The 72,089-nt window shown below is 41.3% G+C and overlaps 3 protein-coding genes across 5 annotated transcripts in view; all 3 read right to left on the reverse strand.

Annotated features, from left to right (window-relative positions):
• The window catches only part of LOC106604550 (chondroitin sulfate N-acetylgalactosaminyltransferase 2), an 11,939-nt gene extending 8,519 nt beyond the window's left edge, over positions 1-3,420 (reverse strand). For all 3 annotated transcript variants that reach the window (XM_014199315.3, XM_014199310.3, XM_014199305.3), the window contains exon 1: positions 3,286-3,420. The gene's annotated coding sequence lies outside the window, so the exon portion shown is untranslated. The remainder of the gene's footprint in view (positions 1-3,285) is intronic.
• Positions 3,421-10,009: 6,589 nt separating this feature from the next.
• LOC106604566 (proto-oncogene tyrosine-protein kinase receptor Ret) lies at positions 10,010-37,402 on the reverse strand. The gene is made up of 20 exons (XM_014199328.3): positions 37,127-37,402; positions 19,648-19,893; positions 18,969-19,250; positions 18,469-18,707; positions 18,169-18,364; positions 17,769-17,968; positions 17,356-17,647; positions 16,843-16,974; positions 16,600-16,710; positions 16,320-16,433; positions 15,878-16,134; positions 15,628-15,775; positions 15,335-15,442; positions 14,665-14,882; positions 14,297-14,419; positions 13,549-13,619; positions 13,216-13,353; positions 12,806-12,905; positions 12,129-12,276; positions 10,010-10,978 (listed from the first exon to the last, which is right to left on the reverse strand). The coding sequence occupies exons 1-20, from the start codon at positions 37,188-37,190 to the stop codon at positions 10,821-10,823; spliced, it is 3,345 nt and encodes a 1,114-aa protein (XP_014054803.3). The 5' UTR covers positions 37,191-37,402; the 3' UTR covers positions 10,010-10,820.
• Positions 37,403-58,819: 21,417 nt separating this feature from the next.
• On the reverse strand, positions 58,820-59,679 carry LOC106605279 (centromere protein O-like). The gene has a single exon (XM_014200747.3). It carries the CDS (start codon positions 59,677-59,679, stop codon positions 58,987-58,989), a length of 693 nt encoding a protein of 230 aa, XP_014056222.3. The 3' UTR covers positions 58,820-58,986.
• Between the last annotated feature and the right edge of the window lie 12,410 nt (positions 59,680-72,089).

Raw genomic sequence — 72,089 nt, forward strand, 5'->3', positions numbered from 1 at the left:
TCTACACTGGAGTTGTTTACCAAGAAGACAGTGTGAATGTTTCTGAGTGGCTGAGTTACAGTTTTGTCTTAAATCTGCTTGAAAATATATGGCAAGACCTGAAAATGGTTTTCTAGCAATGATCAACAACCAGCTTGAATAATTTTGAAAAGAATGGAATGATGTTGCACAATCCAGGTGTGGAAAGCTCTTACAGACTTACCCAGAAAGACTCAAAGCTGTAATCGCTGCCAAAGGTGATTCTAACATGTATTGACTCAGGGTTGAATACCTATCTAACCAAGATATATTAGTGTTTTATTTTTCATGATTCTGTTTTACAAGTGTTAGAATTTTTCCACATTGACATTAGAGTATTTTGTGTAGATCATTGACAGGAAAGTACAATTAAATCAATTTTGTAACAACAAAATGTGGAAAAAGTCAAGGGATGTGAATACTTTAGTGTCATTTCATGAGGGCACTAAATAATACAGAGTATTGCTGACCTTTTACTACACTCATTCCATAGGCCACAACACAAATCACTGTATATTAAATACATATTGGCTTATAATGAAACATTTATTATTTGTGCTGATGTAAAAGTGGGGTTGGGTACTCAGTAGGGTCTGTACAATCTATATAAGGTGTAATTTCATGGGGCACTGAATAATACGGAGTGTTGCTGGCCATTTACTACACCCATTTGATAGACAACAAAGCAAATCACTGTATTTTAACTATATATTGGCTTACATAAAAATAAAAATGATTTGTGCTGATGTAAAAGTGGTGTTGGGAGTACTTTTTAGCTTACCCTGTTCACTTCCAGTGTGTAATAAAATGCCATTCCATGCTATCGACTTCCATGCACACTTGCCTTGGCCTAACTGAGGTGCCAAGTACTGTTTATAAGTAGGTGATTAGTTGAGAAGCCAAATGCTTCAAAGACACAATGAAAACAATGATGGACTGGCATACCTCTTAACAACCTAGATTAACCTTAATGCTGATGAGCCAGCTGCATCTTGGCTTTATACATTTAAAATCAGCCCAAGGCCAGCCTTAACATGTGCCAAAAATTGCATCAGGACAATTGCTTGGCCTGACAAATAAATAGTTTGCCTCTAGGGCTTAGGTTCTGGACTGAAAGTCACAGGAATCTGTTCTGTTTTTTGGCGATTGTGTGAACATTTTATTTACCTCCTCATAAAATATGTGCTCACTAAGAAATGCCTAAACTGATGGATCATACAGCCCATGTCTCCCAAATGTCATTTGTGAGAAAATACAAGTTATTATTACTTTGCCTTTGTCTTATTAGAAGTCCTGTCTTATTTTAAGCAACAATCATAAGTAGAAACACTTGTTTCAGTAAAAAGCTGAGGGATGGTGCTGGAGAAATGTACTACTCTCAAATTCATAGACAGAGCTATGGATGCAATGACTGACCATCCATGATATCAAAGTTTTAACCATGTTTTGCGGCTACAGTTGAAGTCGGAAGTTTACATACACATTAGCCAAATACATTTAAACTCAAATATTTTTGGTATCTCACATTGTTCTGGTAATTCTCACATAGAAACTTCATCAGGAGGAAGGATGTTTGACATGCTTTTTACATTTCTATCTCAATTTTTGAGAAGATGAAAGTGGATATTTTAGGCTCTTTTTAGACCTAAACACACCTCCTGTAAGACCCTATCTGTGAACTGTGTAAGATTTAGATTCATGGAATAAGTCCAAACAGTTCGTTATCAGGTAATTCACTTGGTGAAGGTCTCACCACACCCAATGATGTTGAGGAATCAAGTTTGGTGTGACAGGAACTACCAAAGCAATTAACATACAAATGAACATGCTAATGATCAGATTAGGGTTAGGGCATAGATCAAACAGGTAGACCTAATGCTGGACCCTGAGTTAGGAACATGGCTACACTGCATACAAAGACATCGATAACTAACCCAAGATAGACCACAGCCTGTCTTTTCCAATGGGAACAAGTGAGTCATAGTGGACAGAACAAGGAATGAGGTGGGCAGAGACAAGCACGAGCTAGCGAGATCCTACTGGCCCATTCTAACCGACATTTGCATATTTCTGTTAGGGAATGCCTACTCTGAAGTGCGCTTGTGCAATAACTCAATTCGCCTTTGCGCTCCTTCTGAACAATGCCGTTTTTTTTTTTTTTACTTTGGCAAAGAGTAAAGTCTACAAAACTTTGACCACTCTGTTCGTAACATATTCTAGTTTTGGGAAAAGATAACTTTATTGAGATCAAATGTGTCATTGATGAGAAAATGAGTATAATGTTGGCCATAATCCATCTTGTTCCATCTTCTCCCACTGCTGGCCACTGGGCTTCCTCTCACTACCGTATTTGGTAGTGAGTGGAAACCCGAAGCTTCACCTTTATACATCCGGGGAAATATCTGTCTCATTGTTCTATCTGTTCTGCTGTAGCAGGACTCCGTATTATTCAGTGCCCCATGAAATGACATCATATATAGACTCTACAGACCCTACTGAGTACTCCCAACCCACATTTCCATCGGCACCAATAATAGTTTTTTCACTATAAGCCAATATGCATTTCTTATAGAGTGAATTGCAGTGGGTGGAGTAAGGAGTCACCAGCACTCTGTATTAAACCCGTTGTCCAGCACAATAGACCAATTTAAGTTTTGTAGACTATTGAGTAATTCCAATGACATATATTTGTATTTTATTAAAAGTGTATTTCTTTACATATAGCCTACTACACAATAGCTTTCAACATATCAGTATTGGTGTAAACTTTCTAAAGAAATGTTGATATGAATATTACAAATATTAAAAGTACGTCAAATTATCAACTTATTTTTTTCAAAGGTGGTTGCAATGTTGTGAAAAACAGTTGTACTCCACCGGAGTGCCAAAACATATCTACATTCCCAAAGTGTAGGATGTCTTTGTAGTGGAGCCTATTATTTTGAAAGATAATTCCGCGATCCTGCTGCCAGGAGAACGGTAACGCAATGTCTGCTTATGTAACTGTTACCTCTTGGAAAATAGCTAGCTAACAAGCTACACTACAACGTTAGCCGGGCCTATTTGAGCTTGTGGCTAGATAGATAACAACCAAACTACAAAGGGAACCAGAGTTGGCTAGCTGGGAAGCTAGCTAACACCTAGATACGTGTAAACAACGGCTTGATTTGAGCTGGTACAGTGCCACTGTTGTTTAGCTAGTTAGCTAGCTATATATCAACAAATATTTGCGTCGAACAGTAAATAATATTTTTAGCAAATACTTACTCATATAGTCAGACCTCCTTTCAAGGAATAAAAAGCAGTAACATCAAAAGGGATGCTAAACAACGCCACAGAGGAAAGTGGACTGGTCGAAAAAACTATACTTCCGGGCGGCCAAGGCGTTTCTGTAGCTACTTCTAAATAAAAGTTCATACATTTGCAGAGAGCAATAGGCGAAATCTTCATAAAAACAACATGAAGTTTTAAAACACAAGTGAAAGACGTATGACACAGCCAGCAATGAATAAAAGACAACTCAAGTTAATCAATCAATTATTAAAGTTAATTAAAAGTATAATAAGTGCAATTAAAGGGGTGGCAGGTAGCCTAGTGGTTAGAGAGTTGGGCTAGTAACCGAAAGGTTGCTAGATTGAATCCCAGAGCTGACAAGGTAAAAATCTGTTGTTCTGCCCCAGAACAAGGCAGTTAACCCACTGTTCCTAGGCCCTCATTGTAAATAAGAATTTGTTCTGAACTAAAGGTGCGGCAGGTAGCCTTGTGGTTAGAGCGTTGGGCCAGAACCCTGAACAAACCCACTGTTCTTAGGCCATCATTGTAAATAAGAATCTGTTCTTAACTGGCTTGCCTCGTTAAATAAAGGATAAATACAAATGGTGCCTTATTTCCCATCCAGGCCGCTTATAACATTTGAAAATACATCTGACAAACTTTGATTTGAGTGATAACTTATTAAGAATAAATAAGGAAAAGTATTTTTCACTCAGTTGGCAGTGGCACATGATGCCTTTATGTACAGATGAAGTTGGAAGTTTACATACTCTTAGGATGGAGTCATTAAAACTCGTTTTTCAACCACTACACAAATTTCTTGTTAACAAACTATAGTTTTGGCAAGTCGGTTAGGACATCTACTTTGTGCATGACACAAGTAATTTTTCCAACAATTGTTTACAGACAGATTATTTTACTTATAATTCACTGTATCACAATTCCAGTGGGTCAGAAGTTTCAATACACTAAATTGACTGTGCCTTTAAACAGATTGGAAAATTCCAGAAAATGATCTCATGGCTTTAGAAGCTTCTGATAGGCTAATTGACATCATTTGAGTGAATTGGAGGTATACCTGTGGATGTATTTCAAGGCCTAACTCAGTGCCTCTTTGCTTGATATTATGGGAAAATCAAAAGAAATCAGCCAAGTCTGGTTCATCCTTGGGAGCAATTTACAAACGCCTGAAGGTGCCACGTTCATCTGTACAAACAATAGTACGCAAGTATAAACACCATGGGACCACGCAGCTGTCACATCGCTCAGCAAGGAGACTTATTCTGTCTCCTAGAGATGAATGTACTTTGGTGTGAAAAAGTGCAAATCAATCCCAGAACAACAGCAAAGGACCTTGTGAAGATGCTGGAGGAAACAGGTACAAAAATATCTATGTCCACAGTAAAACAAGTCCTATAGCGACATAACCTGAAAGGCCGCTCAGCAAGGAAGAAGCCACTGCTCCAAAGCCGCCATAAAAAAGCCAGACTACGGTTTGCAACTGCACATGGGGACAAAGATTGTTATTTTTGGAAAAATGTCCTCTGGTCTGACGAAACAAAAATAGAACTGTTTGGCCATAATGACCATCGTTATGTTTGGAGGAAAAAGGGAGAGGCTTGCAAGCCAAAGAACACCATCTCAACCGTGAAGCACGGGGGTGGCAGCATCATGTTGTGGGGGTGCTTTGCTACAGGAGGGACTGGTGCACTTCACAAAATAGATGGCATCTTGAGGAGGAAAATGATGTGGATATATTGAAGCAGCATCTCAAGACATCAGTCAGGAAGTTAAAGCTTGGTCGCAAATGGGTCTTCCAAGTGGACAATGACACCAAGCATCCTTCCAAAGTTGTGGCAAAATGGCTTAAGGACAGCAAAGTGAAGGTATTGGAGTGGCCATCACAAAGCCCTGACCTCAATCCTATAGAAAACTTGTGAGCAGAACTGAAAAAGCGTGTGCGAGCAAGGAGGCCTACAAACCTGACTCAGTTACATCAGCTCTGTCAGGAGAAATGGACCAAAATTCACCCAACTTATTGTTTTGTGGCTAATTTATTTTGATTTTCCCATGATGTCAAGCAAAGAGGCACTGAGTTTGAAAGTAAGCCTTGAAGTACATCCACACCGCTTCATTCAAGGTATGTCCTTCCATCTCTACATGGGATACAACCACATTCATATTGAATCAATTTGGACTGTCTGACTTTGGTTTACCTATTGCCTTGCAGTGTCTGGCAGCACTGTGTTCCTGTTAGAGCCACCAGCACAAGCACCAGACGATGCTGATCCAGTGAGTACTCCATCAAAGGCATACTGTAGGCCTGGCATGTCTTGTCTACTAGCTTCAATATGAATCCGATTAAATGTGATAGGGTGAAGGCCCCAGTGCAGCAGCAACAGCACATGATGGAGACGATGATGAGGAGGAGACCATCTCTCTGGATTCCAGAAGGCATGAGGTATCATGTTAAGACTGTGAAAGTACTATTTACTCTACAATGGTGAGGAGTCCTCATCAAAATCAAAAAATCTAATTTCTTTTACAGGACCCAGATGCTATACAGTGGGAAAACCAGCCTGGCAACATAGTGCGTATTAATAAAAGGACACCACATCCTGCCAAATTCCAGCTGCGCTAATTGTATTGTGTTCACAGAGCTCACAAGCTATCAGAAAGTTGTATGGCAACCACCTCCGGCGCCAAATAGAACTGGCAGACAGACATTCAGTACAAGAAGAAAAAGATGGAAAATCTTGCACTGGAGTCCGAAATAAAAAAGAGGACAATTAGGAAACTGGACCTTGAAATAAAAAAACTTGAGAGGGAGGTGAGATATGCCTTCAATGTACACTGTATGCTAACTGTAACACAAATGTATTAATCATTATTTTTCTTTCCTCCCCCAGCTCCAAGAAGATGACACAGCTCAAAATAAAAATTAGGTATATTCTCGTAAAGTCAAGTGAGCCATGACATATGAGCTCTTATTGTGAGCACACAGGACGGTGGCATCTTTCTAAGGTTTTTTTTATTTTCCCAGCAATCAGTACAACCAAGTCATCGTTATAAGGCATCGCCCTCTTTTGCCCACCCCCCCAGCACCAGGTGTGGCCACTAGCCTATATGAAGGCCCAAAATTGTGTGTTCCTTTCTGCTCTGACAATGGCATGCCCATTCGTGCGAGATGTGGTGGATGAAGAAGCACTTGTGCTGAGGAGAGCCTTCAGGCGAGAAAGGGTCTTCAGGGACCGGTTGGACCCACTGGCCTTCCCTGATGACCATCTATATGAAAGATACAGGTTTTCTGCAGATGGCATCAGGTATCTATGCAGACTACTGGGTCCCAGGATTAAGCACCGCACTGCACGGAGCCATGCACTGAGTGTGGAGCAAATGGTTTGTGTGGCCTTGCGCTTTTTTTCTAGTGGAGCCTTCCTGTACTCAGTGGGGGATGCAGAACAGCTGAACAAGGCCACAATTTGCCGCACAATAAGGAGTGTGTGTCTGGCTATCAAAGCATTAGCAGATGTCTTCATCTCCTTCCCTGGCCACAGAAGACTCTGTGACATCAAAGAGGAGTTCTATAGGATTGCAGGTAAGAGGATCTACAAATTACAGGACAACTGTTAACACATAGTAGGATACTCATTACTTTGTGTGACAGGTTTCCCCAATGTCATTGGTGCAGTGGACTGCACACACATAAGGATAAAAGCCCCCTCAGGTGCCCATGAGGCCGATTTTGTGAATAGGAAATCCTTTCACAGCATTAATGTTCAGGTGAACATAACTTTTTGATATTGTCCATTGACGAACACTCTGCATTGCCAGTGATGTGCATTGATTGGTGTAATATTCCTCATCTTATGATTTCAGATGGTCTGCAATGCTGACTGTGTGATCAGCAATGTTGTGGCAAAATGGCCTGGCTCAGTCCATGACTCCAGAATCTTTCGGGCCTCTGAAATCTATCAGTGCCTATCACAAGGTAAGCCACACAACCCCTATTTATAACCATCATGGCTGTGTCAAGAATATCACTGTGTTTATGAGGTAGTAATGATGAGATTTTGTGTTGACAGGTGAATTCTCTGGTGTGCTGCTGGGAGACAGGGGGTATGGCTGCCAGCCTTTTCTCCTGACACCTTTCACAGACCCCCAGGAAGCACAGCAGGCCTACAACCATGCCCATGCCAGGACCAGGGCCAGAGTTGAAATGACCTTTGGCCTCCTGAAGGCACGCTTTCACTGCCTTCACAAATTAAGGGTCAGCCCTGTTAGGGCATGTGATATTACTGTGGCTTGTGCTGTCCTCCACAATGTGGCCTGCCTGAGGAAGGAGAGGGCCCCCAGAGTGCCACCAGCCATGGACTGGGACAATCCGGCAATCTTCCCTGATGACGACAGTGGTCGGCTGCTGAGGGACCAATATGTGTTGAATTATTTTAGTTAGTATGTGTGCTTTCAATTTTGGTTAAATATGTCCTGCGGTGGCAGAGGAATTGGTTTTTTTTTGGGTTCGTTTTTTTACGAATTTGGCCTCTTATGATGTTTGTGCGGTATACTGTGTGTAATACAAGGCTGCAGGGAGGCTACTGCATCCATTCATTTGTCTGTTCAGTTGATGTGTATGGATTTGTCCTGCATTTATTTTAGTGTGCAGACATGCAGGGTGTGTTATATACAGACCTTTGAATGTGTATGTATCATTTTGTATAATATGCTTGGATTCTGTGCTTTCCATCTTGTAGTCACTGTGACTTCAGTTTCGAAAGGAGCTGATGGTTTACCTGCTTTGTTTTGTCCTTATTCAATAAAGGAACATAATGTTACACATTGTGTTTTTATATTCATATGGAATGTGTATTTGTTTATATGACAGAGTACTAGGGCCACACTGAAGAAAAAGGATAAAGTCATAAATTTATGAGGCTGGTTCTTTCTGCAGAAAAGCTACATATTGTTTTTACAGTTTTGATACTTATGACAATGTGATACTTAATATTCTGGCACATCAGCATGTCTTTGTTTATGAAACCATACTGAAGTACAATTTCACGAAATGCCCCACATCTGTCATTTTAACAACTGTCCTCCTTTAAAACAACCGGTTACAATATTATTACTTGTGTTTTTTTCCCCTCTGTGGCCCTAATATTCTATCATTTTATATATAGCCTTATAGTCTATGGGAAACTGTAAATTATCTAATGATAGCAACATAATCTAAAAATTATTTTTTATCCAAAATCATTGAAATTAATGATCACAAACGTTTAAATAATGACAGTGGGTCTAGTTATGTGATAACAATGTATAGTGAGCAGTGAAATAACTATTGGTTTCCATTTGTGGTGACTGCTGACTGACATTAGGGATGAGATTAAATAGATCCTGGAATTTAGCCTGGCCTGGAGCAGGCTAGCTCCACAGAATAAATCTCCATGGTAATTTATACCATAACATATCCTCCTGCCCCCTATCCATCTTTAGTGCAACCGGATTACGGATCAATTGAGCCAGGATCACCAAGATATCCTGGCTTAATCCCTTATCCTAGTTTTGTGCAACAGGCCCCTGGTACACCTCCAATTGACTCAAATGATGTCAATTAGCCTATCAGAAGCTTCTAAAGCCATAACATCATTTTCTGGAATTTCCCAAGCTGTTTTAAAGGCACAGTCAACTTAGTGTATGTAAACTTCTGACCCACTGGAATTGTGATACAGGGAATTATAAGTGAAATAATCTGTCTGTAAACAATTGTTGGAAAAATGACTTGTGTCAACGCACAAAGTAGATGTCCTAACCAACTTGCCAAAACTATAGTTTGTTAACAAGAAATTTGTGGAGTGGTTGAAAAACAAGTTTTAATGACTCCATCCTACGTGTATGTAAACTTCCCACTTCAACTGTATCTACCTCAAACACCTCAAACCCCTGCACAGTACTGGCATTGGTAGTCCCTTTATACAGCTTAATTCTTGTGTATTTTCTTCCGCTTAGGTTACTATTTTTATTTTTCAAAAGTGTAAATCTGCATAGTTGAAGTAATTATTTGACAGTAATGTCTACACCTGTTGTATTCAGTGCATGAAAGGTGTACATTTATTTACTCCAAAAAAATATAGCTTTTGTATGACGGGATGGCTATAACCTCTAGCACTGGGCAGCAAGTTCAGTATGTCAGGTCATGTAGACAATGGCTGAATGACAGTGGTAAATATCCTGAATTAAATGCTTGAATAGGACTTTGTCATTAAAAGCAAAATGCCATTCTGTCAGGGCAAGTCAAGGAGTTCCTTATGGCACAGAAACCATTTTCCATCCCCTAAAATAATGTTATATTGTGCAATCCTTGAGTTACCATCATGATAATACGGTTCTGCTGCACACATCTTCTGGTTAATAATTATTTGGCCACACAACAATAGTCTGTCTAGGAAGTTCACATGAAAAGTTGAGGTTCAGGTTAGACTTCCCTCCCTGCCCTCCTCCAATGACAACTGCATTAAACCAATCTTAAAGAGTAACAGACACACACAAAATATTTCTTCTTAAATATTAAGGTAATCTAATTCTGCCAAGTATGTGTTACTGAAAAAGGTCATGTTCTACCTGTTAGAAATAAAGGTTAATTCACAATGCGCTTCCATTATTTATAACATTACAGCTGATGAGAGAAGGGGAGGCTGTCAAATATAAATAGACTGCACATATTTGAACTTTTTATTGATTGCAACATAATCATGTAATAACAACATAACAATTAATAACATTAATTTGTTTTCAAAATCATAGATAATTGTTGCACAAAGATTGCCATTATGAGGAATCAAATGGCAAGCTGCAGTTTTGACATTCCCACATTTTATATTTATAGTCTCATGTCCTAACAACACAGTAGCACTCACTTTTGATACTTTTGGTGTAAAAGAAAGAACGCATTCGACTAAACGTGGTTCTCTTATTTTCTTTGGCAAGTATACTTGGAAACGTTAAAGGGGAAAGACAAAAGCAGCTTTTACTTTTCAAAGAACATGATCCTATCAAGTAGAAACTGTGCAGCTTTTCTGGATGAACTCAGTGTCCACTCTTTGTCCACCTTAACCTCACAGGTCTACGATATAGGACAGGTGACGGTACAGAAGTCCCCTTTAATTCATTGGCTGGAAACAAGATCTTCACAGTCGCATACTACTAATTAGAGGCTATCGTAGAAGCGGCACAGGCACTTGAAAGACATTAACATTGACATACAACCTGGTATACGGTCATGCAATGATACTTGACCCACATGACCTTGAGGTAATGATTAACATACCGAAGAGCTGCTTGAAGCATGGTTTATGAAATTCCAGCCATTTTGCAGCCAATATACTTTTTAAATCCCCCAGTTTTAACTTGGAATACCCGTGCAACAGAAATAAAAGGGAACCAACTTTAGATTGTATATGTACAGTTTTTATATAAATATACACATCTACCCAATTAGGAATCTTTATTTTCTACAATAGTTTTTGCTTTTAACTATCAAGCTTGTCCACAATTTTTGCGGGTGAAGGCAAAGCCATCCAGTTTGCATAAACACTATCATTGGCATATCTTGTAAAGACTGGGTTAGTGGCATCAAGTCTGTTGAGCAGTACCGGGCTCTTCTCAGGCCAGTTCGGGTATGACATGCCTAAAAACGAGAACATATCATTTTTCTGCACCGAGTAAAGAAAAAGTAGAGTGCAGACAGTAAGGCTCTCAAAAAGAAACTCATTTTTTCCCCTTTACATTTTTGACAGAAGTGAATTATCGACGGATGTTTGACTATGACATAAGAACATGATAAAGGCTATCAATTTAGAATTCTATGAAGAAATCACTTCACAGACGACAATGATGTCTGTAGTTCCTGTACAGTTTAACTGAGAACATGTACTGGATTGATTAAATATGATTCAAAGAAAAAGAACATAACAATTATTGGTACATTATTGATAATGTATGTCATGAACTCTAAATGTTTTCCTTGGCTCATGCACCATTGATAATTGTTTTCTCAATATAAAGCAGATACAATAATTGCATCACTGTAACAGGATACATGGACACCAAGTTAGTCATAGTAACTATGTCACTGGCAGCCATCTTATTGCTAAATACTTTTATGAACTATCAACTGGAAGTGCTTAGGATCAGTGGGAATTGTTTGGGAATTTGTTATGAAATACTGTTAGAAAGTATTGTTTATCTATGTTAGCCAAGAGTTTAATTCAAAAGCCTTACTGTTTCTCTATTCAGCATTGTAGAAACAATCTATATGCTTAATAGGTAGCCTATATACACACAAACAATTCAGATAACTTAAAACAGTTTGGAATCCAAACGAAATAGATAATGATTGATTCAGCAAGGACCTGTTTCAAATGTCAAACTGTTTTTGAATAGCATATTCAAAATTAATACAAACGATGTGGAATGTGTTTTGAATGTTTAAGTCATCCAAAATGTATGAGTGTCCTAATAATCATATCATGTGGGAATGAATGTGGATTACAATATGTCATATAAGGGAATGTTAATATAGAAATGTTTACTATTTACAAATGTGTCATTACTTTGGTCAGGTTTCATGTACATCAGAAGCAGGTCCAAATAGTAATCATCAGACACAAGATTATCTTTTTCCACTGACTCTCATCTTCTAAGAAATGGGAGACTTTTTCAGAAAGCATGCCTAGATCACAGTCACACACGGTCTACAGGAAGCCAATCACAACATGTCAAAAAAAGAATTTGTGTATCCTGTCTCTAAAATCGAGTAAATGCATGGGAGATTCTACCATAAAGCTTGTTTTCAATCCATGTGGAGGGAATGGTTCGTGGGAGAGGGGCGTTATTACAATCCACTAGGGGTGTGTCCTCTTCGGAGAGGGCGTCGTCGTACAGCAGGGCGTCGGCTGGCGTGGATGCCGCCAGGTCCAGGTAATCCTGACAACAGGAGAGGAACACCTAATATGGCTAATCACTAACATCAGGAATGTGGATCATAATACATTCATATCCTACCATGCAGCTAAGACCTAACTTAACCTCACAGTTAGGATCGTAGGTCCAATGACAGACACTTGATAGGAAACAGAAAATATTAGAGAAATATATTTCCTACTTGTGTGTGAGATAAAAAGTACTAAAAGTACTCTGTTTCAAATCCTAAACATATCCTTCAAATTTTTGCACTGTATTTGGCATCCTCAACATTACAGTATATTTGGCCTCTAGCTCAACACAAGACTTAACTGCTATCTATTGTAATTATAACTTTTGCACATGTTGACCAGGGCCATATTTTGGGGGTGTTCACCAGATATTGGTTAAACTTATTGTTGGACATAAGACTAGTCTTGTGCTGTTTACTCCATTTATAATAGTGTGCTGAGTATGTACTGTAACTACCAGTGAACAGTGTAATGACCACTTTAGACAGAGAAAGAGTGTTGGTTGTTTTGCTTGATCCTACCCGGTTTTTCACCATCATCTTCTCCAGCTCTTTACTGATGTCTGCGAATATGGGCCTTTTGTCTGACTCCTGTTTCCAGCATCGAAGCATGAGATTATACCTGCAGAAACGCATTCATACACCATCTTATGGTCAGAAACAAAACAACTAAAGGGATGGTTTACCTACAATTTAGAATATATAATTATAATAAACTAACGGGATGGTTTACCAACAATTTACAATTGATCATTATAATAAACGAATGGGATGGCTCGCCTACAATTTACAATAGATCCCTACAACATCAGAACGAATGGGGTGGATTTGCTGCTGGTAGGTCAAGTCATTACCATCAGTGTGTAATAGAGTAACAGTGAGTTTTACTGTGGGTACAATGAAGCTGGGGTAAAGTAAAGTGGCAAACGTACATTTCTTCAGTGCAGTTCTCTGGTTTCTCCATCCTGTAGCCAGTCTTGAGGAGGTTAAAGAGGCGTTCAGGGGCGATGCCTGGGTACGGGTTTCCGCCCAGTGTCACAATCTCCCACAACAGCACACCAAAGGACCAGCTGGCAGGAGACAGAGAAGAACACCACATTAATAGCACCACCTAATGCATGGATGAAATAGTGATTCTGATGTTTGCTGTATGGTTTATCCAAATGAAATTGAGTAGGTAGGTTTTTGATCATGCAAACATTGTTGGGTATGGATATGGACATATGTATGACAGATGTTTAAAGTTGATTGTGAAAGGTACTTACACGTCACTTTGTGTTGTGTAAATGTGATCAAACAAGGACTCTATTGCCATCCATTTCACTGGGATTCGACCCTGAAAAGAGGAGACAAAAAAGAAGAGAATAGAAATGGTGATGTCAGTTCTGTTAAAGAAATGTATGGCCACACTTTATCTGGTTAGTCTGGATTATCCATCTGTAGATGTTCATACTATCAATAAACGATCTGTTGATAAGCAACTGCTTTCTAAGGTTACGGTTAGGGTTAGGTTTAGAATAAGGGTTAAGTTTAGAGTTAGGATAAGGGTTAAGGTAAGGGTTGGAGATAGGGTTAGGGTTAGTAGATAGTTAGTTGAAATGTCACTGATAGTCTGTAGAGCAGGAGTTCCCAAATTATTTTGGTCCTTGACCCCATTTTGATATGCAAAAATGGTTGCGACCCCATCATGTAAAACAAAGTGATCAACAGACAATGTTTAACAGAAACCACTCAGTTTATTACAACCACATCTAGCGATTTTTAAAAATGCATTTAAAAAAAATGTATTTTCACATTTAAAAATGTGTTTCTCTAGCGACCCCATTTTCAAATTTTGCGACCCCTAGTTTGGGAAACACTGCTGTTGAGTGTCTACAGATCGACTATCCAAATAAAGCGTTACCAAAATTCTAATTGATTAAAAAAAATTATTGAGACAATTTCGAAAACAATATAATTGAGAGAATTTTTTTTTTTTTAAGTAATTGGGTATTTGACGTTTGGGATCCCTACCTTGCTCCTCTTCACATAAGAGTCTTCCTCATACACGTCCCGGGACAAACCAAAGTCTGAAATCTTCATTTTACGCCCTTCTGCAACTAGGACATTTCTTGCAGCGAGGTCCCTGTGAACAAGCTATTGGAAGACATTAGTCAATACAAGCTTCTTACAGCCACTCAAGCTCAGCTCCTTTCTTTACAAAACGCTGAGTCACATTGAACTTGAGCTAAGTTTAGCATGGAATTTTAACTTCCAGTTCAGTCACATTTTCAATGAGTCATGCATTGATGTCAACTGGAGACTAATTGAACATTTGACTTAAGTGGAAGTGAGGATACGCCCAATAGCGAATATTTTGAAGGTAATTGCTATACAGGCACCTTCATTTCAGCCAGGTACTGCATACCCCTGGAGATCTGCCAGGCGAAGGAGATTAGGTCGCCCATGGTGAGTGCCCTCTCATCTGGGTTCTCCAGGTAGCTCGAGTTGCGGTTGGCATCGTTGCCCGACATGTAGCTGGGTCCTACCTTTCGGCTCTCACGCAGGAAGTTGCGCAGTGACCCAAATTTGGCATATTCTACAATCAGGTACATTGGACCTAGTTGGAGAGACACACCACTTTAAAACACACACTTCCCCTACAGTGTCTGGCTGTTTTGAATGAAAGATGCATCAGAACTATACCAGGTATAACACCGGAAGGTTAAGCATTGCAAGGACATCATGTTTTCATTAATAAATGGGTCCACAATTTATTGTACAACAACTTCATCGATGACTTTGAGTATAATTTAATCAGACTGGGCCTCCGAGGCATTGCTACCATAAAGGACGTGATCTGAAGGCAATATTCTCATGTCACACACATCTCCATTAGTGAAGGTACAGTCACTCAGCAACATTGATACCCTCCTATGGTGGGTTAGGGTTAGTAGATAGTTAGTTGAAATGTTACTGATATTCTGTGGATAGTCTGTAGAGCAGGGTTTCACAAACTTTTTTAGTCCGTGACCCCAGAGTGACTCAGAGTGGATGGGTATGAAGCCTTACCATCCTGGCTGCAGGCACCGAACATCTTGATGACGTGTGGATGGTTGACTTGCTTCAGTAAGGTGAATTCGGACAGGAGGTCACGCAGTTCACTATGTGAGGCGTGGTCTGTTGCAAAATAAAAGAGGGAATTATGAAATACTTTCATTAGATACTTCGCCTTATATCGATCATGGTCTGGCCAAAAGTCACATCATAAAAATGGCTCTTCTACTGTATATTCAGTATACACACACCTTGGCACTGACTCACTGCATGACAATAATTTGTCTTATTGTTCGCTCTAGTCTTACCTTTAAGCATTTTCACAGCAACTGTGGTGTAGCCAGCCTTTCCTTTCAGCCGGAATGCAGTCGCCTTGACAACCTTCCCAAACTCCCCTTCTCCTAAGGTTTTACCAAGCACCAGGTTTTTGCGTGGAAATTCCCATTTGGGATCCTCCTGTTAAAGCAATTAAGCAACACTTTAAAAAAACATAAAGTTTCTGGGAATTTGGGGAAAGTTTCAGGAATTTGGCAAACGTCGTATTAGCTAAGGCCTTACAGGTATTTTGAAGGTGTCAATGGCCACTTGGTTCTCCATAGAGTCCAACGAGCCACGGCGCACATTGTTAGCAGAGTAGCTGATGGGGTAGGACTGTGCGGGCCGCCGGAAGGTCATTTCAGCCGAGGCGATGGGGGGCTTGGGGGAGTTCTTGTGGTAGCGGTGGATGAAGTAGGAGGACAGGAGGATGGAGACGAAGAAGGATAGCAGCACGGCGGTGGCAATGATGGTTTTGCAGACGTCGTCACACATGGCCTCTGGATCAGACAGGGTAGAAGGGGTCAGGGGTCAAAAAGAGATCTAAACCATCCTAAGAAAACAAAGGGCAAACTGTAATTTCACCTTTGATTGACATATCATATCTTGAAATACCTCTTGGAATGGTGTTTCATTACCTACGTATATGGGGGGTATTATGGGTCAACACATGGAAACAACTCACCCTCTACATCATCCTTCTCACAAAAGCATTTTTCAGAGTAGCAGTAGCAGGTTCCATAGCCAGCTCTAATGCCAGACATGAGGCCCTTCTCATGACCTCCGATAATGGGTTCAACTGAGAGAGACAAACACATGCAAATCTCTTGAATTCAACAATACAAAAGTTTTACAATGAAAAAAAAAACCCACTTGAAATACTGTCAGAAAAATTAGGAAAGTATTGAAGCTTTGAAGAAAGTAGACAAATATAAATGGCTGCAAATGATTGAGACATATCTTACTTGTGCAATCCTGAGGACATATTGACGTGTCTTTGCTTTCGACTGCATCACAAAAGCCATCAGGGCATGTGCGGAGGTCAGGGGAGCAGGTGGAATAGCTTTCTGATATTCCTGAAAGATAGAGGAGAAATATTATAGTCAGTTAAAATAAAAATAGTTAATTGATAGAAGAAACCAACAATATATGGATAGCATCATTTCCTATGCCCATCAAATACCCCTAATTATGTACAGTGTGGATACCTTTTTCAGAGCCCTGTCTCCATTGGCACCTCCCTGTGGTAGCCCCTAGGCCTCTGATGTTCTCACAGTCCCCACGCTGTCTCCCCTCTGCACAGGAGAGGAACCAATGGTTCTCTATATCCTGTTTATCAACTACACAACATAAACACAAAGTTCATGAAGACAACACACGTTCACTGTATCCTTCACTATGATGCAATTGTCAAGCAAGATCATAACAGTCTCAGACTTGAAAAAAAGCTATGGATAAGGCTAACATAATTTGACATGTCTTTACTACACTGCTACTTTTTCATAATTCTAGAGAAGTATACAACAAAAGGTCTCATATTATGAGGAATGAGCCTTGAAAAAGGGGCAACACTATGACATCCATATCAGGAGGTCAGACAGAACTGACGACTTCCAAATATGGATGCCATATTACTCATTCATTGGTAATCTCTGTGGCCAAATCAGCATCAGTCTTGAGTATTGCTGGGAAAGTACTTACTATCTCAGGAGTGTACTTACTATTGCTATCGAGCACAATGAGGATCTGAGTGCTAGCCTGCAGCTGATTCTGCTGCTCTTGAGCAATGACCACGTACTGCAGGTCCTGGCACTCTGGCCTGCGGAGAGCCTCTGTGTCGTTCACATACAGCACCCCCGCCATGTCCTTGAGGCTCTGTACGATGCTAATCGCCGTGAAGCATGACTGTATGACGCCGGACACATTTTTGTCTGTCTTGTCTGCTACTGCTAGCCGGTATATGACATTGATGCCCCGGAACTTCAGGCAGTTGTCCACACAGATTCTACCAACCTAAAATGAGAAGGAACATTGATCATACGTTGGGGGGGGGGGGGGGGGGGGGATGTGGTCATGCTTTATTAGCAGTATCCCTGTTCTCATGCAAAGAGGGCTGCATGTGAACAATAGGTACCTGGGCGTAGACGTTAGCTCTACGTGTCGTGGTGAAGAGGTATGTCACATTGGTGAAGCGGATGGGGACAGGTAAGATGGTGATATTGTAGTGCAGCATCACAGCTCCCTCTGGACCAGGGTACGTGGTGTCATTGACCAGGTAATCCAGCTGGAGGGTCCTATTCTCGGTTACAGACAAATGCTTCTTTAGTGCAAGCCCTAGATACCACACAAAGGGGGGGGGGGGGGGGGATGTTGTTTATTTAATGAGTCGATCAAAAGATTTTGTGAAAGTTTGACACATTAAGGGCTAGTTTCCTGGACACTTATTAAACATTGTCGTAGACTGAAAACCGACTAGGCTTAATCTGCGTCCGGAAAACCAGCCCTAAGAGTGATTGTGTAACTGGACAACTCACAGAACTCATGAACAGTGCCTCGGACGTTGCCAAAAATGGCCTTCTCTTCTTTGAAAGAGTGTTCTACGGTGAACATTTCGATTATCCATGAGTCATTGGTCATCATATTTCCGACAAATCTGTTCTGACTCTGGTTTTTGGGATATATGGGTGTTGTGTCTCTATCATAGACAAACAAATTGCCAAAAGAACTTCCCTGAAAAACAACAACAACAGTGGTATCAATTATACATTTTATAGTAATGTATTGATATACAGTATGGTGGTAAAGTAAAGCAAAGCAAAGCTAAATAAAGTCACCTCCATGCGATCAAACTCAAGCACCACATCCTCTGTGTCTGTTACATTGACATACGGTGCATTGTCGTCCTCGTCGTAGACGTTGATATGTAGTGTAACAAAGAACTTGTCTATCATGGTGTCAGTCTGCACTGTGCAGACCAGCATGGGACTGTACGTCTCTCTCTCCTCGCGGTCCAAAGGAGCGGTCACTATCAACTCAGTGGTGTTGTCATTTATAGCAAATGGGGCTGGAACATCTAGAGCCAAAAGGAACACGAAGAGGGGATGTAAACAACATATCATACTAATCTCATGTTGCCAGACTTTGTAGTCTCATATTCACTGAGCTACTGGAGCAGCAATGAAAAAGGTCATTGATAATAAAAACATTTCTGTAAGAGTAAGAACATGGGGTAACCTCACCATACAAGGTTAGTAGGGACCTGCCAAGAGTCTGATGTTTCTCATAATATCAAGCACAGACACAGTGTGGGTGGATGGAGTGTAGCATGACTAACCTGATGCCACACTGTAGGAGATGGTGTAGTTGGGGCAGACATTTAACCTGGTGAGCTGTCTGAGCTGGCGGAGGGCCCCGGGAAACCTGTTCTCCTTAATGTGGGAGTTCAGGTCCTTGTCAGGGAAGCACAGATTCTCCAGCTCTGGTCTGGTCTGGCCACACGGTGGCACTGTGTTATTGATGAAGCTCAGGCTGACCCGTACGGTAAGGAGGCCACAGAGGAAACTCTTCACGGGTCTGGTCGCCGCCATGACAGTCAGCGGCAGTATCCAAATCTTATCTGATCAGCAAGAGAACCAAAGCAGAAACAAAGGCCCCCATTTTAATCTCCCACAGTGCATTTTGTTCTTGATGACTGGGCACTTTCTGGGCTATTATGCAATTACATTACTATCCTGATTCTGAAAGCAGATCCCTGAACATGACGTATCACCGTGAAGCTCAACATTATTGTTATGCACAAAGCGTGCAAGCTGAGCAACTTAAATAATTTCCCCACACACATTTTACAATATTAAATATACCTGTATATTGGAAACATATTGGAGTGTTGTGTTCAATGGACAATTGAAAATTGGTATATGCAAAGTAAATAGACTGCACAGTCAACTTCATAAAATATCCCAGAAACAATGGGGAAAGAATACATATGCGCAACCTGTCTCTATTTAACTCACATTTGTTGTCAAAGTCACTCCACTCCAGGGTCTTATTCATAGAGAGTATCCCTGTGGTCTCATCCAGGTGGAACCACGGGGCATAGGTTGGAGGCTTCTGGGGGTTGTTCCAGCACAGGTAGAAGTGGGGTTGTTGAGAGTCGCTCTCCACCATGGCATGAACCTGGAGCACGGGTGTGCCTGCATACTGCCCAACGTACACAGCCTCCTTGTAATGATTCTGGGGGAAGTAGAGCCCAACAGATCCTGCGAAAAGAAAGAAATACCATGTGTTAGGAATAGAGGTAGCTAGAGCTTAGGCACACACATCTCATCTCCAGAGGGCTGCAGCAACTGGGGCAGATGCTGAGAGTGCATGTAGTAATGCTCCATGAGGTCTTCCTGCAATTGTTTGAATATCTTTTTGTTTTGGCATGACCTTTTGTTCATTTTTGTAAATATCTTTGTTTTGTCACCAACAATTGAACATATATAAACTGGTGTATCGATTGCAGAGAAAAACAAATAAGCAGTGTCGGCAAAAACAGACAGGGATATTTATTTTTATTTTTTTTATCTTGTTTAGGGGGTAGATCAGCTTTAATATTGCAGATAGATTGTGGTTCCTATCAATGTAATTGTCGGGATCATTTCCAATACCCCATATATTTTTTGGGGTAAATATACAGTACCAGTCAAAAGTTTGGACACACCTACTCATTAAAGGGTTTTTCTTTATTTATTTTTTACTATTTTCTACATTGAAGAATAATAGTGAAGACATCAAAACTATTAAATAACACATGTGGAATCATGTACTATCCAAAAAAGTGTTAAAAATATATATTTTATATTTGAGATTCTTGAAAGTAACCACCCTTTGCCTTGATGATAGCTTTGCACACTCTTGGCATTCTCTCAACCAGCTTCACGAGTAATGATTTTCCAACAGTCTTGAAGGAGTTCCCACATATGCTGAGCACTTGTTGGCTGCTTTTCCTTCACTCTGAGGTCCAACTCATCCAAAACCATCTCAATTGGGTTGAGGTCGGGTGATTGTGGAGGCCAGGTCATTTGAGGCAGCACTCCATCACTCTCCTTCTTGGTCAAATAGCCCTTACACAGCCTGGGGGTGTGTTTTGGGTCATTGTCCTGTTGAAAAATGAATTATAGTCCCACTAAGCGCAAACCAGATAGGATGGCGTATCGCTGCAGAATGCTGTGGTATCCATGCTGGTTAAGTGTGCTTTGAATTCTAAATAAATCACAGACAGTGTCACCAGCAAAGCACCCCCACACCATCACACCTCCTCCTCCATGCTTCACGGTGGGAACCACACATGCGGACATCATCCATTCACCTACTCTGCGTCTCACAAAGACACAGAGGTTGGAACCAAAATTCTCAAATGTAATGTCCATTGCTTGTGTTTCTTGGCCCAAGCAAGTCTCTTATTTTTATTGGTGTCCTTTAGTAGTGATTTCTTTGCAGCAATTCGACCATAAAGGCCTGATTTACACAGTCTCCTCTGAACAGTTGATGTTGAGACGTGTCTATTACTTGAACTCCGTGAAGCATTTATTTGGACTGCAATCTTTGGATGGTAACTCTCTAATGAACTTATCCTCTGTAGCAGAAGTAACTCCGGGTCTTCCTTTCCTGTGGCGGTCCTCATGAGAGCCAGTTTCATCATCGCACTTGATGGTTTTTGCGACTGCACTTGAAGAAACTTTCAAAGTTCTTGAATTTTTCCGGATTGACTGACCTTCATGTCTTAAAGTAATGACGTTCTGTCGTTTCTCTTTACTTATTTGAGCTGTTCTTGCCATAAGATGGACTTGGTCTTTTACCAAATAGGGCTATCTTCTGTATACCACCACTACCTTGTCACAACACAACTGATTGAATGAAACGCATTAATAAGGAAATAAATTCCACAAATTAACTTTTAACAAGGCACACATGTTCATTTAAATGCATTCCAGGTGACTACCTCATGAAGCTGGTTGAAAGAATGTCAACGGTGTGCAAAGCTCTCATCAAGGCAAAGGGTGGCTAATTTGAAGAATCTAAAATATAATGTTTAATACTTTTTTGGTTCCTACATGAGGGTCTCTACTGTGATTTTTGCTTATTCATCCTGAAACTTTCACTTATGATTGGCGATTGGCACACCTGTTAATTGAAATGCATTCCAGGTGAAGCTGGTTGAAAGAATGCCAAGAGAATCTCAAATATAAAATATATTTTGATTTGTTTAACATTTGTTTTTAGTTACTACATGATTCCATTTCTGTTATTTCATAGTTTTGATGTCTTCACTGTTATTCTTCAATGTAGAAAATAGTAAAAAATAAAGAAAAACCCTTGAATTAGTAGGCGTGTCCAAACTTTTGACTGCTACTGTACATATATATATTATTTTAAACAAACGGACAACAACACTTAGGCTTCTACTTCCAGTTTATACATACTATATACATTTTACGGAAACAGTATATTTTACATTAGTTATGTTTTGTTTGTTTTTAATCCCATCCTTCAGCTACCTTTAACCCATCCCATCTATCTCTGAAGACCATCCAGTTTTGATTTCTATTTGCTATATTTCTTCAACTGTGCTGTGATGTTTCACAAAAGTTCTGAATCTTTTTTTATTCTCATAGTTTCTACAGATTGTAAATGAAAGATACATTTTCTTTCAAAGTGTATTATTGATTGATTGACTAAGACTTTCAAAATCACCCAGCAGTGCTATTTGCAGAGTTAGCTCCAGGTAAATGTTGCAATTCTTCAGCCATTCCTGGACCTGTGACCAAAAACATGCTACATATAGACCGTACCAAAACAAATGATCTAATTATTCTGTCTCTTCGCAGCAAAATCTGCAGAGCTGGGATGGTTGTATTCCCCATATATATAACATTCTACTGGTTGCAAGAATTTTGTATAATAATTTACATAGAAAAATTATATGTTTTGAATCCGGTGTCGTTTCTTGTAAACCATGTGCCATGGAATCGGTAAATTGAAAATCTCTTCCCAACTATTTTGCAATCTGTATTGCACGGCAGTCAATTTTTTGGTCCTTAAATTAAACTGATATACTTTTTTATTTATCATGATTTTCTTTTACCAATTCCGGTCTTTAATACAGGGCCAACAGCCAAGTTCCTTACTTTCTCTCACTTCCACTTGCCTCTTCAATTTTTGCGGTTATGCTGCAATTAGTTGGTTGTAATTTTGGATAGAGCATACATTTGCATGTATTTTTGTAAGCTGCATGTGTGACATAATTCCACCAGTCCTATTTTTTTCTCCAACAATGTTTTTTTTATTATCAATTAGTATATTTATATTTAAAAATGATCTAGATCTTCTATGAGGCTGTGGAGGGATCCAAGTTGTGGATTTAAAAGAAAGCATGAATCATCAGCATACAATGACACCTTTGTTTTTAAGCCCTGGATTTCTATCCCCTTGATATTATTGTTGGATCAGATTTTAATATTTCGATGGCCATAATAAATAGGTATGCCGATAGTGGACAACCTTGTTTTACTCCTCTTGACAGTTTAATACTTTGTGAGAAATTATTTACTATTTTACACCTAGGGTTATTTTACATAACCCATTGTATAAGAGATAATATATAAATTGCCGTCGTACTTTATCAAAAGGCTTTTCAAAATCAGCTGTGAATACCAGGCCTGGTTTCCCAGATTTCTCGGTGTTCTAGGGATATTCTTTGTCAGTGGCAGCCAAGACCTGTAACTTAACAGTTTTTGTACAATCCAAGAGCCAATAGATATATTTATCAGGACAGTGTTTCACTTTGGTTGGGTTGAAGCATAAATACCGTGACCCTTGATGTCATATGCTCAATGTAATAGGCTATTTCTCACTTTCCTGATACTAACATACCATGATAAACATATTCTGAATGTAGCCTTTAAACCCACCATGTCAGTGAATTTTGCAATGCTGTGCCATTTTCTTTAACTGCCTAATTTGAGGGTGTGCCTGCACATGAAGCATTATCAACTATCAGACATCTCCTCCCTGATAGGCCTATTTCAATTATGCCACTATACATGTCAAATGAAAATAACATCCATGTATTTAAGCTACCTAATGAGACTGTATCCATGCAATACATATATTTTCTTGTCATATCTTTTATTCCCACGTCAATGGAAATTGAAAAGAGGGTCTCAAATGTCACCCACGCAGCTTGTCTAATGAATTTCTCACATTGTCAATAAGGATGTGGTTTCCGTTTCTCCTTGGTTTCACCTTGGGAAGGTTAATTACAGGGACTAACATGATACCGTGAAGAAATGAATCATAAATCATTACCTGCCAGCCGGGAGGGGGGTTGGGGCCAATGTTGGCTAATCTATAAAGTGCAATAGCAGGCTATGCATATTTTACAGGAAAATGGAGATGTGAGTGTCCGGCTTGTAAATATATCCCCTGTTGTGTTCCTGTCCCACGTTGGTGGGGGTGGCCATTTAGGGAACGCACTAATGTCATTAGCAGACAGCGAAACTAGATTTTTCTATTTCTGTTGGTGCAGTTGAGGCCTTGGTTCTGGTTTCAGACATTAATTTAATTTCACTGTGTTTGGATGACAGGAGGTCAGATTGATAGATAGAATGTTGCCAGTCTTCCTGAAGGACGGAGATACTGTCAGCCAAGCTACAACCCTCTTTATTAAAAGCCTTGCTGAAACAAAAACAAACAGCAGTGCTAGTGGTCTACTTGTCTGAAAAATCCTGGCCAAATTCTGCCCAAAAGCATTTTCATATTGCATTTTAATATTGGCCTGGATATCCCTTCATACAATACTGCTATAGGGCTAGATTTCACACAAAAAAACGCCATTCATAACATTTGATGTGCTTGAAAAAGGTAGAACCCACAATATTTGAACATGAATGTGGACATGAATTCGGTCATGGATTAAGAAAGTGAAGAGGTTCCAGTTTTTGCAAAGCAACATAATCATAAAGTATATTCTTCAAATATCAAGTAGTAAGAAAACAAGTACCACTAATCATATCATTCAGGTGGACAGCATAGTAAGAAATGTGACGTGTCATCCTGCAGCATCCACCATCCAAATCCAATCAGCATCCAATGACCATCAGAGGGAGACATTTCCCTTTTTCAGATCCAACAACTAAATCAGTCACCCTGCCCTGAATTCCAAGGCAATAATGAACATGATGACTGTGTAGATAACACTGCAAAACAAAGTGCTAGAACATCCTCTTAAAAAATTCTGATCCTAAATGCTTGAGCGATGTTTACACAAAGGAACAACATCATCGTGAAACCAGAATTCAGTAGTGAGGGCTGACTGTGGCTCGAGGCTGGCCATGGTGGGTGAACCATATGCTGGCTACTCAATTGGTTTATATCAGTCAAAATTCGATTTATTTCCAGGATGGAAGCCAACAGAAAAGTAAGCAGTTTATATCAAAGCTAATTAATTGAATGCATCAAGCACACTTCGGAGCAAATAGGTTTCTTTGTTCAGTGATACCATGACAGTTTTCTACCGGAGTGACTCGGGACCCCTAAATGCTACACTGTGATGATCAAAAACCCAGAGAAATTCAATGTTAGCCACAGTCACTCCAGCAGATGTGCTCACTGCTTTGACCTCTCATAACCACGACAAGGACTATGACTGCAAACGCAGTGATGCAATAGGAACATATTGATTCCAGCTCAAAGGCATAGCTAGGACTTACGACCAGAAGGTCTGACTTTTAGAAAACAACACCTTGGTCTCATAACCCCCAGAAACTGGTGGGTGCTATACATTTGTGTTGGATGGGGTGAGTTACCCCATGTAATGCACGGAACTAAATAAATATACCATAAATATATAAATAAATATATAAAATATACCATAAATGTAAAGCATTATGCATTATCAATTAGAAATTCCTCATAATAGTTTTTTTTTCATTTCCATCCATTCCTTAAAGGTTTTTAAGAACACTACAATTGCACTATCATTATGGTAAACGTTTTCTTTATATTGACTTCATAACCATGACATGCTATGGGTATGAATGAATTGGTTCTCTTGTCTCCTCCTTTAATCGAAGCCTAGACAAAGACAATAATCCATTGCAGGACATAAACAAAAAACTGTAAACATGTCTGCATGCTCAGATCACCAGTGACAGATAAGAAAGATGCTTAGGATTGGACCAGTCTGACATACAGACAGACTGGGGACGTCCAGGACAAAGACAGAAACTCAATTATCTAACGATGCACATCGCCAGAGAGATTTACCATCTATGAGCTCATTTGCTAAACTGGAGAAAGAGCCCCAGCCCCAACAGTTCTCTGTTTACTAATCTGCCTGAGGAGTGAGGACAAAACTGAACAGGAGGCGAGCACAGGGAGGCTTGGGGGGGGGGGGCATCTATCTACCACCCAGAACTCCACGTTGAAAATTCTCCACAAACTCTGTGCAGATGATGAGATCTGACCTTGGGGCTAGCTTCTGCAATAGACGCAGACCAGGGTTCAAACAGTATTTTAAGCATTTGCTTGAGCCAGCCTGGAATTCCAGATTGGAGGGGTTTGCAGTTTTTAGACTCTTCTATTGGTTCCATTGCGCCAGGTAAGCTCAATGAAGCACAGCTAAAGTATTTGAAAGATTTAAAATACTATTTGAATCCAGGTCTGAAGATATGTGGGTCTAGCAGGGTCTTGAGTCTGGGCAATACGTTCGTTGTATGACTGTGACAAGAGCAAAGCCCATGCCCTTTCTACCAAGGTCAACATTAATTCATAAATCTGTACCCGAGAAATGACCCATTGGAAAGTCAAGCATCTGGCAGCGGGCCAATCAACAGCAATACTAATCAAAATGCTCATTGCTTTAACTAATGAGCTACAGAAAAGCTTAGCATTGCATGTGTAACAGATGTCCCACGAAGACAAGAAGACGGATCTCTGCACCAGTGTAACAGATGTGATTGTACTTCGTAACTATCTTATGTTGTGTTTTTAAAGAAAGGAATGCCCAGCCAGCAATCCCAGTTGATTGTTGTTTATTCTGACGACAGACACAAGAAAGCACATTAGAGTTGCAGGACAAGTGGCACAGTGGTCTAAGGCACTGCATCTCAGTGCTAGAAGCATCACTACAGACCCTGATTCGCCTCCAGGCTGTATCACAACCAGCTATGATTGGGAGTCCCGTAGGGCGGCGCACAGTGTTGTCTAGGTTAGACTTTGGCCGGGGTAAATAAGAATTTGTTCTTAACCGACTTGCCTAGTTAAATAAAATAAAAACAGTACGTTGATGGCTGTAGATTCGTGATTCGTCGTTTGCATAGAATTATCAGACTGAGCATTTTGTAATCAAACATAACACTGACAAAAATAGTACAACATACAATAAATATACTGTATGTACCTGACGATTGACAGAAGGAAGCACATTAGATGTGCAGGACAACAGTATGTTGATGGCTGTAGATTCATCATTAGCCTGTTAGCATGGAAATAACTAACCCAGTTAGTCAGTGGGCTCCTGAGTGGCGCAGCGGTCTAAGGCACTGCATCTCAGTTCAAGAGGTGTCACTACAGTACCTGGTTCAAATCCAGGCTGTATTACATCCGGCTGTGATTGGAAGTCCCGCAGGGCACAATTGGCCCCGCGTCGTCCGGTTTGGCTGGGGTCGGCCGTCATTGCAAATAAGAATTTGTTCTTAACTCACTTGCCTGGTTAAATAAAATAAATCCTACTACGGAATGAGCCACTGCTTCCACAGTAGGAATATGGTGCGGTTTGGACAAAAGTTGGATTCAGATGTTTATTTGATAGTGAGAGACACATTTTACTTGATGTCCAGTAAGTAGCGTTCCTAGAGATTATACATATGACAGGAAACTGTTTTGGGGTGTTATAGGGTTATTTTCCGTCGCCACCCACCAGAACGATGCACAACTCAGGGTGTCCAACCAATACACAGACTCCTGAATCGATGTTGTGTCCCAAAGCGAACAGGTACCGTACACATAGCCTACTATATATATATATATATATATTATATATATACACACATCAAATATACATACTGAACACGTACACATTGTAAATATGAAAATAGAAAATAGTATTTCAGAGCGTGACCGACTGGCAAAAATTGACGTTCGCGACCTCCCCCTATCTGCAAGCATTACCAATGGCATAACATACGTAAATTCAACCAACCAATAGGAATACATAAGCATTGAATACATTTAGTGGCAAGTGGAAACATAACCAACCCTGTTACACGTGTACACAGTCATTTTCAACAACATAAAATAGGGCTCTTTGCCTCATACTATATACAATATACAATATACTGTATATTTTTGTCCAAACCAAAACTACAACTGTGGAATCTGAAAGTTATAATAGAGTCATATGCATCATAATCATCATGCACACAGATCTGCTTGTGTATAACCAATCATTCCATGCAGAGTAAGCATAGAAATCAACAATGATAGAATATAATTCCAATTCAAAGTTCAAATGAATCTCTCATAAAGACTCTGAAAGCTGTCGTGATCACTCTGTTTCCAAACATAAAACAGTAATGAGAATAATTACTAAGGACTATGCAAGATCCAATTAAGTAAAAGGCTGAAAATCATGCAATAACTTCATTGATTAATGTTATAATTGATTATAATGTTTTTGGTTTGCATTGTCAATATACAGAATTGTTTCATCATACTGTGGAGTCCAGCTTGTTGTGTGTGGAAATAACCATTCATCAAAACAGTTTTAATTTCAGATGGAGTACAGTACTTCTTTTTGGCTCCCCAAAAATGTTTGAGTGTAATTCAAAAGTAATGAACAATGATAATATTTTGCTTTATATGATTTGAGACAGCAATGCCACTGAACATAAAAACCCCCACTAATAAGCTAAATCTCACTATTAAGCAACATACTAGTGATAAGGATAGGCCTACCTCAAACTGAGAAACAATTCAAGAACCATAACAATGTAAAATGGTAATTTCATACACATGAGAACGAGCACGACACAGACACAGTGATGTTTTTGGTTCCATGAGTGTTTTGGGTTCAAGTTACTGCATATTGGATTTGAATTTGAGACGGAATTTGTTTTGTCCATGGAGCTAATTAATGAATGAATATTCATCCATTACAAGCAGTATAACCACATCATAATGAGGCAGTGTGTCCAGTAAGCACAGATACATGATTTCTGTAGACCAAATATGCAGAAATGCTATTGTGTTCCGGAACTGCTTTCTGTGGCCTCTCTCTGTGACGGCTTTGCAATTTAATAAGAAATTGAGTTAGTAATGGGTAAGGGGATATTTTACTTTTTTAGCCAATTTCTTTGCTTGATAAACTACATGCAGGTAGATGTACTTGTATCGTAACATAATAACCAATTATCCTCATAACGAAGCCCAATTAGCCTCAAAGATTACAAGAACCGAAATGCAATGTTCCATGTTCATAAGTCATCAATAAATCTAATAGAGCGTCTCCTTAGGGATTAGCTAGCCTCGCTGCAACGACAAATTCAGTTGAAGAATTCCTCTGGGACTGACTAGGACATTAGAAGGTAAACAGAGGACACATCATGCAGCAGAAAATCTATTGTGATGTCTTCATCATCATCAGGCCACTAATGTGAAATGTCCAGATACACTATCACCACCGTGGCTGTTGAAAAGCCAGTTTCAAAAATATACTGTTATGCTATTATGCTGTTATTACATATAATAACCTTATGTTACAGTAACCGCTAGGTTTTTTCCTTCTGTGGAGTTTTTCCAGGCCAATGTGCCTCTGCTTCTGCTTGCTCTTTGGGGTCTAGGCCGGGTTCCTGTATAAGCGCTTTGTGACAACAGCTGATGTAAAATAGGGCTTTATAATACAATTTATTGACTGAGTACGAAAAAAGTATGAAAATGTATGCACTCACTACTGTAAGTCGCTCTGGATGAGAGTGTCTGCTGAATGGCTAAAATAAAAATATATAAACGTTTTATTGATTATCTGTATAATAGCCTCCACATTGTCTGTGTTCAACATCCTAAGCGATGACTGCTCTGCCTCCGCTTGGCATTTTCTCAGAATTTGCCACCTCTCAAGATTCATGCTTGCTTGGTCACAGCAACAGCAACTTCCTTATCGATGGGTCACTGATTTTGACAACCAGGCTATTAAATACCTGTTAATATGTAATATTAAGTGGTGTGTTGTATTTTTAAACAACGGTCATTTGAAATTGTATGGGGCAATTATATTGCTAAATATTTACATGTCAAAATATATGTCAATGTGTTCCATACTATTGTGAAAAAAAATGCCTTACATGCAGGCTTGCCTTGCATATTCAATCAAGTTGGCATGCTATCTATGTCATTTTTGTAATCATAATGCCCCTGAACATAAAGACAGGATCCATAATTTCATCAAACAAATACAAAATCTTATTAGTCCAAAGGGTCAAAATGCCACTGCCAAAGACATCCCAATGCTGAGCCACTCCTACATCCATCTCTACCCTGGCTTGTCAAAGAGATAGTGAGAAAGAGGCTTAATACGAGCCCAGCTTAGTCTTTGTAGTGTTCATTGTTGTAAATGATCGGTTAAACACAGCATGCATCACCGACCAGCGGAAAATAACTTGTCAAGACCCATGTGAAAAAAAGAGCACTAAATGCCCCGAGGACACAATTTCAATCAATGTCTTCTTGTCCTTCCACCAAAGCAAATTAGATTGTGCCCATGCATGGGTTGGAAATGTGACCCTTAACTGTCTGAAGGATCAGGGACAGTGCCAGAGCAGAGAAAGGTAGTTGTGGCATCCATGCAGTACAGCAGAGTACCTTAAACATACATAGACACTGGGCTTGGTCTCTCATAATGTAGATATATGGCAATAAACCAATTAAGTATAATCCAATGAGTACCTCTTCGAGAGAGAAGCACATTTATATCATTATGGTGTTTTTAGGTGACCAATTTTAGGACTTTACCCATTACAACAGTTCACTTACATAATATCAATACAGTAAATATGATGAGGATGATCACATCTTAAAGATGGAGTCTACAGAAAAATAAGGCTGCGGTTCCGAAAGTAATAAAAAAATGTTAAACAAGCACCATTCTCCATTCATCACTGAACGTCGCCGGAGTAGCCTGTTCTCTGGGCAGCCGAACAAGTAGAGCAGAGACTGTGCTTAAAGTAGAAAATCCCGCACATTTGCAGAAGCTTCAGATTTTTTTGCTATCGGGAAGAGACTTCCAGAGAATTCGGAACCACAGCCACCCCTTAAAAATGACGTAGGCTTATAAACAATTCCTATAGCCAAACAAAACATTTCAATAGAACATCAAATGTAGGTCATCTCTAAATTGTGTGTTGCCGCCATGTGCAAATATGATGAAATAACAGTGTTAACACTGAGATTGAAGACAGTGTATCAACTCCTATGACACATGCGACCTACTGCCTAGGTGCAAAGTCGTTATTGAACCAAGAGTAGAGCGCAGCTGAGGTTTCGTCTCAAACTCGTTTGTGGAGGTGGCGAACTGACATTGAACGTTTTGTGTTTTTCTCCTAGTGTACGTACGGCAGTGTACATTTTCACCAAAGAAAAACACACAGAAACCAAGAATTTGACTGGAATAAAAAGAAAGAAAGGGGGTAACACTCTAGCAAATAACTTCATGTTTTTCCAATTATACTAAAAGAAAACAGCAAGAGTGAAACATTTAGAACATTGATGTCTGCATAAGAAACCCAAGACACAAGCTTAACTAAATCATATAATGTAATAAGGGCCTAAATCAAATAGTGTCATGTATCAAATTAGATTTATTGGTCTGGTCCTTCTCAAAAGCGGTGGATGCTGATGAAAATGGTTGCGCTAATGCAAGGAGGAGAGTCTGGTTAGGCAGCTGCTAACAAAACTTCCTGTGGGAGGTGGAGGGAGCTGATCACTACCACTTGGGTTAGGGTTTCAAGGGTCAGAGGTCATCCCAGGGCTACAAATAGGGTAATACCTTCAGAACAGCCGATCCACAGATCGATGCTTTTATACCTTAGTTGTCCATGCTGCTGTTGTGTTCATGTATTGCTTTCACATGTGCTCACATGTGACTGGATCCTGGACTTCTGGATGGTTAGACCACAGGCTGTGAGGATTGGCAACAAAACCTACTCCACACTGACTCTTAACACAGGGCCCCCCCAGGGGTATGTCCTCAGCGCTCTGCTGTACGCACTGTTCACCCACGACAGCGTGGCTTTGTTTGCAGACGACACCACAGTTGTAGGCCGGATAACCAACAACGAGTCATCCTATAGGGAGGAAGTATGTGAACTGGCATTGTGGTGCCAGGACAACAACCTCTCCCTCAACGTCGTCAAAACAAATGAGTTGATTGTTGACTTCAGGAAGCAGACGAGGGAACATGCCTCGATCCACATCAATGGGACTTCAGTTGAGAGAGTCAGCAGTTTAAGTTCCTCGGGTCCACATCACAGAGGACATGACATGGACCAACAACACCACCGCTCTTTTCATGAGGGCACAACAATGTCTCTACTACCTAAGGCGGCTGAAGAAATTAGGCATGCCACCCCGGGTCCTCTCCAAATACTACCGCTGCACTGTCGAGAGCGCCCTGACTGCGTGCATCATGGCCTGGTATGGGAATTGCACTGTCCACAACCGCAAGACCCTCCAGCTGGTGGTGAAGACGTCCCAGTACATCACTGGGACCGTGCTCCCACCCATCCAGGACATCTACTCAAAACGGTGCCCGAGGAAGGCCCGCAGCATCATCAAGGATCCCACACACCCCAGCCACGAGCTGTTGACTCCCTTACCGTCAGGCAGACAGTGTTGTCCTGTGTGGCTCAGTAGGTAGAGCATGGCATTTGCAATGCTAGGGTTGTGGGTTTGATTCCCATGAGCAACTAGTACAAACAAAATATGAAAATGTATGCACTCACTACTGTAAGCCACTCTGTATAAGAGTATCTGTAAATGACTAAAATGTTATGAGGTCTGATACCAACAGTGACAGTTAAGCAAAATCTTACTCATGAACTTATTTAGCCTTGGGGTTGAATAATTGCTGACAAGACATTTCAGCTTTTCATTTTTAATTAATTTGACATTATGGGGTATTGTGTGTAGGCCAGTGACAAACACATATAAATGTGATCCATTTGAAATTCAGGCTGTAACATAACAATATGTGGCAAAAGTCAAAGGGTGTGAAAACTTTCTGAAGGCGCTGCATACATTCATGCTACACACACATCACAACTGCTGCTACCAGACTCTTATTCTGATTTCTAAATACTGCACAATTGCCCCAATCCACCTTTCCCCAAACATGTGTAAATATAGGACTAGGGAGAGAGAGAGAGAGAGAGAGAGAGAGAGAGAGAGAGAGAGAGAGAGAGAGAGAGAGAGAGAGAGAGAGAGAGAGAGAGAGAGAGAGAGAGAGATATGATAGAGAGATATGTTGACAAAAAGGTCTTTGGATCATGTTTTGTCAGTGGTAACCTTTTGGTCATAACAGGCTACCTTCAGTTCCCAGAGAATTGTTGTCAAATTATTCTCCTGAGACACTTTACGTAAGTGTTTGGGGTGAAAGTAAAACATGTTATAAAAAAATATAAAAAATACATATTGATCTTTTATTGTAAGTGCAAAATTGTCCTCTCTAGTGGTCATTCGGACGTAAATAGGAAAACAATTACATTACAGTCAATGAGTAGAGTAAGACATTTCTTGATAGGTTCTTATTTGATGTGAAAAAATGATTACACAGCCCTGACAACTCACGTAACTATTCCTGAGATATTCACTTACTAGAAACAATATGAATATCAAACTCACAAAAATTTGAATGAACAATTACACACTCTTCTTTTCAAATGCCCCTAAAATTCCCAGCCATTTTTTGAATAACCAGGAAGATAAAGTTGTCAAGGTCACACCCCCACATTGTGATATCATTGAAAAGCCCAGAATGTCCTCTCAAAGGGACAACAGGATTTACACTGGCTTGCATGGCCTCAGAGATATGGACCACTAGAGAGGACAAAAATTAATATCTGGGTCTCAGGAGGATATGGAAAGGGTTGGGACAATTCTCCAGATCACTTTACACTTCCTGGCTTTCATTAAAGATGAAGCTCCAACATTCTCAATTTTGCTGATTTTGGTCATTTGAACTTGAAAACATTTGAAATTATATCTGGGTATATCATATTTCCCATAGTATAGGTGCTGTTTGATCAGGAAATACAGTAAATGTTTAAATTGAATTGAGAAGAATAACACATTTAATAGGCTTTCTGGTAGCTAAGTGTACACAAGAGAGAGAACACAGTAATGCCAGCAAACATGGAAATGAGTCAGTTGATCTGAATCATATATTATATGACCACAACCATGTCAGAACTGGACTGCCTGAAAAATCAAATAGTGTTGATCTTTCGGCAACTGCTTTCCTGGCTGCTTTCCTGACTGCTTTCCTGACGCACATGGAAATGCAAATATCAGATATGAACCAAGAAGAAAAAAAAAATTCTGCCTGTGACTGAATAGAAATACTATTTTAGCCTTCTTCAAACCATGTAACTTGTGTTAAAATAATATTTATTTCGAACAGGCTTCTCCTGCACACCTCCCGTGTACGTGTGTGCACAAACTCTCCAACCAGCCACCATTTCAACGCACTGATAGCCATTACAGGAGCACTGATCGCCAGTTTCCTTTGTTTGATTTAATAAGCTGGAAACATGCATGTAGATTAGCAGTAATTGATTACTTGGGGCGGCCATATTGTCCAAGGTATCATTACAAAAATAAGAACATAACTGTTAAATGTCAAAATACTAAACTCTTCAATGGCTCTTGATTTAAAGCTGCAATATGTAACTTTTTGGGCGACCTGACAAAATTCACATAGAAATGTGAGTTATAGCTCTGTCATTCTCATTGAAAGCAAGTCTAAGAAGCGTTAGGTCTATTCTATGTCCACTATTTCTATGCTTCCTGTTCTTAAGTTGAGTTTTTTCTTCTTTCACTTTCGATTTTGTACAACAGCTTCAAACAGCTGAAAATACAATATTTTTGGTTATTGAAAAGATATTGCACAGTGGTTTAGAAGGTACAATGATTTTCTATACATTGCTTGTTTTGCCACATAATCTAAAATTAGGCAAACTATTAGAAATGTAGCTAACAGGAAATGGCAGAGCGAGTTATACATAATGCACCTTTAAAGCAGAGTCCCTGTACAGATTCAAAAGAAGTTATATAAATATATTAATTTTCAATTAAAGCTATTGTTATTGCTGTGGCTAGTTAATTGTTGAATTTTCCTTATTTCATTATGATCTGAAATAGTTGCTATCTGCATTTGAAAGATAACTTTCTACCTGTATAAAATGTCATCGAATTTACAATTTGGATAAAGGCCTATTTCAGGAGTTACATGACAAATAATGACAGTCAAACTCAGTCAAAAGACATTGCAGTTCCATCTCTCCACTGTTTGCCAAGTTACAGTCATGCTCTCTTAAGGGCCTCACCTCACCTTATTGTTGTGACCACCAGAGGCATATCCTAGCCATAGACCAACCATACATTTTCAAGAAAAACCCCATAATGAAAAAATATATTTTGCTGCCCTGTTCAGTTTGGGTTTTAGGCATAATTTGCTATTAGAATGGTGGGATTCAGTTGTTTAACTGGCTATATTCTCTATTCGGAAAACAAACATGTACTGTTTACCCAGAGACGGGAGCACTCGCCGCACACCTGCCGTCAGACCTGTACGGGCCTTTGTTCTGACAGCCTGGCAATGTCTAGAATCCAACCAATACGCGCGTACCATTGGATGGTGTTTTCAGCGCCTCTGTAATTAGGACTAGGGCCCACAAAATAACTGATAAATTACTCTCGAAATCTAGGTTAGGCCTATTCAACTTGATAAACAACACATCATTTCATAGGCCTAAAAAAACGTGGGGACGTTGGTTCAAAACAATGGAGTCTATAGGGCCATTTCTGTTACAATCTGCACATTTATATGACACTACAATCGGTCATATACGCCACTTATCGATACTCCAGGCCCTCAAAACCATCTGGGCGTGGTTTATTGCGAGTTTACTTCACAGATATCCCCTGCGGATTGAAAACAATATAAAGGCAGAGTGGTAAATTACTAAAGAGCATTTCATGCTGCCACCATGAAAAATAACCAAAGAACATTTACACAACTATGACAACTTAAAGTATTTCATGAATTATCGTACTCAACTCCCCAAAGGGAGATATCGGAGCACATGTATTCCTTTATCTCAAAAGTGAATTAAAGAGAGCTAAACCTGGTTATCCTGTCTCATATGGCTGATATCCCACCGCCCCCTTCCATTGTATGCGCTCTAAATTATTACAAATAGATTTTTCATTCAATCAAAAGGCCTACTTCTACACAATGGTCTTCCTTTGAACTACCATTCCGTTTAAAGACCTGGCCACACACTGCGATTTACAAACCCTTGAGCCATAGACTATAAATATAGTCTGGTTGGGGAGAGTGTTAGTGCAGTTGGGCAGTGGGATTGTGAATGGGATTATACTATTATGATACATAGTTGTAGGTATTATACTCACACAGACCATGTACCATGCCATGCATATCACGATCCAAATGACACTGTATGCCAGCAGCATTTCTATAGCATCTTATAACAATTTACTGTTATAAATAGGCTACTTACTGACTGAATTCCATTCAAATCCCCAAACGAACCAAATTGAATATTGCTTTTAGTCCATAAATTATGCTATCTGAATTTGCTTTGAGTATTAAATCATAGGACTTCACAACTTTGTCATGTTTTAGGAACTAGCGTACTGTATTTGAATTAGCAGAAAGAGATTTTGAATTGGGATTTTGAATTTTGTGCACATTTAGTCGAATTGCCATTCGTCACATACCTTTCAGTAGGACTAATATCATCTGGACTATTCACTCAAAAAGATGCCATGAGAATTGATGCTGAGGAGAGGACAAACAATGATAGGCTACACCCCACCTAGAACAGGTTTGTTTCAGTCCCTATAGTTAAAACTTTCAGCCTCAAAAACGCGTTTAGGCACGTTTACGCACGGTTATTCATAGACTACACAGCGACAATAACGTTCCGTTTGACTACATACATTTCCATCTGATTTAACCTGGAAATACAATAAATCCACCTATTCTGTAAAGTGAAACTCATTTTAGAAATAACAAAGGTGTAAACTACATGTTGCTACACGCAAACTAGGCTATGTTAATCATTCAGATATGGTTATTTTAGATAGATTTCAACTTTATTTCCAGAAAACCATGAAATGCGATAGAGGCTAATTGAGGTTGACCCTTACCTTCACACAACAGCAGGAGGACCAAAACGATGTTTCCCAGAGAGAAACCACACGTTGGCCCCATAATCGCCAATCATAAGTGAAAGTTTCAGGATGAATAAGCAAAAATCACACGTAGAGACCTTATGGATAAACCAGATTAAAGAATCGGTTTTTCCCGCACGCAGCTCCTCCGGGCAAACAATGAAGTCCTCACTCACTGACGGCGTCCCTGTCCCATTGATAGGCTGGTCTCTGCAGCTTTTGCTGCTTGCCGGCTGTAGGAGGGGGAGGTTCAAATCAAGCTAATATGCTACGATGTATTTTCCTGTCCAGACAGAGCAGCATAAACCAATACCATCTCCGGCATAGGCGAAATTGCCACCGGAGTGGGGGGATATGTCTCCTCCCCAATATTCAGAAAAGGTCGACTGCCCCCCCCCCCCCCCCAAATAAAATAAAATATTAATATATATAACTTTTATATATATATATATATATATATATATATATATATATATATATATATATATATATACAGTACCAGTCAAAAGTTTGAACACACCTACTCATTCAAGGGTTTTTCTTTATTTTGACTATTTTCTACATTGTAGAATAATAGTGAAGACATCAAAACTATGAAATAACACATAGGCTAATTGAGGCTAATTACCTTCACACAACAGCAGGAGGACCAAAACGATGTTTCCCAGAGAGAAACCACACGTTGGCCCCATAATCGCCAATCATAAGTCAAAGTTTCAGGATGACTAAGCAAAAATCACAGTAGAGACCCTCATGTAGGAACCAAAAAAGTATTAAACATATTTTAGATTCTTCAAATTAGCCACCCTTTGCCTTGATGACAGCTTTGCACACAGTTGGCATTCTGTCAACCAACTTCATGAGGTAGTCACCTGGAATGCATTTCAATTAACAAGTGTGCCTTGTTAAAAGTTCATTTGTGGAATTTCTTTCCTGTGTAATGCATTTGAGCCAATCAGATGTGTTGCAACAAGGTATGGGTGGTAAACAGAAGATAGCCCTATTTGGTAAAAGACCAAGTCCTTATTATGCCAAGAAAAGCTCAAATAAGCAAAGAGAAATGACAGTCCATCATTACTTTAAGACATGAAGGTCACTCAATTCGGAACATTTCAAGAACTTTGAAAGTTTCTTCAAGTGCAGTCGCAAAAACCATCAATGCGCTATGATGAAACTGGCTCTCATGAGGACCGCCACTGTCACATCTTGACCATAGTAAGAGGTTATTTTCTATGGTAGAGTAGGTCAGGGCGTGACAGGGAGTGTTTTGTGTTTTTCTAGGTTTTGTATTTCTAGGTTTAAGTTCTAGGTTTCTATTTCTGTGTTGGGTTTTTTGGGTTGATCTCCAATTGGAGGCAGCTGGTCCTCAATGTCTCTAATTGGAGATCATATTTAAGTAGGGGTTTTTTCTCCTGGGGTTTGTGGGTTATCATATTTTGAATAGTGTTTGTTTCTCTCTGCGTCACGGTTTGTTGTTTTGTCAATTCAGTTATTTATGTATTGCAAAGTTTCACGGATTTAATAAAATGTGGAACTACAACCACGCTGCACTTTGGTCTGCTCCTTTCGACAGCCGTGACAGCCACAGAGTTACCTCTGCTGCAGAGGATAAGTTCATAAGAGTTACCATCAGAAATTGCAGCTCAAATAAATGCTTCACAGAGTTCAAGTAACAGACAAATCTCAACATCAACTGTTCAGAGGAGACTGTGTGAATCAGGCCTTCATGGTTGAATTGCTGCAAAGAAACCACCACTAAAGGACACCATTAAGAAGAAGAGTTGCTTGGGCCAAGAAACACTAGCAATGGACATTAGACCAGTGGAAATCTGTCCTTTCGTCTGATGAGTCTAAATTTGAGATTTTTGGTTCCAACTGACGTGTCTTTGTGAGATGCAGAGTAGGTGAACGGATGATCTCCGCATGTGTGGTTCCCACTGTGAAGCATGGAGGAGGTGTGATAGTGCTTTGCTGGTGACACTGTCAGTGATATTTTTAGAACTCAAGGAACACTTAACCAGCATGGCTACCACAGCATTCTACAGCGATATGCCATCCCATCTGGTTTGCACTTAGTGGGAGTATCATTTGTTTTTCAACAGGACAATGACTCAACTCACCTCCAGGCTGTGTTAGGGCTATTTGACCAAGAAGGAGAGTGATGGAGTGCTGCATCAGATGACCTGGCCTCCACAATCACCTGACCTCAACCCAACTGAGATGGTTTTGTGTCTGGACTGCAGAGTGAAGGAAAAGCAGCCAACAAGTGCTCAGCATGTGTGGGAACTCCTTCAAGACTGTTGGAACAGCATTCCTCATGAAGCTGGTTGAGAGAATGCCAAGAGTGTGCAAAGCTGTCATCAACGCAAAGAGTGGCTACTTTCAAGAATCTAAAATATATTTGTTTAGCACTTTTTTAGTTACTACATGATTCCATATGTGTTATTTCATAGTTTTGATGTCTTCACTATTATTCTACAATGTAGAAAATAGTAAAAAATTAAGAAAAACCCTTGAATGAGTAGGTGTGTCCAAACCTTTGACTCGTACTGTATATAAAAATGTAAAATCCCTTTATCCTTGCTATGTAACTACTGTAAAAAAAGTAAAAATGTGACATATAGTTTATTTTTATCCTCCGAAGAGGGGGTTGGTGGTTAGGACCCCCAAAAATGTAAATAAATACAAAAAATGGCACTTCTGTAGCCAAATATCTTATTAATCCATTCAGTTTCTAAGCGTTACATTACCTGGTATGATGGTGCATTGATCGGTTATACAGGTAAAAAACGTTTTTTTGTGTTTTGCCCAAAGTTGACCTTTGAAGTAACTGTCCAGTGTTTCCAGATTTCTGTGAAATATGCCCTATAATTAGTTACAATATGAGTGAAATAGTTTTCCTTCCAAATGTTTTGAATTAAGTATGTTAAAAAGCAGCTTTTCTGTGTTGGAATGACAGGAGGATGACATCAAAAACCACACCTCAAACTTATATCTCAAACAGACCATTTAAACAATGCTTGCTATTTCCTCATAGAGGATGAAGTGTTTTTCTCTCCAATTTATGCTTTGGCCACAAATGCGAGTATTTGTGTATGAGTTACCAGAATACGAACATTTAAAAGTTATATTTTCACTGGAGAGTTAGTTAAAAACTGCATCGTTTTCTCTCAGTCTCATGGCAAAATGTGTAGAGTAATAGGAAATAAGCATTAAAACTGCAACCTTGTCTCTCATCCTCATAGGAAAATGTGAAGAATAGCATGAGAGGAGCTATAAAACAGAACGTTTTTCTGCCTGCCCCATGGCAAAATGTGTAGAATTGCAGGAAATTAGCTTTAAAATGGCAACATTTTCTCTCAGACTTGTCACGTCTACTCCTGCTCCTCCCCTCCGGCGTTCGACGTCGCCGGTTTACTAACCACTGGTCCTGGCAACCCTTCATTACGCACACCTGTGCCTCATCATCAGGCACACCTGGACCTTATCACTTCCCTGGTTACTCCCCCTATATATAGCACTCAGTTGTTATTTCCCATCAGGTGTTATGGTCTCTGTTTCCATGTTCAGATGCATTCCTTGTGTTTGTATCGTTACGTGTTTGTTTATATTAAACTCTCCAACTGCGCCTGCTTCCTGACTCCCTGCATCGACATTTCAAGACTCATGGCAAAATGTGTAGAATAACATTATAAAACTGCACTTTTTTCTCTCTGCCCCATGGCAGAATTTGTTGAAATGCAGGAAGTTAGCAGGTCTTGATAAGTAGGTCTGATGTTGACGATACTGTATTGCCATCATAAAATACCTTGAAACTTATATATCTGAGCATTTCAAACCATCTGTTCACCATAGATTGATAACCAGTCAGCTCTGTGAGTGTGCACACTTACTGAACTTCTGCCAACATGTGGATGGCAGGGTTTAGCTGGATGCTGTGCCAAGGCGCCTAGTCCTCCATTGATGTGTCCATTCCACTGGGGGCCCAATACAAAAGACTCCCATTTGTTTCAAGGATATTTTATATGAGGTGTGCTAGGCCGTGATGATGATGATTACCTTTATTTAATCTATTAGGACATTTCCCCTGGTGGCGTTACGGAACAATTATAATTGTTTTAAACCAACAGGCATTTCTTACACAAAGCATCCAAGTCTGTGAATGGGAGCTGTGCTCTGTCTTAGCTGTGCTCTGTGTAGCTCAGGCCCTAACCAAGGGTTATAGTGAGAGCAGGCCCTTGTTACGCTCAGACTGGGGAGTGTTTCTGAAGTTGAGGACTTTTTGTCTTAGTCTGAGATTCCTCTCAGGCTGGCGGATGATCTTGGTTTCAGGTGGTTTCTGTGGAGTGATGCATTACTCTGCCCCAGGGCAGCCCACCAGTCAATCACACAACAATCACTTCAATCAATGTCTGTACAGCCAAACACCAGAGAGAGAGAAAGGCACAGAGACAAATGCACACACAGAGAGAATCACATATGCCCGCACACGTACAAACGCACACACGCACACGCGCTACAAGAAGTGATTTCTGCAAGACTTTCAAAAAAGCAACGCCACATGTTCAATGTCACAGTCATTTAAATCACATTATTTGTGTATCGTTGATGTAGGCTCGGCATTCATTTATGTGCTCCCTGTCACCTGGAGCTGCATGGCAAATGGTCCAGAAACACAAGGAAAGCACAAAGCATAATGCCCCAGGTCTAGTCAGCCATTCCTCCTCTGAGGGGACAAAATGTATCTCTCTGTTAAAGTATCTAGAGGACTGACTATTGACTGTGTGGTAGAACAATACTACAGAATCCATGTCTGGTATCTATCTGAAACTTGTCCCCTAAAGAGGACTCTGAAGCTATATGTATGTATGTATGGATGTATAGTATGATCTCTGTGGTAACTTGTATCTCCGTACAGGGTGGAGTCTAAATTACTCGATTCAAGGGGGTTTTATGGTCCTCTCAGAATTCTGTCTTATTTACATTGGTCTCATCCCCCACTCAAGCCTTTAGACGCTGTGACACCCTGTGGAGATGGGGCCTGGTGGTCAGGTTTCTGTAAACTTGGTATCGTTTGATTGGTCAGTGGTGGTTGGTTTTGGGTTGAAAGAGTTACACCTTCAAATATTATACATTGAATTAAATGGTTTTGTTCTCTCTCTTATCCTGTATCTAGTCTATGGCTGTGGGAAGATGTTTTGTGGTGGGGGTGCTGTCGAGGCTATGATCCATGCCTAGAATTATGAAATGTTAATGTCAGTATTGCCTTGTGACTTAAGCTTTATGCCTTGTATGTGAATCCATTCATTAAATAATACTTGCTTTGATATTCACTCCTCATGACCATTCCTTGAGCTTAGTGAGCTAAACGCATAACACTTAATTGCACATGGTTTTCATGGGGTCAGATAAACATTTGAATAGGCTAATTGACTAGTCTTATTACGAGTCACATGTATATAATATGCATATAGATCAAATATTACCCACCACATGAACATAACAAATATACTTTGTGCTGCTCTCCAGTACATATAATACGATGAGGTCCTAGATAATTGTAGTTGTGCAAGTGCTTCAAATGGAAGGAGACCCTAACATGTGGTCCTCTTGACAGTACATGCACCCAATGTTGAAAATACATCTTCTGGAGAGTCAAGAAATACCTTAGAATACAGTACAATCTAATACCATCAGACCTGCCTCAATGGCCTGGCGCCGGAGAAGAAGGCAGACGTCTTACGTGCCCCCAACCGAGTGTTTTTTTGTTTGTTTATTTGCGTAGTTTGTAACTTATTTACTTATTTTGTACATAATGTTGCCGCTACCATCTCTTATGACCGAAAATAAGTTCTAGACATCAGGACTGCAATTACTCACCACGGACTAGCAGGATCCTTTTTTTCCTTTCATGACTGACGAGCCCGATGCGAAGGATATACTGCTTTCTCGGGAACAGGCCCTGATCCTCATGATCTGCGTGAAGAGGAGGTTGGAGAAAGAGGGACTGAAGGGCGGGCTGCCTTCTGAGAATTCGTAGGCGATCGAATAAATCCCCACTTCCCTCCATTCTGCTAGCAAACGTGCAATCTTTGGAGAATTAAGTTGATGAGCTACATGGAAGATTAAACTACCAACGGGACATTAAAACTGTAACATCTTATGCTTCACGGAGTCATGGCTGAACGACGACACTATCAACATACAGCTGGCTGGTTATACGTAGAACAGCGGCGTCTGGTAAGACAAGGGGTGGCGGACTATGTATTTTGTAAATAGCAGCTGGTGCACGATATCTAAGGAAGTCTCGAACTCTTGCTCGACTGAGGTAGAATATCTCATGATAAGCTATAGACCACACTATCTACCAAGAGAGTTTTCATCTGTATTTTTAGTAGCTGTTTACATACCACCACAGTCAGAGGTTGGCACTAAGACAGCATTGAATGAGCTGTATTCCGCCATAAGCAAACAAGAAAACGCTCACCCAGAGGTGGCGCTCCTGGTAGCCGGGACTTTAATGTAGGGAAACTTAAATCCGTTTTACCAAATTTCTATCAGCATGTTAAATGTGCAACCAGAGGAAATATTACTCTGGACCACCTATACTGTAGTGCAATGCGTACTGGCGGCAGAGAAGTCAGGCGCAGGAGAGCGAAAACTGATTTACAACGGTATCGTTTAATATCCATAAACCACCGTCAACAGAACAATACAATAAATTGGTCAAACAAAACCCGGTAAATACCAGCATACCGTGCATAAGCACTACAAGAAACAATTACCGACAAGGACATGAGTGTCACAGGTGTAGCCGTGTTGAATCGACCAAAACGCAGCCGGGATGTGAATACTCATCTTCATATTTATTTTGAATAAAGCATACACGGGAAAACAATAAACAAGAACGACTAGTGACAGTTTCACAGGCTATACATTCACTAGCAGTGCGAAATACTACAACCCACAAAAACCAGGTGACAAACACACTCCTAATATATGACTCCCAATCAGGAACAACGATAACCAGCTGTCCCTGATCGGGAGCCACACAGACCAACATAGAAACAGAAATACTAGACAAACACATACCCAGTACTTCTGCCACATCCTGACCACAATACTAAACAACTACTCCCTCTGCTGGTCAGGACGTGACAATGAGGGGGAACAGAGGGTTAAATACACAACATGTAATTGATGGAATTGGAACCAGGTGTGATGGAAGACAAGACAAAACCAATGGAAAATGAAAATCAATTGAAATTGAAAAGTGGATCAGCGATGGCTAGAAGGTCGGTGACTTTGACCGCCGAACGCCGCCCGAACAAGGAGAGGGACCAACTTCGACGGAAGTCGTGACATTGGCAAATCTGACCATAATTCTATACTCCTGATTCCTGCTTACAAGCAAAAATTAAAGCAGGAAGCACCAGTGACTATATCAATGAAAAAGTGGTCAGATGAAGCAGATGCTAAGCTACAGGACTCTTTTGCTAGCACAGACTGGAATATGTTCCGGGATTCCTCCGATGGCATTGAGGAGTAAACCACATCCGTCATTGGCTTCATCAATAAGTGCATCGATGATGTCTTACCCACAGTGACTGTACGTACATACGCCAACCAGAAGCCATGGATTACAGGCAGCATCCGCACTGAGCTAAAGGCTTGAGCTGGCAAACCAGGCAAGGCAAACCATTACAGACTACAAAGGGATGCACAGCCGAGAGCTGCCCAGTGACACAAGCCTACCAGACAAGCTAAACTACTTCTATGCACGCTTCGAGGCAAATAACACTGAAACATGCATGAGAGCACCAGCTGTTCCGGAAAACTGTGTGATCACGCTCTCAGCAGCCGATATGAGTAAGACCTTTAAACAGGTCAACATTCACAAGGCTGCGGGGCCAGATGGATTACCAGGACGTGTACTGCAAGCATGCGCTGACCAACTGGCAAGTGTCTTCACTGACATTTTCAACCTCTTCCTGTCCGAGTCTGTAATACCAACATGTTTAAGCAGACCACCATAGCGCCTGTGCCCAAGAACAATAAGGTAACCTGCCTAAATGACTACTGACCCGTAGCACTCACGTCAGTAGCCATGAAGTAATTTGAAAGGCTGGTCATGGCTCACATCAACACCATTATCCCAGAAACCCTAGACCCACTCCAATGTGCATACCGCCCCAAAAGATCCACAGCTGATGCAATCTCTATTGCACTCCACACTGCCCATTCCCACCTGGACAAAAGGAACACCTATGTGAGAATGATATTTATTGACTACAGCTCAGCTCAACACCATAGTGCCCTCAAAGCTCATCGATGAGCTAAGGACACTGGGACTAAACACCTCCCTCTGCAACTATATCCTGGACTTCCTGACGGTGCCCCAGGTGGTAAGGGTAGGTAACAACACATCCCCCACGCTGATCCTCAACACAGGGGCCCCTCAGGGGTGCGTGCTCAGTCCCCTCCTGTACTCCCTGTTCACTCATGACCGCACGGCCAGGCATGACTCCAACACCATCATTACATTTGCTGATGACACAAAAGTGCTAGACCTGATGACCGACAACAACGAGACAGCCTATAGGGAGGAGGTCAGAGACCTGGCAGTGTGGTTCCAGTACAACAACCTCTCCCTCAATGTGATCAAGACTGAGGAGATGATCGTGGACTACAGGAAAAGGAGGACCGAGCACGCCCCCATTCTCATTGATGGGGCTGCAGTGGAGCAGGTTGAGAGATTCAAGTTCCTTGGTGTCCACATCACCAAGAAACTAACATGGTCCAAGCACACCAAGACAGTCGTGAAGAGGGCACGACAAAACCTATTCTCCCTCAGGAGACTGAAAAGATTTGGCATGGGTCCTCAGATCCTCAAAAGGTTCTACAGCTGCACCCTCAAGAGCATCCTGACTGGTTGCATCACTGCCTGGTATGGCAACTACTCGGCCTCTGACAGCAAGGCACTACAGAAGGTAATGCGAACGCCCCAGTACATCACTGGGGCCAAGCTTCCTGCCATCCAGGACCTCTATACCAGGCGGTGTCAGAGGAAGGCCCTAAAAATTGTGAAAGACTCCATCCACCTTAGTCATAGACTGTTCTTTCTGCTACCGCACGGCATGCTGTACCGTAGCGCCAAGTCTAGGTTCAAGAGGTTTCTAAATAGCTTCTCCTGAACATCTAATCAAATGGCTACCAGACTACTTGCCTTGCCCCCCCCCCCCCCCCCCCCCAGCTGTTATCATCTATGCATAGTCACTTTAATAACTCTACCTATATGTACATACTACCTCACTAACCGGTGCCCCCGCACATTGACACTGTATTTGTACCCCCCTGTACATAGTCTCACTATTGTTATTTTACTGCTGCTCTTTAATGACTTGTTATTTTTATTTTTATCTCTTATTCTTATCCGTATTTTTTTTGAAACTGCATTGTTGGTTTGGGGCTCGTAAGTAAGCATTTCACTGTTGTATTCGCCGCATCTGACTCATAAAATTTGATAACCCAATTGGTTATAGGCTACACATTACAGTATATGAATGGCTAGTAACTCATGCATGAAACATTAACCTGACTTTAGTAATACACTATATATACAAAAGTATGTGGACACCAACTGTTGCTGACAGGTGTATAAAATTGAGGACACAGCCATGGAATCTACATAGACAAACATTGGCCTTACTGACGAGCTCAGTGCCTTTCAATGTGGCAATGTCATAGGATGATTCCAACAAGTCAGTTTGTCAAATTTCTGCCCTGCTAGAGCTGCCCCGGTTAACTGTAAGTGCTGTTATTGTGAAGTGGCAAAATCTAGGAGCAACAACGGCTCATCCGCGAAGTGGTAGGCCACACAAGCTCACAGAACGGGACTGCTGAATGCTGCAACGCCGAGTTCCAAAACTGCCTCTGGAAGCAACGTCAGCAAAATAACTGTTAATTGGGAACTTCATGAAATGGGTTTCCATGGCCGAGCAGCCGCACACAAGCCTAAAATCACCATGTGCAATGCCAAACGGCTGGAGAGGTGTAAAGTTTGCTGCCATTGATCTCTGGAGCAATGGAAATGCGTTCTCCGGAGTGATGAATCACGCTTCACCATCTAGCAGTCCGACGGACGAATCTGGGTTTGGTGGATCTCAGGAGAACGCTACCTGCCTGAATGTATAGTGCCAACTGTACATTTTGGTGGAGTAGGAATAATGCTCTGGGGCTGTTTTTCATGGTTCGGGATAGAACCCTTAGTTCCAGTGAATTGAAATCTTAACGCTACTGTAATGGCTGTAGTCGGAATGAGACCAAAGTGCAGCATGGAAAGTGTTCATGATGTTTTATTTTCACCAAAAAACACTCAAACACAAATACCAAAAAGGAAACGAAAGCGCACAATTCTGTCAGGTACAGATACGAAACAGAAAACAACACAAAACACAGGTGGGAAAAGGCTGCCTAAGTATGATTCCCAATCAGAGACAACGATAGACAGCTGCCTCTGATTAGGAACCCTACTCGGCCAAAAACAAAGAAATAGACAACATAGAATGCCCACCCCACATCACGCCCTGATCTAACCAAAAGGATAAATAAACATCTCTGTAAGATCAGGGCGTGACAGTACCTCCCTCAAAGGTGCGGACTCCCGGCCGCAAACCTGAACCTATAGGGGAGGGTCCGGGTGGGCATCTACCCTTGGTGGCGGCTCCGGTTCGGGGCGTAGCCCCTGCTCCGCCCGCTGATCCCTCCGCTTTTGTGAAACCGGACTGTGGATCGTTGCCGGAGGAACCGGACCGTGGATCATCACCGGAAGTTCCGAACTGGGAACCCCCGCTGGAGGCTCTAAACTGCCGACCGTCGCTGGAGGCTCTGGACTGCGGACCGTTGCTGGAGACTCTGGACTGCGGACCGTCGCTGGAGACTCTGGACTGCGGACCGTCGCTGGAGACTCTGGACTGCGGACCGTCGCTGGAGACTCTGGACTGCGGACCGTCGCTGGAGACTCTGGACTGCGGACCGTCGCTGGAGGCTCCTGACTGCGGACCGTCGCTGGAGGCTCCTGACCGGGGACCGTCGCTGTAGGCTCCGGACCGGGGACCGTCGCTGTAGGCTCCGGACCGGGGACCGTCGCTGCAGGCTCCGGACCGGGGACCGTCGCTGCAGGCTCCGCGCCATGGATCGTCGCTGGAGGCTCCGGGCCATGGATCATCGCTGGAGGCTCCGGGCCATGGATCATCGCTGGAGGCTCCGTGCCATGGATTATCACTGGAGGCTCCGGGCCATGGATTATCACTGGAGGCTTCGGCCATGGATCATCACTACAGGCTCCGGGCCATGGATCATCACTAGAGGCTTTGTGCCATGGATTATCACTGGTGGCTCCGGGCCATGGATTATCACTGGATGCTTCGTGCCATGGATCATCACTATAGGCTCCAGGCTATAGTGCCATGGATCATCACTGGAGGCTTCGTGCCATGGATCATCACTACAGGCTCTGGGCCATGGATCATCACTGGAGGTTTCATGCCATGGATCATCACTGGAGGCTTCGGACCATGGATCATCACTGAAGGCTTCGTACGTGGAGCCGGAACAGGTCTCACCGGACTGGGGAGATGCACTGGAGGCCGAGTGCGTGGAGCAGGCACAGGATATACTGGGCCGTGGAGGCGCACTGGAGGTCTTGAGCATAGGGTTGGCACAACCCGTCCTGGCTGGATGCTTACTTTAGCCCGGCAAGGGCGGGGCGCTGGCACAGGACGAACTGGGCTGTGAAGGCGCACTGGTGACACAGTGCGTAGAGCTGGCGCAGGATATCCTGGACCGAGGAGGCGTACTGGAGACCAGGAGCGCTGAACCATCCGTCCTGGCTGAATGCCCACTCTAGCACGGCAAATGTTGGGCGCAGGCACAGAGCGCACCGGGCTATGAATGCGCACTGGAGATATAATGCGCATCACAGCATAACACGGTGTCTGACTGGTCAGATGCTCCCCATGGTAAGCACTGGGAGTTGGCTCAGGTCTCAACCCTGACTCCGCCAATCTCCCCGTGTGCCCCCCCCAAATTTTTGGGGGGGAGCTGCCTCTCGGGCTTCCGTTGTTGCCGTGCTAATTCCTCGTAACGTCGCCGTTCTGCTCTCGCTGCTTCTATCTCCTCCTTCGGACGGAGATACTAACCGGCCTGCCTCCAGGGTCCTTTCCCGTCTAGGATTTCCTCCCAGGTCCATTCGTCCTGACCACGCTGCTTGGTCCTTTGGTGGTGGTTAGTTTTGTATCGGCTGTCATCGGAATGAGACCAAAGCACAGCGTGGAAAATGTTCATGATGTTTTATTTTCACCAAAAAACACTCAAACACAAATACCAAAAATGAAATGAAAGCACACAGTTCTGTCAGGTACAGATACGAAACAGAAAACAACTAACCACAAAACACAGGTGGGAAAAGGCTGCCTAAGTATGATTCCCAATCAGAGACAACGATAGACAGCTGCCTCTGATTAGGAACCCTACTCAGCCAAAAACAAAGAAATAGACAACATAGAATGCCCACCCCACCCCACGCCCTGACCTAACCAAAAGGAGAAATAAAACGGCTCTCTAAGGTCAGGGCGTGACAGCTAGACGATTCTGTGCTTCCAACTTTGTGGCAAGAGTTTGGGGAAGGCCCTTTCCTGTTTCAGCATGACAATGCCCCTGTGCACAAAGCGAGGTCCATACAGAAACGGTTTGTTGAGATCAGTGTGGAAGAACTTGACTGGCCTGCACAGAGCCCTGACCTCAACCCCATCGAACACCTTTCGGATGAATTGGAACGTCGACTACAACCCAGGCCTAATTGCCCAACATCAGTGCTCGACCTCACTAATGCTCTTGTGGCTGAATGGAAGCAAGTCCCCGCAACAATTTTCCAACATCTAGTGGAAAGCCTTCCCAGAAGAGGGGAGGCTGTTATAGCAGCAAAGGGGGGGTCCAACTCCATATTAATTCCCATGATTTTGCAATGAGATGTTCGACGAGCAGGTGTCCACTTACTTTTGGTCATGTAGTGTATCATTAATAGAAATGTAATATTGCCTTGGCATACGCCAGTCTGATTACTAGAAACGTGATTTTGACCCACTGGAAAAACCCAAACCCGCCATCTTACAGTCAATTGATTAATAGCATGTAGCAAAGTCTCACTTTCGAGAAAATGTATGTATGTTACACGGATCCACAACTTTATTTTATAAGACATGGCAATGTTTTATTAATTTAGTTGAAACCAATACTAGTGTCTGATTGATTATGTACCTGATAGTTTGTGTCTATTGATGTACAGTACCAGTCAAAAGTTTGGACACACCTACTCATTCAAGGGTTTTTCTTTATTTTTTACTATTTTATACATTGTAGAATAATAGTGAAGACATCAAAACTATGAAATAACACATATGGAGTCATGTAGTAAATACAAAAGTGTTAAACAAATACAAATATATTTGAGATTCTTCAAGGTAGCCACCCTTTGCCTTGATGACAGCTTTGCACACTCTTGTCATTCTCTCAACTAGCTTCATGAGGTAGTCACCTGGAATGCATTTGAATTAACATGTGTGCCTTGTTCAAAGTTAATTTGTGGAATTTGTTTCCTTCTTATTAATGCGTTTGAGCCAATCAGCTGTGTTGTGACGAGGTAGGGGTGGTATACAGAAGATAGTCTTATTTGGTAAGACAGGACAGAGAAGAGCTAGGACTGTGCTTAGTGGGAGCTGCTATCCTGTTGGGGTGGGAGGGCCAAGAGACCAGAGGTGGCAGAACAGAGTGCTTGGGTTGGGGTGTAGGGTTTGATTATAGCTGGAAAGTAAGGAGGGGCAGTTCCACTTTCTCTCTGTAGACAAGCACCATGGTCTTGTAGTGGATGAAAGCTTCAACTGGAAGCCAGTGGAGTGTGCGGAGGAGCGGGGTTACATGGGAAAACATGGGAAGGTTGAAAATCATGCGGGCTGCAGCGTTCTGGATAAATTGCAGGGGTTTGATTGCACAAGCGGGAAGCCCAGCCAACATCGAGTTGCAGTAGTCCAGACGGGAGATGACAAGTGCCTATATATATATATATATATACACAAAAAAATATGATTTTATGCAACAAGCTTTTTTGCTGCAGGCCTATGTGTTTTTGAATTAACTGACTAGCTGACTCAGTTCAGGGAATAAAGTCCATGTCTTACGTATCATGTCGGTTGGTTCAGAGTGTCTGTTTGTTGAACCAGAGATGTGTCGGATGTGTTTTGGGATTTCTCCGACAGTGTATTTCTGTCAACTTTCCCATGCAATGTGTCACCCACCCTAACATTGTAGTAACCTCTGGTTTTCAGCCAGACAACTGTTCACCATCCCTGTCCATATTGCCTGTACCGCAAATGCTACTTTAAATACATCTAAACAATGTTGTGTAAAAAAATATATATATATTAAAAGAAAGAAAGGGTAATATTACTATATCAGGGGACAATTATATAGAAGTGAATGTGGCTCATTGCCATTAGAACGTATTAACAAAGCTAAAGTTACCATATGTCAGACTATAGGTATCCAGAGGCATATGGTCGATGTGAATCAATATGGAAACAAGGAACTGCGGCATCGATCTCATGACATGCGGAACCACAACGTTATCTGAGGTTTTACTTTCTGGAGAGTTAGTATAGCATCAGATCAGTTTCATAGAAAGGCCTGTGCCTTAGGAGATGTTGACGTTTGTACAATACTGTGTATTTACACTACCGTTCAAAAGTTTGGGGTCACTTACAAATGTCCTTGTTTTTGAAAGAAAAACACATTTTTTGGCCATTAAAATAACATAAAATTGATCAGAAATACAGTGTAGACATTGTTAATGTGGTAAATGACTATTGTAGCTGGAAACAGCAGATTTTCTATGGAATATCTACATAGGCGTACAGAGGCCCATTATCAGCAACCGTCACTCCTGTGTTCCAATGGCATGTTGTGTTAGCTAATCCAAGTTTATCATTTTAAAAGGCTAATTGATCATTAGAAAATCCTTTTGCAAATATGTTAGCACAGCTGAAAACTGTTGTACTGATTAAAGAAGCAATAAAACTGGTCTTCTTTTGACTGGTTGAGTATCTGGAGCATCAGCATTTGTGGGTTCGATTACTGGCTCAAAATGGCCAGAAACAAAGACCTTTCTTCTGAAACTCGTCACTCTATTCTTGTCATGAGAAATGAAGGCTATTCCATGTGAGAAATTGCCAAGAAATTGAAGATCTCGTACAACGATGTGTACTACTCCCTTCACAGAACAGCGCAAACTGTCTCTAACCAGAATAGAAAGAGGAGTGGGAGGCCCGGTGCACAACTGAGCAAGAGGACAAGTACATTAGAGTGTCTAGTTTGACAAACAGACGCCTCACAAGTCCTCAATTGGCAGCTTCTTTAAATAGTACCCGCAAAACACCAGTCTCAACGTCAACAGTGAAGAGGCGACTCCGGGATGCTGGCCTTCTAGGCAGAGTTGCATAGAAAAAGACATATCTCAGACGGGCCAATAAAAATAAAAGATTAAAAGGGGCAAAAGAATACAGACACTGGACAGAGGAACTCTGCTTAGAATTCAAGTATCCCGGAGTCGCCTTTTCACTGTTGACGTTGAGACTGGTGTTTTGCGGGTACTACATTTCTACAGCTAGGCACCACCCACTGGGCAAAAATTGGTTGAATCAACATTGTTTCCATGTCATTTCAACAAATTAATTTAATGTGATGATGTTGAATCAGTGTGGAAAACTGATTTGATTTGGAAAAAGTAATACATTTAAGGGATAAGGGAATTTCGTTTTTTTTTTTGCCAACTTTCAGCCTAAATCAAATGATATGGTGAAATGTTTTGTCTATTTCACATTGATTTCACGTTAGTTGACAACTCAACAAAATGTAAATCAAAACTAGACGTTGAGCTGACTTCTTTGCCCAGTGGGTAGGCAGTGTACTTTACATGGAAATTACAGTGTTGTCCTTCGTTCAAGAAGGCAGGATGCTCCTCCTGGGATTTGAACCAACCACAAATTACCAAAACCACTACACCATGTTACACCATATCGTTACTGCTATTAAAGAATTTACACAACTATCCATAGATGGAAAATATTGCATTATTTTAAGCTTTACACACTGTAATACAAAAATTACAGAATTAAAATAAACAGCTATTCAAGATGCAAATGATTACATTATGTTTATTAAATAATTGTAGTACTTTTTCATGTTAATTTACAGAAACGTACATAGAGAAATAATTGTTTTAGTGAGCAATTACCCAGAGATGATTGAAAACGGTCCTCCCAGGAAGGGAGATTAAATCTTAACACCATGACAGATTCCCTTTAGTATCTCAGTAATACAGAGATGGAACATAGGAATTCCAGAAGACAACATCAATCAATCATTCAAATTCTATTTAGCTAACCGACCCTTACAATACAGTTATTGCTGAGTGCTTGAAACAATGTAGGCCTAGTTCTAAAAGCTTAATTCTTGCTCGTTCTGGGCCAACTGATATAACTCCACAACCAACAACTTTGCAGAAATGTATTGAAATACGAATTGAAATTACAGTTTTCTTTCTGGGACATTTTGAGAAGATTTGATATCAGTGGGCAAATTGAGTGGCTGTGTTATTGCCCAGATTTTGCATTAATATGAGTGCAAGAGGTGTTGGTCACAATGACACTCCTTAGTGAGCTGTCAATCTTGACCCCCATTAAAGTGCTGTCACTTGGAGAGCAGATGGTACACACACTCCACCCTAGAGAGGTGGAGTGGCCATGGCAACAGACTCATAATAGCTACCCTGGTGTAGGGGAATCGCTGGCTCTAATTTGTTAAGTACCACCTCAGTATATTTGATTTAATCACTATATTCAGTGCCTAACACAACTGACACCAAATAAAACATCCCGGGGTGTCCGTACAAGACACTAAATCAAACATCTGCTTTCAATACAACTCCCTTTTTGAGTAATTGAGCTGTAGCATAGGCCAGATTTCATGCCATTATCAAGAAGAGACTATTTTGTGGTTATACACATAGGTCTACTACATACAATATACCATTGAACACAATATAATTCATTACACATATAAAATAATAATCCACATATACACTTTCAAATCAAACTTTATTTAACGTGCATTTCAAATCGCAACACACTTTACAGTAAAACAATAAATCAAGCATTTACAATAATTCCCACAACAATGGCTCAACAATGGTGCAGATAGTGAATGAAAGGAGTGGGATTTTAGTGCTGTTAGATTTTGAGAAATAACTTCTTCCTCTAGAGCAGGAGTGTGACCCAGAGAGAGGTGGCCCAGAGAGAGGTGGCCCACAGAGAGGTGGCCCAGAGGAGGTGGCCCAGAGAGAGGTGGCCCACAGGCTCTGGCACAGCCTCTCACAGTGGCTGTCTGTAAAGCGCATCTCCCAGCCGAAGGGGATGTAGTACCACAGGAGAGAGTGGCCAACAGGGTATGCTATTTATGCCTTTGTAACTTTCTCACTCATCATTATTCACGATTCATTCAGGATGATCCGTAGTCATGGTAGCATCCACATTCATGTAGAAGTGTTTAGAAACATTCTATTCTTATTTACAATAAAAGTGACTCCATAATGACAAAATACATTATCATTAATTTCTATTGGGCACAAAATACTCTGAAATACAACTAAAACAAACAACAAATGCATCCAACAAAAAAAGCTTGATGTAGTCATTGCGTGCTATGAATATGGGTCAACATACTTAACTTTTTACTACTTTAATACACTTTAATCTTTTACTAGATTGGATGTACTAAGTTTTGTTGTGGAAATTGTTAGATGTTAGGTTTTGTTGTGGAATTGTTAGATATTACCTGTTAGATACTGCTGCACTGTCGGATCTAGAAGCATAAGCATTTCGCTACACTCGCAATAACATCTGCTAACCATGTGTATGTGACCAATACAATTTGATTTGATTTGATTTACACTAAGCGAATTTGTTCCAATACATTTGGTACCCCTAAAATGGGGGGGACTATGCAGAAAAAGTGCTGTAACTTCTAAACAATTCACCTGACATGAATGAAAATACCCTCAAATTAAAGCTGATAGACTGCCCTTTAACCTCATCGAAAGTACTGGAGTACAGATACAAAACAACAACAAAATTGTCACTGTCCCAATACTTTTGGAGCTCCCTGTATATAAATGCACAACACACATTCACTTTATTGTGCTATTTGTATTTATTTGTATTTTTACTTATTAAGGATCCCCATTACTCTTCCGATATGAGGAGAAAAAGTCAGTCACTCACCCACTCCTCCAATGACATGAAATGACATCCTCCTAGAAGCTAGCTAGCTATCTAGCTAACATTAGGCTCCGTGTTTAGACTTTGTGTTGTGATCATTGCCCTTGCTAGTTTGATTGTGTTGACATTCCCAGCCTTAGTTACATTTGTCAATTTTTGTCCAAAATATTGAGCCATTGAAACTGAAACAGTGCATCCCGAATGGAGGCAGCAAACAATGTACCATGCCAGTTGTGATTGGCAATAATTTCTTGGTACTCCAATATTTTTTGGACTACCAAGAAATGTATTGGTGAATTATGTTAATCATGCATTGAACTGCATCCATCTATTCTGCCAACAATGCCTTAGTTTGCATCACGGAATGTTGAGGCAAATATAACCTATTTTTAAATCCTCTTATAAAGTTGGTTTTGTAGCATGAACTGGGAATTTTATATTTTTGACTGATATTATGATAGTCTGTTTGTTTCACATCTGCAAAGTACTTGAATCGCTGTCAGTTCCACGTTAAAATAGTTACAGAGTTTAATGGCTGTGATAAGAGAAAACTGAGGATTTATCAACAATATTGTAGTTACTCCACAATACTATCCTAAATGACAGATTGAAAAGAAGAAAGCCTATACAGAATACAAATATTCACAAACATGTTTGCAATAAGGCACTAAAGTAAAACTGCAAAAAATGTCCTGAATACAAAGCATTATGTTTTGGGCATCTCCAACACAACATATCACTGAGTACCACTCTTCAAACTGTATTTTCAAGCATGGTGGTGGCTGCATCATGTTATGGGTATGCTTGTCATTGGCAAGGACTAGGGATTTTGGTGGGATAAAAATTAACGGAATAGAGCTAAAATCATAGAGAAAAACCTGGTTCAGTCTGCTTTCCAACAGACACTGGGAGACAAATTCACCATTCAGCAATATATACTGGAGTAGCTTACCAAGACGACATTGAATCTTCCTGAGTGACCTAGTTTCAGTTTTGACTTAAATTGGCTTGAAAATCTATGACAAGACTTGAAAATGGCTGTCTAGCAATGAACAACAACCAACTTGAATTTTAAAAAGAATAATGTGCAAATATTGTACAATCCAGGTGTGCAAAGCGCTTAGAGATTTACCCAGAAAGATTCTAACACGATTCTAACATATATTGACTCAGGGGTGTAAATACTTATGTAAATTAGATATTTCTGTATTTCATTTTCAATAAATTTGCAAGAATTTCTAAAAACATGTTTTCACTTTGTCGTTATGGGATATTGTGTGTAATGACTGAGAAAAAACAATTTCGTCCATTCTGAATTCAGGCTGTAACACAACAAAATGTGGAATAAGTCAAGGGACATGAATACTTTCTGAAGACACTGTATATAGATATATACAGGTAACTGCCAAAATAAAGGAAACACTTGAGTAAATGAGGAATACAAAGTATATTGAAAGCAGGTGCTTCCACACAGGTGTGGTTCCTGAGTTAATTAAGCAATTAACATCCCATCGTGCTTAGGGTCATGTATAAAAATGTCCAGTTGCCCATTATTTTGGGTGCCATGGCTAGAAGAGATGTCACGTCCTGACCAGTATAAGGGTTAATTGTTATTGTAGTTTGGTCAGGACGTGGCAGAGGGTATTTGTTTTATGTGGTTCGGGGTGGTGGTTGTTGTAGAAGGGCATTTGATTTATGTATTCTGGGGTTTTTGGGCACTGTGTCATATTCATGTATTTCTATGTTTAGTCTAGTGTATCTGTTTCTATGTTTAGTTAATTGGGGTTGGGACTCTCAATTGAAGGCAGGTGTTGTCTCTTTGCCTTTGATTGAGAGTCCTATATATTAGGGTGTGTTTGGGTTTGTATTTTGTGGGAGATTGTTTCTTGTTTAGCGTGAGTAAGCCTTTCAAGACTGTTTCGTTGATCGTGAGGTCGTTCTTTTGTTATTTTGGTGTTCACTTCGTTATTTTAATAAACGTAAAGATGAGCATCCACATTCCTGCTGCATTTTGGTCCTCCTTTCCCAACGACAACCGTGACAAGAGATCTCAGTGACTTTGAAAGAGGGGTCTCAAAGAAGCATATGGGGGTTTTAATTACGGGTGTGTGTGTATCTCAGTCACCAGATCTAAACTCAATTGAACACTTACCAAATCAATTTTTATTGGTCACATACACATATTTTGACGATGTTATTGCGGGTGTAGCGAAATGCTTGTATAGGAGATTCTCGAGTGGTGCCTGAGACAGCGTTTCCCACCACCATCAACGAAACACCAAATTATGGAATTTCTTGTGGAGGAATGGTGTCACATCCCTCCAATAGAGTTCCATACACTTGTAGATTTTTTTAAAACAAGGGACGGCAGGTAGCCTAGCGGTTAAGAGTTTGGCCAATAACCAAAAGGTTGCTGGTTCGAATCTCTGAGCTGACTAGGTGAAACAACTACCTGCTGTGCCTTAGAATCTATGCCAAGGTACATTGCAGCTGTTCTGGCTTGTGGTCACCCTATTAAGACACTTCATGTTGGCGTTTCCTTTATTTAGGCAGTTCCCTGTATACAGTGCATTCAGAGTTTCCTTTTTTGTCACGTTACAGCCTTATTCTAAAATGTATTAAATACATGTTTTCCCCTCATCAATCTACACATAATACCGTATGCGCACAGGCTGAGCAATATATATATATAAAAAAAACACATTTACATAAGTATTCAAACCCTATACTCAGCACTTTGTTGAAGCACCTTTTGCAGCAACTACAGCTTCGAGTCTTCTGGGGTATGACGCTACAAGCTTGGCACACCTGTTCTTGGGGAGTTTCTCACATTCTTCTCTGCAGATCCTCTCAAGCTCTGTCAGGTTGGATGGGGAGCGTCACTGCACAGCCATTTTCAGGTCTCTCCAGAGATGTTGATCGGGTTCAAGTCTGGGCTCTGGCTGTTTCACTCAAGTACATTCAGAGACTTGTCCCGAAGCCACTCCTGCATTGTCTTGGCTGTGTGCTTAGGGTTGTTGTTCTGTTGGAAGGTGAACCTTCGGCCCCAGTCCGAGGTCCTGAGCACTCTGGAGCAGGTTTTCATCAAGGATCTCTCTGTAATTTGCTCTGTTAATCTTTGCCTCGATCCTGACTAGTCTCCAAGTCCCTGCCACTGAAAAACATTACATTTACATTACATTTTAGTAATTTAGCAGACGCTCTTATCCAGAGCGACTTACAGTAGTGAATGCATACATTTCATGCATTTTCTTTATTAGATTTTTTTGTACTGGCCCCCTGTGGGAATCGAACCCACAACCCTGGTGTTGCACACACCATGCTCTACCAACTGAGCCACAGGGAAGACTGACAATGAAATGAGTATAAAAAGATACGTTAAATAAATGAAATACATTGACATAAACAATTATTCAGTCATGAGCGTATTTACAGTATACTGTGAGCAGATTAAGCGATACTGCCATTCTTCTTCATGGTCACCAAGGCTGTGTGTAATGGAGTCCCCAGGAGTAGGGCTTGGTTCTTCTTCCATTGTGGAGAACTCACCAGCGCAGTGTCTTCAGACTCTATGTTAACCCGGGTGGGCAGGCGTTGTGTGTGGTCAGCATACTGCAGTGTACACAGTGTAGCCTCGGCCTTCTCTCCTGGTATAGTGAACATCAGCACCAGTATAGTGCAGAGAGCATTACTTTCCGCCACCTGAACAGAGCTATGGATCTCCTTGGTGAGGTGTAGCTGCTGCTTGCGGCCAGCGTAGGCATTGAGATACTGGCTGAGGGTGTCCAGGAAGTCCCTGATGTCTGTCTGCATGTTGCCCTGCATAACAAGCCTCTCCAAGGGGATGAACGGAGGGATGTTATGCCGGCAGATCCTCAGATTAGATCCCAGATCTATCTCCAGGTTATATGTCTCAAGGTAGACGCCTTCGTATGCAGTGGCCAACGAGACACACACTCCTTTACGAGTCTGGAGGACATCATACCCACCTATAAGATGGTGAGCATGAAGCAGGTCCTTCAGTTGTGTGTGTCTGGCCATCATCAGCAGAAGTTGTGAGTTATCTGAGCCATCTTCCAGGTCATCAACATCCTCATTCCTCTCATATGGAACATTCACACAGCATGATGCTGCCACCACCATGCTTCACTGTAAGGATGGTGCCAGGTTTCCTCCAGATGTGACGCTTGGCGTTCAGGCCAGAGAGTTCAATCTTGGTTTCATCAGAGCAGAGAATTTTGTTTGTCATGGTCTGAGAGTCCTTTAGGTGCCTTTTGGCATACTCCAAGCGAGCTGTCATGTGCCTTTTACTGAGGAGTGGCTTCCATCTGGAAACTCTACCATAAAGGGCTGATTGGTGGAGTGCTGCAGAGATGGTTGTCCTCCAAGAAGGTTCTCCCATCTCCACAGAGGAACTCTGGAGCTCTGTCAGAGTAACCGTCGGCTTGTTGGTCACCTCCCTGGTCAAGGCCCTTCTCCCACGATTGCGCAGTTTGGCCAGACGGCCAGCTCCAGGAAGAGTCTTGGTGTTTCCTAACTTCTTCCATTTAAGAATGATGGAGGCCACTGTGTTCTTGGGGATCTTCAATGCTGCAGAAATGTTTTGGTACCTTTCCCTAAGATATGTGCCTCGACACAATGCTGTCTTGGACATCTACGGCCAATTCCTTCAACCTCATGGCTTGGTTTTTGCTCTGACATGCACTGTCATCTGTGGGACCTAATATAGACAGGTGTGTGCATTTCCAAATCATGTCCAATCATTTGAATTTACCCCAGGTGGACTCCAATCAAGTTGTTGAAACATCAAGGTTTTCCTCAATGGAAACAGGATGCACCTGAGCTCAATTTCGAGTTTCATAGCAAAGGGTTTGAATACAGTGCCTTGCAAAAGTATTCATCCCCCTTGGCGTTTTTCCTATTTTTTTGCATTACAACCTGTAATTTAAATAGATTTGTATTTGGGTTTCATGTAATGGACATACACAAAATAGTCCAAATTGGTGAAGTGAAATGAAAAAAATAACTTGTTTAAAAGAATTCGAAGAAATAAAAAACAGAAAATTGGTGTGTGTATATGTATTCACCCTCTTTGCTATGAAGCCCCTAAATAAGATCTGGTGCAACCAATTAACTTCAGAAGTCACATAATTAGTTAAATAAAGTCCAACTGTGTGCAATCTAAGTGTCACATGATTTGTCACATGATCTCAGTATATATACACCTGTTCTGATAGGCCCTAGAGTCTGCAACACCACTAAGCAAGGGGCACCACCAAGCAAGCGGCACCATGAAGACCAAGAAGCTCTCCAAACAGGTCAGGGACAAAGTTGTGGAGAAGTACAGATCAGGGTTGGGTTATAAAAAAATATCAGAAACTTTAAACATCCCGCGGAGCACCATTAAATGCATTATTAAAAAATTGAAAGAATATGGCACCACAACAAACCTGCCATGAGAAGGCCGCCCACCACAACTCACAGACCAGGCAAGGAGGGCATTAATCAGAGGGAAACAAGGAGACCAAAGATAATGTTTTAATGTTGTCATTAGGGGGTATTGTGGGTAGATTGACAAGGATTTTTTTTTATTTAATCCATTTTAGAATGAGACCGTAACGTAACAAAATGTGGAAAAACTCAATGGGTCGGAATACTTTCCGAATCCACTGTATGTAGGAGGAGTGCACTGTGTGTACACTTTTCCATGGGGAAGCTCGGCACTTGTGATTAACAGTTTGGATGACCAGTACAAAGTGCGAACAACAAAGCGTAAACAACACTGAGCAGCCATATAAATAAATAATAGATTTTGCTGCTGATGCTGAGCTACAGTATGGTAGGCTACTATGATGCATTAGTGTTAGTAGTGGATCCTTGGCACGCGCTCCATGGAGCCATGCCAGCGAGTCATGTCCCTGTCTGTTCCTAAGTGCAAGAATGTTTGATGTAATATCATCTAATGTAAAATGGCCAGATCCTTGCAGCAGCAGTAGGCATCTTTTATCTCATCTGAAGGAGAGCCAAAAAAATACACTAAGGCTGGGAGTTAATTACTTTGAGATATTCCGGCAGGGACTCATACTCAAGAGCTCAATAACCTGCGCATGATGAACTGTCTATAAAACCAGGGTAGGTATAATGGCTACGCATGAACATGGCTATAGAGAAGAAGATCCTGTGGGAGAATCATGGGAGATTCTGCTTACATATCAGAGATTAATTTATACTCTGTCTGACATGACATATTCATATTACATGTATTGTAAGCGTGGAAGAAATATAACGACTATAACATACAAAACATGACCAAAAGTATGTGGACACCTGCTCGTCAAACATCTCATTCCAAAATCATGGGCATTAATATAGAATTGGTCCCCCTTTGCTGCTATAACAGCCTCCATCCACTCTTTTGGGAAGGCTTTCCACTAGATGTTGGAACATTGCTGCAGGGACTTGCTTCCATTCAGCCACAAGAGCATTAATGAGATCGGGCACTCATGTTGGGCGATTAGGCCTGGGTCGTGGTCGGCGTTCCAATTCATCCGAAAGGTGTTTGATGGGGTTGAGGACAGGGCTGTGTGTAGGCCAGTCAAGTTCTTCCACACTGATCTCGACAAACCATTTCTGTATGGACCTTGCTGTGTGCATGGGGACATTGTTATGCTGAAACAGGAAAGGGCCTTCCCCAAACTGTTGCCACAAAGTTGGAAGCACAGAATCGTCTAGAATGTCATTGTATGCTGTAACGCTAAGATTTCCCTTCACTGGAATTAAGGGGCCTAGACCGAACCATGAAAAAGCCCCCAGACCATTATGTCTCCTCCACCAAACTTTACAGTTGGCACTATGCATTCAGGCCGGTAGCGTTCTCCTGGCATCCGCTAAACCCAGATTAGTTCGTCAGACTGCCAGATGGTGAAATGTGATTCACTGCTCCACTGCTCCAGAGTCCAATGGAAGTGAGCTTTACACCACTCCAGCCGCCTCTTGGCATTGCACATGGTGGTTTTAGGCTTGTGTGTGGCTGATCAGTCATGGAAACCCATTTCATGAAGCTCCCAAGGAACAGTTCTTGTGCTGATGTTGCTTCCAGAGGCAGTTTGGAACTCGTTAGTGGGTGTTGCAACTGATGACAGACGATTTTTAGGTGCTTCAGCACTCGGTGGTTGCGTGCTGTGAGCTTGTGTGGCCTACAACTTCGCGGCTGAGTCGCTGTTGCTCCTAGACATTTCCACTTCACAATAGCAGCACTTACTGTACAGTTGACCGGGGCAGCTCTTGCAGGGCATAAATTTGACGAACTGACTTGTTGGAAAGGTGGCATCCTATTACGGTGCCACGTTGAAAGTCATTGAGCTCTTCAGTATGGGCCATTTTACTGGCAATGTTTGTCTATGGAGATTGCATGGCTGTGTGCTCGATTTTATACACCTGTCAGCAACGGGTGTGCCTGAAATAGCTGAATCCACTAATTTGAAAGGGTGTCCACATAGTGTATATACTGTAGCTGTTATCATACTTTCATGCAAAATCATTACAGTGATTGAAATGTTCATTAAATAGCATCTGATGGGGCATACTCTGTGGGAATACAGTGAGCTCTGTGTGAGTTGTGTGTGACTTTCCCATAGTGATATTGTCCCCTGAACCCCATATTGTCCCTCTACATTCTTAGAAAAGGGGGGGGGGCTACCTAGAACCATAAAGGGTTCTTCAGCTGTCCTTGTAGGATAACCCTTTTTGATTCCAGGTAAAACCTTTTACAGTGTGCCAGTGAAGGGACAGTTTTCCTGCCACGATGGTGTGCTTTTTTTAAAAGCCTGTTTTTCTCTTGGCTGTAAAGAAGAGTGATCTTGACGGAGGACGTATCGCCCGGCTTGCCTCACACTCCCTGACAGCCGAGGTGATTATTTACAGTCGTATCTGTCGTTAAAGGTAAGTAAACGCATGTTTTAGCAGGCCTAGATTTGTGCCTGCTGGAAACTCATCCTTTCTTTTGTGAGGAAAAGTGTCTGGATTTAGAGGGTCAGGAAGCACTTACCAAAGGTTTTTATTGACAGGTATAAATCCTTTGTCTCGCGTGCACTTAGAAAGGATGGCTGCGGAGATTCCCTGAGGGTGGAAACGAAACAGATTTCAAATCGATGCGGGCGATAAAGCAAGCCGTATTGGGCCTTCTAAAACGTGGGCCAACAGAATCAAGCGAGTCAGGCAGATTAACCGATTATCTAAGCCTCAGATCAACAAGGTCCCCCAGGTCTCGCCCAGATGCCCACATGAAATACAGAACTGTAAACCAACTGGAAGAAAGACCCATAGTTGGATCTCTCCCAGCTCATGGTGAATCCCCTGGTAGCCTAGAACAAGAATGCTTCTGTCCTAGCAATTCTTATAAACTATTATGCATATATAGTGTATGTCAAATATCAATACACACTTTTATAGCGTTATCTATTTATTTACCTACAGTATATGACTGTAGCTTTATTTTAAAAAAAATGTTTGGGCTTTTGCATTCTTGTAAGAAACCCTGTAGATCCGAACCCACACATGTTTGTTAGGTGGATATCCATCATTTGTATAGATGACAGAATCGATGGTGTGGAAACAGCCTGGCTGTGGCTAGATTGAGTCTCCAGGCTATGCACGCAGGCAGGATGTGCGACGGGCTGGTATGTGGGGCAATCGCTCAATTTCAATCTCTCAGTCCCCAGCCCTGATCATTGAGCTTTAATTATCTCTGGCTGCTGTTTATTGGGATGAGGATGCATGGTCGCCCCGGAATATCAAGGCACCGTCAGTCAGCCAGAAAACATGCCACAACAACATTACTGAAACATTCTGTCTGTCCCTCCTAGTGGTCAACTGTCTGTCTGTAGCTGAGTCTGTGAATCAGAAAGAATCCACTAATGTCAAGAGCACATTTCTGATACAAGAGGCTGCTCAAGGACAGCTTCAAACCTCTCTTAGAAGGTCACGTCTTATCAGACAAGTCAACAATAACAGCTGCTCAATCAGTCTGACTCATTTCACTAGCCATGTGGGAAAAGACACTTAACACTGTTCCACGTGACTGTAAGTAAGACGGGCTATAATTCCAATAAAAAGGTAATCATCAACAAATGTAGTGACTTTGTTTGTAGCGTGTTCGTATCTCAGAAATACTTAAGAGAAAAGGAAGGCAGAAATGACACCTCTACAGAACAAGCATTACACCCTCAACTTTTCTGACATGAGCAAACAGATCTACGCTACATGACCAAAAGTATGTGGACACCTGCTCGTCGACATTCTCGTTCCAAAATCATGGCCGTTATTATGGAGTTGGTCTCCCCTTTGCTGCTTTAACAGCCTCCACCCTTCTGGGAAAGCTTTCCACTAAATGTTGGAACATTGCTGCAGGACTTGCTTCCATTCAGCCACAAGAGCATTACCATTCAGCCACAAGAGCATTAGTGAGGTCGGGCACTGATGCTGGTGATTAGGCCTGGCTCGCAGTCTGCATTTCAATTCATCCCAAAAGTGTTCAATGGAGTTGAGGTCAGGGCTCTGTGCAAGCCAGTCAAGTTCTTCCACACCGATCTCTACAAACCACTTCTGTATGGACCTCCCTTTGTGCACAGAGACATTGTCATGCTGAAACAGGAAAGGGCCTTCCCCAAACTGATTCATCAGTACAGAGAATGCATTTACATTGCTGCAAAGTCCAATGGCTCCATTTCATGAAGCTCCCAACAAAAAGTTATTGTGCTGACGTTGCTTCCGGAGGCCGTTTGGAACGCGGTAGTAAGTGTTGCAACCAAGGACAGATGAATTTTACATGCTACATTCTTTAGCACTCGCCGGTCCCGTTCTGTGAGCTTGTGTGGCCTACCACTTTGCGGCTGAGCCGTTGTTGCTCCTAGACGTTTCCATTTCACAACAACAGCACTTACAGTTGACGGGCAGCTCTAGCAGGACATAAATTTGACAAACTGAAATCATATGACAGTGCCACGTTGAAAGTCACTGAGCTCTTCAGTAAGGCCATTCTACTGCCAATGTTTGTCTATGGAGATTGCATGACTGTGTGCTCAATTTTATAAATCTGTCAGCCACGGGAAAGGGGGATACCTAGTCAGTTGTACAACTGAATGCATTCAACTGAAATGTGTCTTCCACGTTTAACACAACCCCTCTGAATCAGAGGAGTGCGGAGGGCTGCCTTAATCGGCACCCACATCTTCGGCACCCGGGAACAGTGGGTTAACTGCCTATTCTATGGGACACCTCCAACATAACAACAGCATACAGTAAAGAGTATTGTAGCCTAATATTTTCATGCTGCTATTGCTGACTGGTAAACCGTGTGATAGAAATATCAAAATAGAACAAACATAGGCTGATAATGTTTTTACTTGAAGGTTTACTTTATCACCTCGCGCCTCTGGGAAGAGCAACATGAAATCTAATTTATTTTGCTTCCCCCAAGCCACTCGCCCTTACAATAATAGTTAATAAGATTCAACACAAGAAACATAATGGACAAATTTGTCATAGGTGTTGAGGATAATAACAACATTTAAATGCCCCTGATGGGGCCTCTGATGTTGAACTGGTTCACAGAACACACAAATACATTCCCTTTTTTATAGGGAGGTGTATCTTAATCCCATTATACAAGCTACTTTTAATAAGGTATCATTGTACCGAAATTAGGGTCTGTTTTGTTCTAGATAATTCTCTAAATAATTGCTTCACGTTGTCACGCCCTGACCATAGAGAGCCATTGCTTCTCTATGGTGAAGTAGGTCAGGGCGTGACTGGGGGGTATTCTAGTTGATTATTTCTGTGGGGTTCTAGGTTTCTATTTCTATGTTGGTGATTTGTATGATTCCCAATTAGAGGCAGCTGGTATTCATTGTCTCTAATTGGGGATCATATTTAAGTAGTTATTTTTCCCACTTGTTTTTGTGTAGGTACCTAGTTTCACTTCACTGTCTTCACGGTTCGTTTGTTCATTTATTGTTTTTGTATTTTGCTAAGTTTCACATTATAATAAAGATGTGGAACGCTACTCACGCTGCGCCTTGGTCCAATTATTACGACGATCGTGACACACGTTAACATAATATATTCTATCAAATAGAAGGTGGATCTGTCAACATAAAAGGAATTATGATTTAATGGAAAATCTAACCCATGCAAATTTGAATGTTTGGAATAAAACTTAATAAGACTTAATAAAACTATATAACAAGGCAAATTCCTCCAACAGTTTTCAAAGAGGCCTCAAGTCTGTTTGGTTCCTTGTTTTTCCTTGCTGTAGTGAGACTTCAAAGGGTTTCTGATCCAGCTAAAACCTCTCCATCACCACCCCTAGACACCAGGTCCTGGAACTCAAGGTACCTTCCCTCCCACTGTATCATGGAACCTCTCACTACAGCCAATGCAATGCAACTCTGACAGCTCTGCAGCATGCACTTTTCCCTATACTTGACATAATTAACATAGTCCACATGATTAGGCCAAACATAAAATCACTACATGGGATTTGTCAATCTCGTTTGAGTGGAAGGTCTTCCCTTTGTTGGCGAACAGATGCAAAGAGGGGTCTGAATTTCATATAACACTTAGCTTTGTTTCCCCATGGGATAGATCTCCCCCCAAATGAAATAGTGGACAGCTTGTGCCCCTTTATATTTTGAGACCACCCACATTGAACACTGTCCCACCAAAACATTAACATTACCCCTAAATCATCCGCCCTGTATGTAAGAATCACATTTATTTCATAATGACTTAACTTTACCACGAAGTGTACTTCAATTCTGGTCCAGGCATTCAGCTTATCTTGGACTTCATGATTGGTAGATTTAAAAAAAACTGATGTTGGCTAACAATATGATTTAAAGGACAAATGTCAACACAATACTGTCGCTGAATAGTGTGGAACACTGGTTTATACTGTAGGCCTAGCATAAAAACAAGATCTGTGTGTTTGGACTACTGCTACTATGTATTAAGTCTTAGGGTAGGGTATAATTGTACACTTCAGCAGAGCAATGTAAACGGAGAGGAGAACATGAGCTCTTTGCCATGATGGTGGAGCTCAATGTAAATCATATGCAGGATTTGTACATTTTGAAACCACACATGAGAGACACACAAGAAATGAGAGAAAGAGATTATCCTCTGGAACAGAAGATACTTACAGTGCATTCGGAAAGTATTCAGACCCCTTGACCTTTTACACATTTTGTTACGTTACAGCCTTACTCTAAAATTGTTTCAATGTGTTTTTTTTCTTCATCAATCTACACACAATACCCCATAATGATAAAGCAAAAACAGGTTTTTAGAAATATTTGCAATTTATATATTTTTTTTGAAATATCACATTTACATAAGTATTCAGGCCCTTTACTCAGTACTTTGTTGAAGCACCTTTGGCAGCGATTACAGCATCGAGTCTTCTTGGGTATGACGCTACAAGCCTGGCACACCTGTATTTGGGGAGTTTCTCCCATTCTTCTCTGCAGATCCTCTCAAGCTCTGTCAGGTTGGATGGGGAGCGTTGCTGCACAGCTATTTTCAGGTCTCCAGACATGTTCGATCAGGTTCAAGTCCGGGCTCTGGCTGGGCCACTCAAGGACATTCAGACACTTGTCCCAAAGCCACTCCTGCATTGTCTTGGCTGTGTGCTTAGGGTCATTGTCGTATTGGAAGGTGAACCTTTGCACCAGTCTGAGGTCCTGAGCACTCTGGAGCAGGTTTTCATTAAGGATCTCTGTACTTTTCTCCATTCATCCTTCCCTCAATCCTGACTAGTCTCCCAGTCCCTACTGCTGAAAACATCCCTGAATGCACTGTTTAATCCATATAAGAATTCACACAAGACACGCTGTAGCATGCACATAGCCTACATAAGGTACGATGTAGGTACGATACTACATTGTATACAAACACTATTTCCAGCTGCCCCCGTGACAGCGATTAAAAATATTTCTTCAGATATTCAAATCCTCCTGCTGCAGGATTATTCTCCTCCTACGACGAAAAAGGGTCCCATCTGTACAGCCACCATAATTGCTCCCCGTGGGCGAATAATACAGACAAGGCAACTTAGGCTATGGAGATTTTACCTACATTCAAACTTTTCACAGGAGCTGGAAAAAGATCCAATATAATGAGAAAGGGGGAATGTCCACTCAGCATTATACTGCTCCCAAATGTAATGCTTAATAAACATCATGGAAGTATCAAGGAAATTGTATTGCATTCAAGCCAGGTGTGTTCTCAACATAAACCCATGGATGATGAATCTTTGTAATAAGTTTGGTTTTTAATCAAATTAAACATTATACAATCAATCCATAATTTTTTTAATCAATTATCGAAATGGAATCGGGTCAGAAGCATAATATCATAAATCGCATCTCTCAATCCATGAGCATAAAGCAATGTGTGCACATGCAGCCCTAAGGGATCTTCGACAGGAGGTATGGATGTTAGTCCTATCCATTGAAGATAGTACGTATATAGATATTTCTCATATTCCCATGATGCCAGATGTGGCGTGTAAGTCAACGGCGCGCTCTGATTAATTTGGTGATGATGAATATGTCTCAGCTGAGGACATTAGCATGGGCAAAAACAGACGAGGGGAGAGGACACCTGGCGTGTCATTTAAGACTCGCTGACTGAAGGTCTCAGCGCTAAGCGCATACAGGGAATTGAGCTATGCGGCTACTTTCGCATGGCAACGTACCACTGTGAAAATGGTTTAACAGGACGCTGTAACCATCAAAGTGCGTGAGCTGTTTTAAAGGCTCTCACCCTAAAGACCCCAAAGCTCCGTCCTCACCTTCAGACGACATTCTCTGTCAATAACGTAGAGCAGCTGTGCAGACATGAGGTGGGAAAATCTCCCTGAGCCAACCTCCATTTTAGTAGACTAATGACTCAACCTTCGTGTCATGATGCAGGGACAAATCATTAAACACTAAAATGAATTGAGAGACCAAAATGAAAAACTGAAACGAAATAAAAGGCTGAAATCAAGTTTGTTTCTAAGTTTGAGTTTACATGATTTCCATACTGTATCTTACATTAGGTCTTGAAAACACATGCATAAGATGGATGGAAAACCTTTGGCCTTTTCTTAAGTTAAGATTGAGGTACAAATATATTCATCTGGTAAAACGGTACAAAAATATTGGGGTAAAATGTTGCTAACTTGCATCCCAATGTGGCACCTTAATTGGAGAGGGCGGGTTTGTTGTAATGGCTGGAACAGAATTAGTGGGATGCCATTCCATTTTCTGCGTTCCAGCCATTATTATGAGCCGTCCTCCACTCAGCAGCCGCCTGTGACCCAGAACCCTCTCTGGGTCAAAGGGCTGTGTAGGACGATACATTGCCTGCATGTACAACATGAGAAGAAATAACAAGCATGCCATTTCCTATGGAGCAGGTTAATGTAAAGAGAATTTCACTAACGTGAAATAATCTATCTAATGTTGAATTTGTTGTGTAACAAAGTGCTTTCTATTAGATTCCCTATTAGTTTCTCTCTTTATCCTTTACGGACTTAAAACATTTTTTCAAATGTTAAATACTATATCACATATGGTAAAGAGAAACTGTAATATTCCTTACCCTGAATGTTTGTCAATGGTAGATGTTATTTATTTATTTGTCAGGGACCATGTACAACATGCCATTACACCAGATTTAGCTAATAACCACTTGTCAATGTACCTGACTGCCCCTCCAGTACAGTTAGGATATAGGCCACTATCCCCAATCCCCCCCAGCACTCCAAATAACCTGTATTGGATGCAAAAATTCTAGATTAGACTTCTACTGCCAAACAAATCAAATCCAATTTGAAATGCTTGCTTATGAGCCCTTCATAACGAGGCAGAGTTCAAAAATAGCAATAAAATAGTAATGCAAGAGGAATCAAATGAAATACAGAAGAATGGAGCTACAGTGCATTCGAAAAGTATTTAGACACCTTCACTTTTTCCACATTTTGTTACGTTAGAGCCTTATTCTAAAATTGATTCAATTGTTTTTTCCCCCTCATCAATCTACACACAATACCCCATAATGACAAAGCAAAAACTGGTTTTTAGAAATGTTTGCACATTTTATAGAAATTAAAATGGAAATTTTACATAAGTATTCAGACCCTTACTCAGTACTTTGTTGAAGCACCTTTGGCAGAGATTACAGCCTCAAGTCTTCTTGGGTGTGACGCTACAAGCTTCGCACACCTGCATTTGGGGAGTTTCTCACATTCTTCTCTGCAGATCCTCTCAAGCTCTGTCAGTTTGGATGTGGAGCGTCGCTACACAGCTATTTTCAGGTCTCTCCAGAGATGTTAGATCGGGTTCAAGTCCGGGCTCTGGCTGGGCCACTCAAGGACATTCAGAGACTTCTCCTGAAGCCACTCCTGCGTTGTCTTGGCTGTGTGCTTAGGGTCGTTTTCCTGTTGGAAGGTGAACCTTCGCCTCAATCTGAGGTGCTGAGCACTCTGGAGAAGATTTTCATCAAGGATCTCTCTGTACTTTGCTCCATTCATCTTTCCCTCAATCCTGACTAGTCTCCAAGTCCCTGTTGCTGAAAAACATCCCCACAGCATGCACCACCGTGCTTCACCGTAGGGAAGGTATTGGCCAGGTGATGAGCGTGACGCTTGGCATTCAGGCCAAAGAGTTCAATCTTGGTTTCATCAGACAAGAAAATCTTGTTTCTCATTGTCAGAGTCCTTTTGGTGCCTTTAAGCAAACTCCAAGCAGGCTGTCATGTGCCTTTTACTGAGGAGTGGCTTCCGTCTGGCCACTCTACTATAAAGGCCTGATTGGTGGAGTTCTGCAGAGATGGTTGTCCTTCTGGAAGGTTCTCCCATCTCCACAGAGGCACTCTGGAGCTCCGTCAGAGTGACCATGGGGTTCTTGTTCAACTGCCTGACCAAGGCCCTTCTCCCCTGATTGCTCAGTATTGCCAGCTCTAGGAAAAGTCTAGGTAGTTCCTAACTTCTTCCATTTACGAATGATGGAGGCGACTGTATACTTGGGGACCTTTAATGCTGCAGAAATGTTTTGGTACCCTTCCCCAGATCTATGCCTCGACACAATCCTGTCTAGGAACCTGTTTTCGCTTTGTCATTATGGAGTATTGTGTGTAGATTGATGAGGGCAAAAATGTATTTAAAACATTTTAGAATAAGGCTGTAACGTAACAAAATGTGGAAAAAGGGAAGGGGTCTGAATTCTTTCAGAATGCAAGGTATATACAGTGAGTGCCAGAACCAGATCAATGTGCAGAGGTACGAGGTTTTTGTCACATCGAATTCAAATCACAACACATATTTTAGTGTGCATGTTTATGAGAAAGACAAGGATAATTTAAATGGTCTTTATTCACTCTGACAATCTACATTTACTCAAACATACTAAGATGCCTTTGTAGCACAACAATGCCAGGCAGGGTCAAGCACAGAAAAATTGAAAAGGAGGAATAGGTGTGAAGCACAGTGAAGGGAGAGACAGGGATGA

The sequence above is a fragment of the Salmo salar genome, chromosome 01 (genome assembly GCF_965601325.2).
Source record: "Salmo salar chromosome 01, fSalSal1, whole genome shotgun sequence".
Taxonomy (NCBI): Eukaryota; Metazoa; Chordata; class Actinopteri; order Salmoniformes; family Salmonidae; genus Salmo; species Salmo salar.

What these genes read in the sequence shown, in the direction of transcription:
- LOC106605279 (XM_014200747.3), bottom strand. Translation starts at nt 59,679, where the DNA reads ATGGTGGTGGCAGCATCATGCTGTGTGAATGTTCCATATGAGAGGAAT.
- LOC106604566 (XM_014199328.3), bottom strand. Translation starts at nt 37,190, where the DNA reads ATGGGGCCAACGTGTGGTTTCTCTCTGGGAAACATCGTTTTGGTCCTC. An exon ending in AGGCACTGTTCATGAGTTCT is followed by an intron (nt 17,969 to 18,168) that starts GTGAGTTGTCCA and finishes TGTGGTATCTAG; the next exon opens with GGCTTGCACTAAAGAAGCAT. An exon ending in TTGACACCTTCAAAATACCT is followed by an intron (nt 15,776 to 15,877) that starts GTAAGGCCTTAG and finishes TTGCTTTAACAG; the next exon opens with GAGGATCCCAAATGGGAATT.